The sequence below is a fragment of the Melozone crissalis genome, unplaced genomic scaffold, assembly GCF_028551555.1.
Source record: "Melozone crissalis strain CALT ecotype California unplaced genomic scaffold, PUWL_Pcris_2 ptg000032l_1, whole genome shotgun sequence".
Taxonomy (NCBI): Eukaryota; Metazoa; Chordata; class Aves; order Passeriformes; family Passerellidae; genus Melozone; species Melozone crissalis.
In genome coordinates, this window is record NW_026535810.1 from 4,614,073 (window position 1) to 4,685,643 (window position 71,571).

Genomic DNA, 71,571 nt, shown 5'->3' on the forward strand with positions numbered 1-71,571 from the left:
GGCATTGACCTCTGCAGCTCAGCTGGGCTCTGGGCAGGGCAGATTTAGGGACTGTGGGGAAAACCACAGCAGCATTTGCCTACACAGGAAGGGTGCCCATGGAAGTCTTGATCTGAAACCACCAGAGAGAAACTTGATCACTCACAGAGACTTCAGGAAAGGCAGTGGCTCAAATGCCCGTTCCTCAATGGACAGGATCTCATTGCAGGACAAATCCCTGTTCCAGGTAGAACAACAAATGTCACTTCCATTTGCCCTGTTGGTTTTACCTGCCTCTGCAGCCTGGATCCCAGGAGGGACAAAGGCCACGTGCCCGTGGCTGGGCTGAGCAGCAGGGCCCCAGGCAGGGACAGGCAGGAGCCCCCCGTGTGGGCAGGGCACGGTTCTTACAGGTGCTTCAGCAGGAACAGCCCCTCCAGGGAATGCCTCTTCACTGCCCGCAGCTCATTGTCCCTGAGCACTCTGCAAGGGGACACAGGGACATTGTGACAGCGCCCACAGTCCAGCAGCAATTGGGATTCTCCTGGGAAAATGTCCTACAGCAGCTTGACTGAAGCATCTCTTTGGGGCACCGCTGCAGGGATCGTCCCCACTCCTGGCCACAGCAGGCCCTTGCTCCTGGCCGGCTGACGCTGACCACAGCTTGATCCCTGGGCAGATAGACATGGGGATTGTACCCTGGCTGCGAGATACTCTTGGCAATTCTTGCCATGCTGGGAAGCTGTGGTGATTCACACCCCTCCTGGCAGAGCAGCCAAGCTTGGAATTCCAGTGAAAGCGGGTGGTGTGGGGGCTGCTGCTCCAACCCCACACCAAAGGATGCAAACTCCCAACACTCCTGACAGTCGAAATGCGGCAGGGCACTTACAAGGTCTCAGTCCATGGGTAGTGCTTCCAGGTTCGTTTTCCAACATCGGTAATGGAGTTGCCAGTGAAATCTCTGCAAAGAAACAAAAGCCCCGGTTTCCCCTCAGGAAAGCGCATTTCCCTGCCTTTCGGCTGCTGAGCTGGAATTGGGCTTTGTCTGGAGAAGGCGCAGTGTGCCCAGCCTGGCTTCACCTGGCTCATGCTGAGCTCAGGTCCCCAAACCCCCCCTGTCTCTGGCCAGGGAGTGCCCCGGGTGTCCCAGGTGGGGTTTGCAGAGCCAGGGAGCCGAGGAGGGGCAGCTGCAGGGCTCTGGGGGGCCGCGGCACTCACAGGAAGGTCAGGGCTCGGCGGCGGCTGCCCGGGGGCACGGTGGCCAGGCCGGCGTGGCCGCAGTTCAGCCGCCCACGGCCTGGGCAGTGGCAGGGCTCTGGGCAGAGCTCCTTGCCCACTGCTGGCGAGGGGGCCACTGCCAGCAGCAGGGCCAGCAGGAGCAGAGCGCGCACCAGACGCATCTCCAGGCCCATGGCGAGGCAGGACTGGCTGCAGTCACCTGGGACGCAGACCTGAGCTGCAGCTGTGGCAGCTCCTGTGTCACAGTGCTGCTGCCAATGTCACAATGGTCCTTCTGATGACACTCTAGCAATGCTCTTGTCGCCGTGATGGTGCTTGGCATCAGGGCTCGCAGCAAAGCGCAGTTCAGGCCATGCTGTCACCAAATGACTCTGTCTCAGAGCCATCAATCTGCAGAGTCATGGAATGGATAGGCTAGGAAGGGGCCTTAAAGCCCGTCCGGTTTCACCCCTGCCATGGCAGGGACACCTTCCACTATCCCAGGCTGCTCCAAGCACTGTCCAACGCGGCCTTGGACACTGCCAGGGATCCAGGGGCAGCCACAGCTGCTCTGGGCGCCCTGATCCAGAGCCTGTTCACCCTCCCAGGGAAGGATTTGTCCTGAACAGGGGATCTAAGCCTATACTGTGTCACATTGGAGCCATTCCTATCTGTATTGGGTTGGTGTGGACCCTTTTTGGCACGGCTTTGGGGTTACAGTTGCTGTTGAAATTTCTTTTGCTTCTCATTATCCTGCTCTGATTTTGTTGGTAATAAATGTAATGAATGTTATAAGTTAGTTGCGATGGGGAATTAATCACCGACTAAGAAGTCCAAATAAAATGAAATTTATTAATTGATACAGCAAGCGATAATAGCCAAAGTCAGCAGCCCGGGTGCGCTGGGCAACAGGAGAGTCCCCGCTCTACCACTGCCACACTCTTGTGATATTTTGTGGATTTCTTATACAGTCCTGCTTCCGCGTTGATGTGTAGTACTCTGCATATTCTTCTTTTGTGTCTAGGTGGTCATAGTCCACCTCCTGGAGGTCTGGAAATGAAGGCCGGTGTGCTCCTTATTTGCTAGGTCTATCTGATTCCTGGAATTTTAGGCTCAATCTGCTGAGTTCCTGGAATCTTAGGTTTACTGAGCGGATAAGCTGATACTGTGCTATCAATCAATCATAGCAAACCCCCCACCCATATTAACAGTTTACTAAACAGATAAACAAATGTTTGTGAAACCCATTGTCTTTGGTTTCACCATCCTTATCCTTTTAAGTCTGGAAATTTACTTAAGCAAACAAATAGAGGTGGTGCAACAGTCTTACTGGAATAACTTTGTCAGCTTTGATGAACAAACCTAAAGTTTTACTCCATTGCAATTCCCCCCTTTTTCTTTTTAACCATTTTGTTCACCAAATCATTTCAGTTCTTGTTTTGCTAGCTCCTTAAGAACATCAAATGTGCAGCTTCTAAGCGTCTTTTTACTATGGCAATTAATCTATAAAATTGTCCTGGTTTAGTGCAAATTTGTTAAAGAATCTGCAAAGGAGGGCCCCTCCAGAAAGCAATACCCACACAGCCCCTACCCCCCAACCGGTTCGGGAAAAAATTCCTTGGAGAGAGGTGGAAAGAACCTGTTTATTTCAGGCACAGCACCCCCCAGCACACAAAATGAACAATACCAGCTGACACCGCTCTGAGAAAGATGACAAAATCAGAAAGTCTCTTTCGGGGGTGGTTGCTCTGTTCTCAGTCCCTCCGGTGCTGGGGCAGCTGCTGCAGCCAAACCTTCGGTGTTCCCGGGTCCCAGTCTGGAGCAGGTTCGAGATGGTCACAGGAACAGGAGAGAAGAAACAATCCAGGAAGGGATGTGGACTGTTTAGTTAGAACTAGCTAGCTAATAAGCAGAGGCCAAAGCAGAGCAGAAGCGAGAGCAGAAAAGAGAGCAAGCAAAGCAGCAAGCTGAAAGCAAGAAGTGAAAAACAGCCCTATGTACTGCTCGTCTCTGTGTCCCTGATAAGAGAAACCCAAACAAAACTTCCGCTCTTCAGAGTCGGTCTTAAAGGCACAGAACAGATGAATGGGGATACAAGCATCATAACGTCACCCCAGGACAAAAATGCATGGCCCAAAAGTGAGCCCGAGTAGTGTATCTACTGCTCCCTCTTCCTCTGGGAGCCAAGGTTCTTCTGTCATTTGACTGTCCCTGTTCTAAATACAATTAAAACGCAAGGCAAAATAAACAAAAGCAGTAAAAATCACATCCACTATTCTGATAACATATGTTACAAAAGTACAGGCTAGCCCATCAAGCATGTCTAAAAAGGGCTAATAACTCTTCCGAAACTCAGGCAAAACGATGATTGTTTAGTTTGAGTAGCAAACATTACCCATATGTTTTCTTTTTGGCTGGTTAAAGCGTGTTATTTCTGTTATACCAGCTGTTACAATAAAAAAAAGTTTTATTTTTCTTTTCCCTTTTTCTTTTCCTCCCTTTTTTAAAAATCTAAAGCCGAAGCTGTATCCATCCCCGTCTGCCTCCTCACGTCCCTTTGCTAGCTATCAAATATGTGCCTGTGCTGGCATGTGTTGCATCCTAGGTGCCAGATCAAAGACTGCTCTACTTAAAAGGTTTTACTACAACTCTCACAATACAGTGCTACCCAAGCGGCATAATACGGGCTATAGCACTCAAGGCAGTTTTTCCCCACTGGTCCCCTTTTGTAAAAAGGCGATAATGATTCAACGGTGTCAATCAATTCCTTAGCAGTCTGGCGGCGTGTCACGGCCCTGTCGACCGCTTTCGAGTGTCCCTTCAGTTGTATCAGTAGTGGCCGCAGGATCAGGGGCAGCTTCTCCTCTAGTCGCTTTTTGTCTTCTTCTGTCAGATTGTCCACCAGCCGGTGCATTGGAAGCAGGCTTGGTCCACTTCGCAGGTAGTTATACAGCTCCTGTAGGGGTAGAGACACAGGGATATGCCCTTCCCCAGTATAAAACTCTGGGCAGAACCTATCCACTCAAGTTACAACATTTAGAAGAGAAAAACCAGAACCTGCCAGGTCAGACGGTAGATATTGCCTCTGAATTGAAATATTTGCCAATTCATTCCCCAATTTAGTGACTGTTCCTCTTTTCTTTTTGGGAGTTCATGCTCCTCCTTTTCCATAATATTTCTCTTTGTTAGGTTAGACTCTGTTCCTCCACGGGTACTTACCACTCTGCCTTTGCTTGTCAACTCGGTGGCCTCGAGCTACAAGGGAGGTATAGTCTTCTCGTCAGCAGAGGTATTTCTTCAGAAGGGTCTAACCTATCACTGTTATGCTGTTTCAGAGAGAAAGAGCTCATTACCAAAGAGTACGAGGGATCGGATTACAGGGGCACCGTCTATGATTTTGCCAAGAACTTGACTCCCCTCTTTTTCTCTTGTGGCTGATTCCACCATCTATCCTGACAAATTTTACATTTGCACCCTCTACTGTGGGGTTAATGAAGTCTTTTTCCATGATTTCATTAATATCCAATCACCTGGTTTAAATGTGATGGTTCATTTTTCAGGTTTCTTCACTAGTCTTTTGATTTTGCTGGCATGAGATTCACCTTCTTTCTGTGGTGGTCTTTGGGCTACCATGCTCTTTTCCACAGTTCTGCCCTATATCGCATTAGGGTGGTCAAGTATGTGTTAATCTGCTGGTCCCTGAGGCTGGGGTGGTCTTGGGGTGTATCCCGTACAGCATTTTGAAGGGGGAAACCCCCACATCAGCCCTAGGCTGGGTTCTAATATTTAATAGTACCAATGGTAAACACCTGATTCATAACGACTTTGTTTCTATTATCAATTTAGTGAGTTGTTTCTTTATTTCCCCATTCATCCTCTCAACTCTTCCTGAGCTTTGAGGGTGCCACGGAGTGTGATGGTCCCATTGTATCCCATTATTTTCATTACTTCCTGAATAACTTTAGACACAACTTCAAAGGCATACAAAAGGATTATTCACTCTTTGCATACCACTTAACAAAATAAGAATAAGGCACAAAAACATTTTGGCATGCTCAAAAATAATTATGAGCGATTTTTTACAATAAACTAAAAGAATAATATATGTACAAATTTCATCAGTATTAACTGCCTGCTAAGCCTGTTCTCCATTCTCAAACAATTGGTATATGTTTTGAACAGGGCTAGGCTCCAATGGAAATTTCTCTGATGTTCATGTTAACATTTTACACACCAATTATAAAATAAGCGTTTAGCATAAATTTATCTAACGTCACTTAAACCTAATAACACTTAAACTTAAAACACTTAAAACATTTGAGCTTAACAGAACTTAACATCACTAAAACTTATCTTTACTTAAACTTAACAGAAATTAAACTCAACAGAATTTTAACTTAGTAGAACTTAGTTTAGCAGACCTTAACTTAAACAAAACTTAAACTTAACAGAACTGAAAAGATTTTCAAATCAACAGAACTTACATGTAAAATCACTTAAATTTAACAGAACTTATATTTAACACAACTGAACTGACTTTAGATTCTGCATGACTTAAACTTAAGAACACTTTAACTTAACAGGAATGAAACTTTAAACACTTAACTTTAACAGTATTTAACCCTTAATGACACTCAATAGACAATTTAACTTTCCACCAACGGAGTTATCTGGGCTTCTGATGCACTTTGACAAACAAAACACACATATCAAACACTCACACGCTTAGTTTGGCCAAACTACATAAAACATACATTCCTTACTATAAAAACTTTTACCCCAAATTATTTGCTTTTATCACTTCAAATTGTAATCCTAAAAAGCAGATTTATGTACTATGGTAGACAAAATGCTAAAAATCTAAAAGCATATTTTTATCCTTAGTATGAGCCCTCTCTGAAAGGCTCTAACACATTTTGGTTGGCAGCATCGTAAGGAGCAATGAAATGTTTGAGTTCTTCAACGCATTGCTCACCTCTTTCATGCAAGTTCTGCCTCAGGGCGAACTGAATGGGCTTCTCTAATGATAGATCTTTTTCTACTAACATCTTAACTACCACGCTAAAGGTTTCACAGTCTTGCCTGTAGGCCTGTTCAATTTCCTTTGTTTTAGTTGTAAATGTTTTTAACCGGTCTAGAGGCTGCCTGTCTGTTAGATTTGCCTCTATCATTTTTGTTTCGCTGTGGAGGCCAAATTCATTGTCCGTACTCTGCAGTTGAGTCAATAATTTCTGATCAACTGGAGCATTTGTGACATCGACATTTCCCTGATTATTAGTTCTATTTACCAGAGGGAAAGCTTGTATCTCACTCATAGTTTTCAGGAAGTCATAATCCTGATGATCTATTGCCTCCCTTGCAATTGCTTGCCAATTTACTCATGAAACCCTATTTTCAGACCCTCCATCTTCATCCTGCATCCATTCCTTTTCCTCATCCTCCTTCCTCTTACGGCATTCTCTCCTAAAATGTCCTTTATTCCCACAATAAAAACAAACAATCTTCTCCCTTCTTTTAGTCCTCGGAACTCCAGCTCCTTCCCTTTTCCCTCCTTCCAACATTCGTCCCTTTTTATCATCCCTTCTTGCACACACCTTCTGAGCTTCCCTTCGGAGCTCATCCAAGTAAATATTTTTCTTCTGTTTCTTATTAATTACTTTGTCGATATTTTGTCCCTTAAGAGGAACTGAAATAAACCCAATCCCGGCTTGAGCACCCGCATCGGCACTTCCCTCAGGGGATAGAGGTGTAGCCTTTTCGGTTTTACTTTGAGTCAGTGGTCCCCAATCGTCTAGATAACCATCCGGGAAGGGGAGAGGATCCCCCTCCTGACTCCCAGTTTGAACAGGGGGTGCATTTGGTGGGGGAGGAGTATATGATGGTGATACTAAGGGAACCTCCTCCTTCTTCTTATTTTTATAATTTATGCGTGGAAGAGAAGGGAGACGACCCATCCTCTGATCAGCATTGAACTCCGATTTATTGATCCACCAGGCACATTTTATAACAGTGTTAATTAAGTTCATACATATTGCAAAACCTGAGCTCATCATTGGTTACAGATTAAACATAATCCCTCCTTTTGTTTTCAATACCTGTGGTTTGGTATTGAAACCAAGATTTGTTTTCTCACCCTGATATGAGTGGTTCTCAAGGCCTCCATGTTTGTCACTTTTGCTTTCCCATAACTTATCCAAGGACAAGATATTTACTTGTTATTAAAAACAACCTGAGAACTTCTGCTGTTTACATAAATGTGCCTGAGAACCTTGTTGTTTACAGAAACAGGCTTTGAGAATTTGCTCCTCACAGCTGCCTTTTACTCCTCCATCAGCTGTATATGATTATGGCATGTCTGAACAAAACTCTATAAGCCATTTCTGAGCAAAATTCTCCAACATTTATGCAGTCATCCCTCTCCCTTAGAGGGTATATTTGCTCATTGTTAATTCCTGAAGGACATAATTTTACGCTGAATTTGCCTTTAGATAACTTTATTCCTATTCCAAATTCAATCATAAGGTCCCGCCCAAAAAGATTACAATCGGCTTCTGGGACCAGCAATAGAGACCCTATTCCCATTTTGGAGGGTCCTTGAATTATTACATCTTTTATTATAGGTACCCCAAAGGGTTCCCCTGTAGCTCCCTTTAGCTGCACCATTTCTGTGGGCTGGGTGCATCCTTTGGGAAGGGTTTGGATTGTAGATAGTTCGGTCCCTGAGTCTGCAAGGAACTCGTATATCTGTTGCTGGGGACCTATCATAAGTTTTATCAGGGGCTTCTCTTTTTCTCCCAGCAAATAGAACTCCTGGTCTTGAAATCATTTCCCATCCTTTTCCCTCTTTTGACATGTTCGTTTCAGGTGTCCTCTCTCCCTGCAATAATAGCAAACAACCACTAGAGGTCGTTCCATGCTAAATGATTCCCTTAAATTCACGTAATATATCTCGTCTGGAGTGTCCTCTCTCGGCACTCCGGTACCGATGGAGTGTTCCCGGAGGGCTTGGCTTGCTCTTCCCCCTCCCGGAGTGTCTCCACACACACACACACACACACACACACACACACACACACACTCGCCCTCTCCGTTCGTGGCCCAGTCCCTCTCGGGTACGTGGGAACCGCACTATAGGAGGTCCGCAATTGCCTCATCCATGGGTCGTCTAATACGCCACACTCCGGGAGCACTCACTGCAACATCCCAACCGGAGCGCCCCTTGTTGCCCCTTGTTCATACTCACATATACGCTCGCCTGCGTCTTGGTCCGGACTTCGTTCACAAAGATTATGGGTGGTTTTGTTGCCAGCTTTCCTTTGCCTATTACCTGAATTTGGGTTCGTCGGGTCGGGGACCCGGGAGAATAGCAACCCTGGGGCCACTGGGAAGTGGGGCGCCTCCCCAACAAGTTCTCTTCTCCTGGAATTAGCCCGAATCCGAGTCACGGCACCAATTTGCTATAGGTTAGTTGCGGTGGGGAATTAATCACCGACTAAGAAGTCCAAATAAAATGAAATTTATTAATTGATAGAGCAAGCAATAATAGGCAAAGTCAGCACTCCGGGCACGCTGGGCGACAGGAGAGTCCCCGCTCTACCACTGCCACACTCTTCTGATATTTCGTGGAATTCTTATACAGTCCTGCTTCCGCGTTGATGTGTAGTACTCTGCGAATTCTTTTGTGTCTAGGTGGTCATAGTCCACCTCCCGGAGGTCTGAAAATGAAGGCCGGTGTGCTCCTTGTTTGCTAGGTCTATCTGATTCCTGGAATTTTAGGCTCAATCTGCTGAGTTCCTGGAATCTTAGGTTTACTGAGCGGAAATCTGATACTGTGCTATCAATCATAGCAAACCCCCCACCCATATTAACAGTTTACTAAACAGATAAACAAATGTTTGTGAAACCCATTGTCTTTGGTTTCACCATCCTTATCTTTTTAAGTTTGGAAATTTACTTAAGCAAACAAATGGAGGTGGTGCAACTTTGTCAGCTCTGATGAACAAACTTAAAGTTTTACCCCATTACACCATGAGCTCTGTTCCCTTGGTAACCACAGCTCCGGCTGCTCAGGGAAACTTTCTAAAAGAATCACTTTATCGAAACAGTAAAAGTTCAGTTAGAAGAAAGCCCTCTCCTGATTCTTCCTAAAAATACAGGACAAAGACTATAGAAGATAAAAATCCAAAAAGAATGGGATAAATGGATTGGTCTGTTTCCATTAAGAGAGGTCCCCATAGGAGGGGGCGGACCGGGGTTTGTAAATGCTCCTTTGACTTCATCTGAGGTCTGAAATTTTAAGAAATAAATCAAAGGGATATTTTGAGGATCCCATAGGCATAGCTGAACAATTAGACCAATTTTTAGGTCCAAACATTTATACTTGAGAAGAGATGTGGTCAATAATGAAAACAATATTTTTCTCAGGAAGAAAGGCAATTAATCAGAGCAGCTGAAATAAAAGCTTGGGAAAAAAAGATAATCCACGGGGATCCCCAGAGAAGATAAAATGCCAATTGTACCTCCTGAGTGGGGTAAAAATAATGAGGGGGAGAGTAAACACGTGAATAATTATCGTAATTACATAATCAAGGGAATAAAGGAGACAGCATATCAAAGGCAAAAAAAAAAAAAAAAGCGGTTTTTAAGGGACAGCTTTTAGAGGGGAAAGAAGAAACTCCAGCTAAATAGATAAACAAACTTAAGAGAAATAGGAAAATGGTCCTAAGCAAGTGGAAGATCTGAAAATCTTTAAAGAGATGGGGACAGAGGAGGAATAGGGAGGTCATAAGCTCTAATTTTTTGGGGGGGGACAAATACCATCTGGAGCCTTTGATAACTTTAAAAGTGGGTCCCCAAGAAGAAGAAGAAGAATTAGAATTTGAAATAGACACAGGGGCAGAGAGAACCTGCCTGTTAAATATTCCAAAAGGCTATAGTGTGAGCAAACATAAAGTGAAAGTAACAGGGGCAAAAGGAGAAAGTTTTACGTTTCTTGTCATTAAACATGTGGAAATTGAGGGAAGAAACTAAAATTTGGATGGGAGATGTCTTATTGGTCCCAGGGGCAGGTAGCAATTTATTGGGCAGAGTCTTACAAGTGCAATTAAGAATAGGAGTTATACCAGAAAATGGGAAAATGACAGCTAGAGTTTTAAAATTAGGCCAAGAAGATGAAGGAAAAAAAAATCAACAAAGAAGAACGGGTTTGATTAAATATCGACCCCACAAGGGTTACAACTGAGAGAGAAGATTGTCCCATACATGTACGTTAGTATCCTGTATCTTTAGAAGGACGGGAAGGTTTGAAGCCAGTAACAGAAGGACTAATAAAGGATGGGGCATTAGAACCTTGTATGTCTCCTCATAATACCCCTATTTCCCCAGTAAAGAAGTCCAATGAGAGTTATACACTAGTACAAGATTTAAGGGAGGTTAATAAAAGAACTCAGACTTACTACCCAGTGGTAAAATATCTTAGACACTTCTTAATAAAAGTAGCTAGAAGCCCAACCATTAGAAAATTGCAAGAATTTCATTCCTTCTCCCTCCCTCTTCAAAGAGGGAGATCAGAAAATTACCTAGATTTTTAAAATAATATTGATTATAGATTGAGGGTTACACACAAGCAGCAAAATTTGTGTATGAAAAATTGACAGAAGGAGATGATATAAAACAGACCAAGGAAGATATTGCGAAATTAAAAGAGTTAAGTTAAAACTAGCCTAAGTACCAGCTTTAAGCTTAGCCTTGTTTGAAAAATTCTTTATAATTTATAGATAAATACAGAAAATGGAGTAGCTCCTAAAATTTTAATTCAGGAGTGAGGAAGAGTAAAAAAATATCTAGAAGCTTATATATCAAAGATGTCAGACCCAGTAAGCCACAGCTAGCCAGTATGTATGTAAGTTACAACAACTACTGCAATCCTAGTAAAAGAAAGTTGTAAGCTTACTTTTGGAAGTAAATTTGTTAGGTTCACCTCGTACTGTCTGAGGTGTGTTGAATCAAAAAAACCCCAACAAGTAAGAAGAGAAGAAAGAGACATGTTGAAGTAGGGGGGTGGCTAGCAAACTCTGAGATGCTGGAATGTGGAGTGATGACATCTTGGTGCTAGAAGAGAGCAGAAGTGTGAATGCAGGTTTTTTGAATGAAAGGCAGGGAAGTGTCTTAACACATGGTTGTTGGGAGGTTATTCAATGCCGAACTGAGGTCCAGAGAGGGTTTAGCAGAACGGGCCCTCCTTGAAGGGAAAAGAGGATAAGTTGACTAGAGAAAGAAAAAGACTGTCAGGAGCACCTGGGGACGCCAAGTTTGGGGTTGTCAGGGCTGGGAAGTGTCTGACCGCTCCCTACGAGCGGCGGGGTCTCGGGGGCTGCGGCAGGAACCGATCCATGGAGGTGACCCGGGCGGTGCTGGCAGCAGAGGACACAGGTTTGCCGGCCAGGAGCGGGCTGGCTCCGTGGCGGAACTGCCGGGAGGGCTCCCAGACTGTCGGGGTCCCGAGTCCAGGATGGCAGCGTCGGCCCGGGAAGTGGGCCGAGAGAGAGGAGGAAAGAGAAAAGGAGAGAAGAGAGAGAGGGCAAAAGGAACCCAAGGCAGCCCCCAGGGTCCCCATGCCCGTGGCTGCTCTCCCCGCTCCGGCCCTGCAGCCAAGGGACAGCGCCGGGGAAAGGGCCAAGAACAGCATTGACAGCAGGGCTGTGAAAAGAGGGGCAGGGGGGACTAGCACTAAAAGATAGAATCAAAGTGGAGATTGCTGACTCTCCAAACCTCACAAAGTGGTTTGTTTTTCTAAAGTAAGAAGTTTTTTGTTTTTTTTTTTCTTTTGTGTGTTTTGTTTGCTGTTAAAAAGAAGTTGTTTGTTTGGGTTTTTTCCTGAAGAATGGGTTTGTAAGGCTAAAACAATAAAATGCTGCCAAAAAGGTAAAAAGCAATAGATGTGATACATCTCGTGTTAAAATTGGTCTAGCTTTTCTTATTTAATTAACTGTAACTCACAGAAAGAAGAATTTGCCTCTGCAGCTATTAGCACAGCTGGATAGAAGAAGAGGCTGCTGTGGAGAAAGCTTTTAGCTAAACCCAGAAAGTTTGGAAGAAAAACAAATGGTAGAAGTAAAAGCAGTATTATCTTTCTTTTAGTACTATGCTATTAAGAAGTCCTTTCCAGGTACTACTGAAGCAACGATCAGAATCGTGGAAAGAGGGTGAATTCATGCCAGCAGAATCAAAGGACTTGTCAAAGAACCTGAGGAATGGACTATCACATTTAAACCGGGTGATACCAAATTGACTTTCCAGTGGGGACTGAGTGGTAATAGTTTGGAAAAAAGACAAATGATCCAAGAAATGTACAAAGAATAACACTGAATTAAGAAGTAAGACAACGCTATATCACTGGTTTCGAGCACTGCTTGAATAAAATATCTCCTTGGGGGAGGAATACTTCAGATAGGAGGATCAAGACAGTTTTTGTATTCTGACCTTAGCCTGAGAGTTGTACAGGGGAGAAGGGGAATTACCATTTCCATCAGGAAACTTTATTTGATTCATTCCAATACTGGACATCCTAGCTGGGTTATAAGTAAATGCTTAAATTGTGAGAGTAATTAGTGTTGTGATTTTCAAAATTTATTTTCTTATTGCAAAAAATTGTTAAAGTAATAACTTGGTTGTGTGGATGGGAATTATTAGTGCCTGCTGAATGAGAGATACCTTAGGAACAGTAAGAGACCACAGTTAAAGAGTGTCAAAAAGAATTTGCCTAGAAACTAGTTAAGAGAAAGTGACAAGGAAATAGAGGGCAAGACCAGATTGGCCTCTGTATTTCACCACTGAGAAGATCAAATAAACCTGCTGTGGGTTGCAACCTCACAGGCATGGGAGGTGGGAGTATAAGCCATACTGGACCTCTATTATTCCTGTTTCTGGCACTCATTTGTTGTCCTTTCCCTTTCGGGATACCAGCAAGATTGTGTCACGAATGCTACAGAAAGCATCACATGGAAAGAAACCAAAGTTCCTCTTCTATTACACACACACCTATGTCAACAGCCACTGTTATAAGCCATCCAAATTAAGAACTTTTTGGCAAAAGAGAGTAAATTATTAGATTACAAGAAACTTAAGAAAAAATGGCAATAGATTTAGAACTGAATGTCCAAAAGGAGAGAGATGGATTTGTTTTAAATTTAACCTTGAAGATACAGTTCAAGATTTGGGGAAAAAAACCCCCCAAATAATAAACGAAAAGGTAAAACCAGCACAGCAATCTAACTCTGTATTGACTCCAAATTATCTGTTGAATTGTATTACAAGACTCCAAGCAGTTATAGAAATGATAGTAAATAAGGCTGCCCAGGCATTAGAGTTAATATTAAGCCAGTGTCATGGTTTAGGCCTGGCACAGAGCCAGTGCCCCCATGAGAATACCCTCTCCCTGGTGTCTGCTGTGAGATGTGACCAGGAATAAGCAAAGCTGGCTCCAGCTTAGAAATAAAGAAAACTTTATTACCTAAACTACAAGAAAAGAAGGAAAACAACTGTGAGGGAAAAATTGAAAACCTTACAAAAAGCACTTGCCTCCTCCCCACCACCAAAATTTCCTAATCCGATACATTCCCCCAAATAACCAACTGCCCAGTCTGGCACCATGTTGCGGTGTGTCTTAAGCTTCCGGGTCCCTTTCCCAGGTGTGCCTATATGCCTCTCCCTTCCCCCTCGCCCCCTTGCTTAGTGTGTTGTGTCAATCAGGCTTAACATTCCAGCAAGGCATCATGTGATTGGTCAAGTTCAAAAGATGCCCCTATGCCCAGGGGTCATTGGCCTATGTCTAGGTGTCCCTCGTCCCTTGAGACCGCGCCCGTTTCCCCTGGTTGGTGCTCAGCTGTCCCCCCCCCTCCCCCTGCCCCAGGAGCTTAAAAAGGTGATCAGGCCATGTGCTTATTATTCTGCTGGAGCAGCTGCTCCCGTCCAGACCTCTGTAACCATGGAATAAACTTCTGGACATTAAACCCTCCAGCGGAATCCTCTCCTTTTTCTCTTCACCATCGCCAGAAGCTCTCTCTCCTGAGGTGAACGGAGTTCCTGACAAGCCTGGACTTGCTCAGTGCCCAGCTGCAATCTCCAGCAGCCAAGGTATCTCTGGGGTGATTTACACCACAGTTGCTGCCTTTGGCCCAGCAGCGAGGGTCAGACTGGCCCAGGCACCATCTAACTGATAATATTGGGATTCATATTCCAATAACTGGCGTCCCTGGGTGGGCTAGCGACTCTGCAGCCCGAGAACGGACTCCCAACACCTCGGAGAAGCTTCTGGCAGCCGTGCATCCAGCTGGAAGGGCTTTGGTTGCATAGCGTTTAGCTAGAGACTTTGGGAATATTCCCAGAAGAAGTTTCGTGGACTGTTCGGTGCCTCTGGAAAGCCCAGCTCTTTTGTGGTGAGCAGATTTTCCAGAGGGAAGACAGGGGAGCCTCTCTCGTGCCCAGAGAGAAGTCCTGTCCGGTCAGGATACCTTCCTGTACCCAGCCAGCTTCAGCTTCCATTTCAAGTGAGTATTTCTGCTTTCAGTAGAGCAGAAGCTCAAAAACAGACTCTGCCGTGAGTTCTGTTCCTTTTTTTGCCTTTGCATTTTTGGCTGCGCAGCCCCACAGAGGAATTCGTTGCGTTCTAGCTTTTGCTTCCTGCCGTGTGTTTCACTGTCTTTTAGAATTCGCGCCGGAGCGGCGGGAGTGCTCTGCCCTTCCCCCCGGCTCGGCACTGCAGCGTGCTCGGCTCTCCACGTGGCCGGGTGACCGACCTCTCTTTCTCTCTCTTTCTCGGTGCGGGGGGGGCGTTCTCGGTACACGCGGCGCGGGGGGGGCCCAGGTTTCGGCTTGCCACGTGGCGTGGGGGAGGCTGCTCTCTCAGCTCCACGGGGGAGCTGCATTCCACGGCGGGGGAGGCTTTGTTTCTGCCTCGGCTCGGCAGGGCGTTCCCTGCTGTTGCTGCCCGGGAATTTTAAAAGCAGTGTACACAGCTGCATTGTGAAGCTTTGTCTGTTCGTTATCGCTTTCTATCTGTGGTTTCTTTTCGAAATCGGTAGCTGATTTTAGCTTTGTTTTTGGTCAGGCAGGATTAAGTACTTTGCTTTTTACATCTAACATGGATTCCAAACTCAGCATTGTACAAAAAGGAGTGTATTATAATATTGTTAGCATTTTAGACAGTGGTAATGTGAAGTTCTCTAAAGGAAAATTAAAACAGTTTATAAGATGGCTTTTCCTGCACTTCCCAAAAATTTCCCCTGAAGAAATCCACAATATTCAATTCTGGGATAAAGTTGGGAATGCATTGATAACCTTAGGACAATCTGGCAATGTACCCTCAGCTAAATTTGTGTTCTGGAGTTTACAAATTCGAACAGCATTGCTCAAACAAAGGGAAATGGAGATAAAGCCAAATGCCAAGCCATGTACCTCTGCTCTCCCTGTTTCTCCCTCTCCTAGCTCTAAAACCCCTAAACCTCTTACCCCAAAACTTGGTATTTTAAAGAGAGCAAACTCATTGGGAAGTCGTCTCCCAGAGTCTGCTGAATTGCCTGAGTTGCCCTGTCCACAAGGCCCTGGCCAGGCTGCGTGGAACCTTTCCCAATCCCCTGTGTCCCCTCCTCTGAAACCCAGAGTCAGCTTTCCGGAGAGCAGTGATGCCCAAAATGGCCCCCAGTCCCTAGGGGGTCTGCAAAATGGTGGATGCCACGTGGCATCTTCCCAAACCTGGTCTTCTTCTTCCCAAAATCCTCTTAAATATCCCAAAATTCCAGCCCCGTCCCCCTCTCCTCCTGTTCCTCATGACCCTTTCCCCCCTTCCCCCCCTTTCCTGCAGTACCCTCAGCTCCGCCTCTTTACTCCTCCCAAGGGGCGTCTGCTGACGTGATGTCACCAGGTGTCCCCGCCCCCTGCTTGCCCCCTGACCCCGCCCCCTGTTCCCACGGTTTCCCCACCCCCTGCCAACCCCCTGTCCCCGCCCCCTCCTCGGGTTCCCACGGTGGGGACACACCCACTGCCGGTCCCCAAACCTGTAGCTGTGATCCCAATGCTTCTGTTTCAAGGGATACAGAGCAGGGAACAGCAGATTCAATGCATAATCCCATGTTGTCACTGGCTCCTGTTACCTTTCAGCCTGCAGCACAAGGGGGGGCAGCCTCGACTGCTATTTGGAATTCTTTTGAACGACAATTGATTAAAGAGATCTGTAAATCTCATAAAGAATATGGTCCACACAGTCCATATTTCCGTGGCCTTTTAAATTCTGAATTGAGTAGGACTGTAGTGATTCCACATGATTTAAAACAGCTTTTTTCTTGTCTCATGACTTCCACGGAATTCAAATTATGGGAAACTGCATGGAAACAGCTGCTAAAAGATGCTCTCCCAGGCTTGCATGCTGATCCAAACACAGCCAAAGACAACAGTGGTAACCCTATTACCATTGAGCACCTCTGTGGTGAGGGCCAATGGTCTTCACCCTCAGTCCAAGCTACTGCAATTCCTGCAGAAACACTCGAGAAAGTAAAAGAAGCAGCTGAAAAAGCATTCTTTTCCCTCCAACTTGAGGGGCCTTTTGAGCCCTATAGTAAAATTAAACAGCTACCATCAGAGCCTTTTGTGAAATTTGTAGAAAGGTTAACTAGAGCTATTGAAATACAAGTTAAAAAAGAAAATGCTAGAGAAGCAATTTTAGAGGAAATGGCATTTACAAATGCAAATGCACAGTGTCAAGCGGCAATCCTGAGCCTTCCTACGGAACTTACTCCTACATTAAAAGACATGCTTCTAGTCTGTAACAGGAAAGTGCCTCTGATGAGTGTGGCTGAAGACTCCAGACCAAGGCTGCTGCCAAGACCACATCAGCGTGTCGCCGTTGCCGGCCCTGCGCCTTTCCCCTCAGCACAGCAGTACCCTGGGCAGCAGCGGAGACCAGCAATGGTTGAGCCCACAAAACCATGCCTGCTTTGTAATAACCTAGGGCACTGGAGTAACCAGTGCCCCCTGAAAAGGGAATTTGATGAATTTAGAAATGGCAGGGGAGGAGAACTACAAGCCCCCCCTGCGGGTCAACAACAAAAAAACTGAAAAGGAAGCGCCCGCCTGCCAGGCGTGCAGACATAAAAAGAGCAGGCCAAGGGAATATGGGTAGCAAATCAAATCAAGCGCGCGATAATATTAATGTTTGTGTAAGTGAAGCAGGTGCTTCAAAGACCAAGTCTGCTAGTACGCTGTTGAAAGTGAAACGAAATAACCTTTGTTATGATTTAGGTAATCCTGTGTTAACCACGTCTTCTGTCAATGAGCCTTACAGGTTGCAGCTGACAGAGTCACTTCTCCTGAAGGACAGCAACTGGCATTTTGTCTCTGTAAATCCTGAACAGAAGGGTACTTGGAACCGAATTCGTTGTAAGTACATCGTCATTGGGGACACCAAACACACACCACAAGAGATCAGAATTGCTCCAGGAATGACAACATCAGATCCTGAGCAATTTGTTCTCGGCCTGCACTGTTTCCACCCACCCCTGTTTCTTCCCAAGGGACAAATTGTTGCACAAGCTGTCCCTGTGCCATCTTTACCTGAAAATATCGAAAAACAAGGGCCCACAGTTGCCCGGGTCCAAGTTATTGGGAAAGATAAACCCAAATTATGGTGCAATGTCAGTGGGGGTGGGGAGTCTAAACGCATTGAGATGCTTGTAGACACAGGTGCAGACTGCACAGTGATTCCAGTACAAGACTGGCCAGCACATTGGCCTTTGCAAAATGTTGCCGGTCACCTTCAAGGTGTGGGAGGTCTGCAATTAGCAAGACAATCCAAAAGTATTATTCAATTTGAGGGACCAAACGGGCAATTGGCAAATATCCGTCCATTTGTGTTAGATTATTCGGAACCTTTGTTAGGGAGAGATTTAATGGCCCAGTGGGGTGTCACAATTGATATTCTAGACTCTCCACAGCATTTTTGTGCAGCAGTCATTGAACAACAGCGCCCCACCCAAAAACTGAAGTGGAAAACAGACGAACCGGTTCAGGTGAAACAGTGGCCACTCAGTAAACAAAAAATAAAGGCGCTTGAGGAACTAGTGCAAGAGCAACTAAAAAAGGGCCACATTGTGGAGACCATGTCCCCATGGAACTCTTCAGTGTTTGTCATCCAAAAAGTTGACAAAAAGAGATGGCGACTCCTCTGCGACCTCCGACAAATTAATAATGTAATTGAAGATATGGGTTCTCCCCAGCCTGGTATGCCATCCCCAACAATGCTTCCCCAAGATTGGAAATTAGCTGTTATTGATATTAAAGATTGTTTTTTCCAAATCCCCTTGCACCCTGACGATGCACCGCGTTTTGCATTCTCGGTCCCTTCCATCAACATGGAAGCCCCTATGAAAAGGTACCATTGGACCGTTCTTCCTCAGGGATTAAAGGTATCTCCAGCTATCTGCCAGTGGTATGTCTCTTCCCTGCTTTCCCCAGTACGTGCAGCCGCAGAGAAGGCCATTATTTATCATTACATGGATGATATCCTTGTGTGTGCCCCCAATGATGATTTACTCACACATGCGCTTGACCTAACGATCGATGCATTGATTGTTGCAGGGTTCGAGCTCCAGGAAAAGAAAATTCAAAAGATGCCACCTTGGAAGTATTTGGGCTTAGAAATTGGAAATAGGACCATTGTTCCTCAAAAACTAGAAATCAATCCAAGGATCAAGACCCTTGCGGATGTCCACAAGTTGTGTGGGTCTTTGAATTGGGTAAGACCATGGCTCAGTCTGACTAATGAAGACCTTGCCCCTCTTTTCAATTTACTGAAAGGGGGAGAGGACCCAGGTGCTCCTAGGTCTGTTACCCCAGAGGCACGGAAAGCTCTAGAAAAGGTGCAGATTGCAATGTCCACAAGACAGGCCAACCGATGCCGGCCTGACCTGCCATTCAAATTTATCATTCTAGGTAAGTTGCCACACCTCCATGGAATTATTTTCCAGTGGGAGGAAAAACAAACACCTAAGGCAAAGAACACACAAAAAAAGGACCGGGACCAGAGGGACCCTCTCTTGATCATAGAGTGGGTTTTCCTCAGTCACAAAAGGTCCAAGAGACTGACAAAGCCTCAGGAGCTGGTAGCAGAACTGATCCGGAAAGCAAGGACCCGGATCATGGAGTTAGCAGGATGTGATTTTAAGTGCATTCACATTCCAGTTGAGTTAAAATCAGGTCAAAATACTATGAAAATACTAGAACAATTGTTTCAAGAAAATGAAGTGTTTCAGTTTGCTCTGGATTCCTACTCAGGACAAATTTCGGTAGCGCGGCCCGCTCACAAATTGTTTGAACAAGACGTTCAATTTACTCTAAAATTGAGAAGTGCTCTAAGTAGGAGACCTTTAAAAAGGGCTCTGACTGTCTTTACAGATGCGTCTGGGAGGTCCCACAAGTCTGTTGTGACTTGGAAGGATCCTCAAACCCAGCAGTGGGACACAGACATTGCTGAGGTGGAAGGTTCACCTCAGGTTGCTGAATTGGCTGCGGTTGTTAGGGCTTTTGAAAGGTTCTCAGAACCATTTAATCTGATTACAGACTCTGCATATGTGGCAGGAGTAGTATCCAGAGCAGATCAAGCAATACTGCAAGATGTATCTAACATCGCACTTTTCGAATTGCTCTCAAAACTGGTAAAGTTAGTCACTCACCGAGAGCAACCATTTTATGTGATGCATGTCAGGTCACACACTGACTTGCCAGGGTTTATCGCTGAAGGCAACAGAAGGGCAGATGCTCTTGCTGCACCTGCAGTGATGGCCACTCTCCCAAATGTTTTTGAACAGGCAAAAATCAGCCACCAGCTTTTCCACCAAAATGCACCTGGCCTGGTTCGTCAGTTTAAAATCACTCGAGAACAGGCCAAAGCGATTGTGGCCACGTGCCCAAATTGCCAACAACATGCACTCCCTACAGTGAGTACGGGAGCAAACCCAAGGGGACTGAACAGTTGTGAACTGTGGCAAACAGATGTAACACACATACAGTCTTTTAGAGGGCAAAAATATGTTCATGTTAGTGTAGATACCTTTTCTGGAGCGGTCTATGCTTCTGCCCACACAGGAGAATCATCTATTGATGCTATTAAGCACCTCTTACAGGCTTTTTCTTTCATGGGCACCCCCAAGGAGCTGAAAACTGATAATGGGCCTGCTTATAAATCCAAGGAATTTGGGAGCTTCCTGCAGCAATGGGGAGTAGAGCACAAAACTGGCATCCCCTACTCCCCTACAGGTCAAGCCATTGTAGAAAGAACTCACTGTGATATTAAAAGGGTCCTGGACCAGCAGCAGCAGGTTCTGAAGGTGGAACCTCCCCATATCCGGTTATCCAGGGCGCTATTCACAATCAATTTTCTGAATTGTTCTTTTGACAGCCTGAACCCACCCATCCTACGCCACTTTGGGGGGAGCAGTCACAGGTTGATGAAAGAAAAGCCTCCGGTTTTAGTAAAAGACCCTGAGACTTGGAAAATGGTGGGACCTTACAAATTGGTTACTTGGGGACGTGGATACGCCTGTGTGTCCACCCCCTCTGGTTTAAGGTGGGTTCCTTCCAAATGGGTAAAGCCCTATGTTCCCAAGGTCTCAGAGAAATCTGCAGAAGCACCCCACGTTGCTCATGCTGCCTGGAGAAGAAAACGCCGCACGCGTTCTCTGGAGGAAATTCCATTTAAGCCTCCTATCTGGAATAGTTTGTAATATATGTTTGTTTCAAGTTTTTGTACCAGTTTAGATCCCACTGTTCGTGTGTAGCCTCGAGATGCCATGAGACCGAGCCTGCTTCTCGTTCTGCTCGTGATTATCCCACCTGCGATCTCCTGCATAGTGCCGCAGCCCAAACCACATATGGACTACCTTGACAAAGGCTCTCGGACATCAAGAGAGAAACTGACAACGGACTGAATGGACTGTTCAAAGGCTGGGGACTCTCGGGCTGGTTGGGATCTATTCTGAAAACTGTGTTTTTAGTGCTGTTTATTTTAGTTATAGTTATTGTAGTTTTTAGCATTGTTTTTAGACTAATCAAACGCATGGTCCTCAAGTTAATTTCAAGCTCATCTCCCCCTCCTGAGGTCTACCATTTGGAAGCCCTCAGTGCTCCCATGGATGACCTGGAGGCCTCAGTGGAAAACACTGACCCTCCTGTAGAGGAAGAACTGATTTACCAACCATAGTTTGGCAATCACTCTGCACCACAAACACAGCCCTCTTCTTTTTAAACAAAACTAGGGGGAGATGTTGCGGTGTGTCTTAAGCTTCTGGGTCCCTTTCCCAGGTGTGCCTATATGCCTCTCCCTTCCCCCTCGCCCCCTTGCTTAGTGTGTTGTGTCAATCAGGCTTAACATTCCAGCAAGGCATCGTGTGATTGGTCAAGTTCAAAAGATGCCCCTATGCCCAGGGGTCATTGGCCTATGTCTAGGTGTCCCTCGTCCCTTGAGACCGCGCCCCTTTCACCTGGTTGGTGCTCAGCTGTCCCCCCCCCTCCCCCTGCCCCGGGAGCTTAAAAGGTGATCAGACCATGTGCTCGTCATTCTGCTGGAGCAGCTGCTCCCGTCCAGACCTCTGTAACCATGGAATAAACTTCTGGACATTAAACCCTCCAGCGGAATCCTCTCCTTTTTCTCTTCACCATCGCCAGAAGCTCTCTCTCCTGAGGTGAACGGAGTTCCTGACAAGCCTGGACTTGCTCAGTGCCCAGCTGCAATCTCCAGCAGCCAAGGTATCTCTGGGGTGATTTACACCACAGTCGCTGCCTTTGGCCCAGCAGCGAGGGTCAGACTGGCCCAGGCACCATCTGACTGATAATATTGGGATTCATATTCCAATACTCCACCTTATCCCAAGAGCACTATGGAACATCAAGTTACCTGCGGAAAGGGTTGAGGACATTTTCACCAGCCAAGTTGACCACAGCTTCGCACAGGGGCAGCCCGGAGTGGGACAGCTCCTCCTGGGCAGGAGTGACAGACATGACAAATCAGGCCACCCCTCTGATCAAGCCTTCCCTGCAAATAAGCAGAGCAGGTTCCCAAGAACTTCACCCAGTTTCTTCCTGGCATTTGCAGAGACAGCACGAATGGAGAAGATTTTGTTTCTTGGAGCTACAGCAGTACCCATTCTAATGACTGTGACCCACGGAACACCAGCAAAAGGACATCCAGAGGAGCCAGACCTCCCCTCCATGCCATGGAAAGCCACGGCACGCAGCCTGGTTTCTCAGCCCTGTCACACTCGCCCTGCTGTGACAGCTCTCATTTCATACCCAGCTGATCCGATCCGTGCCCCCTCTTCGTGACACATGGGTCACTTGGTGCCCTGGGCTCCGCAGCAGCTGGGTCAGGGCTCTGCCCACGAAGCCCGTCCCACCACCTGGTTAGAGAGACAACATCAGGGCTGTGTTGCTGTGCCATCACCCCTCTGCAGCAGAGGCGGCCCATGCCTGGGGCTGCATCACCGCAGCACCGCCCGCGCTCATGGCCAGCTCCCATAGCCGGGGAGGAAGCGGCGGCTTGGCTCCAACCCAGTGGGCAGCACCCACAACCCAGGCCTGCCTGGCCCTTCTCCAAAACTCCGTTCCGCTCAACACTCCCGCTCCCTCACGGGACCTGCTCCCTTACGGACCTGCTCCCACAGGCACCCGCACCTACACGGGCCTCACTCTCTCTGTCTGCCGCTCCCTCACGGCTCCGCACCCTCAGGCCCCCGTTCCCTGAGGCCGCGGCTCCCTCACGGCCCCGCTTCCTCAGGGCCTCCGCTCCATCAGGGCCCCCGCTCCCTCACGGACTCGCTCCTTCACGGCCCCCGCTTCAGACCTTCAGACCGCCGCTCTCTCAGGCCACCCCTCCCTCACGGGCCCCGTTCCCTCAGACCTCCGCTCCCTCACGGACTCCGCACCCTCACGGTTCCCGCTCGCTCACGGCCCCGCTCTCTCTCTGTCAGCCGCTCTCTCTCGGGCTCCCGCTCTCTCTGTCCGCCGCTCCCACACGGGCCCCGTTCTCTCTGGGCCCTGCACCCTCACGCCCCATTCTCTCTGGCCCCTGCACCCTCACGCCCCGTTCTCTCTGGGCCCTGCACCCTCACGCCCCGCTCTCTCTGTCCGCCGCTCCCTCACAGCCCCGCTCCCCCAGCCCCGCACTCACCCACCACCACCCGCATTGCCGCGCCGCGCATGTGCCGAGCAGCGCCCACGGCGCGTGCGCCCCGCCCTCCACGCACGGCGCCCCCTAGCGGCGCGGAGGCCCTTAAAGGGCCAGCGCATCCCAGCGCCGGGGCCGTGCTCGGGAATGGGCGGCGAACCGGGCTGGAACCGGGCTGGAGCCGGGCTGGAACCGGACTGGAACCGGGCTGCAACCGGGCTGGGGACACGGGGAGCGGCCCGGGGCTGAGGGGACACTCGGGAACTGCCTGGGCCCAGGGGCTGAGGGGGCACTCAGGGAACAGAGCAGAGCGGGGCTGAGGGGACATCCATCATCCATCCATCCATCCATCCGTCATCCCTCCATCCATCCATCCATCCATCCATCCCTCATCCATCCATCCATCCATCCATCCATCCATCCATCATCCATCCATCCATCCATCCATCCATCCTCCATCCATCCATCCTCCATCCATCCATCCATCCATCCATCCCTCCATCATCCATCATCCATCCATCCATCCATCCATGATCCTTCCATCCATCCATCCATCCATCCATCCATCCATCCATCCATCCATCATCCATCATCCTTCCCCCAGCCCCAGTCTGTCACTCAGTCACAGAACCATTAAAGTTGGAAAATACCTCCAGGATTGTTGTGTTTGACTGAACACCACCATGAGCTAAATCATGGCACCAAGTGCTGTGTCCTGTCTCTTTTTGGGCACTTCCAGGAGTGGTGTCTCCCTTGCTTCACTGAGCAACCACAGCTCTCCTCATCCCTCTGGCCACCAGCTCTATGAAAGTGCCATATCCTGTGGTTAAGAAAAGAAGAAATGCGTTTTCTACGAGGAGCCAGCTTGGATATTTGAGTTTTAAGAGCTATTTGCAGAGACACATCTCTGTGCTTCACTCTTGTCTGACTTAATTTAGCTGTGGATGTGCAGAGTGAGAATGCCTCCACCTGAACTGGCTGTGTTCCAGAAATAAGTGCCAGAATCTGTTTGTGTCCTATTTTACATGTTCAGTACACTTAGGTGTGGCAGCAGATTCTGCTGCCAGAATCTGAATTTTCTGTCCTATTTTACATGTTCAGTACACTTAGGTACTCTTCAAATTGTCCAACCCATCGTGTTAATTATGGCTTTAAAATGCTGGTATCTTTTGAATGGCTGTAAGAGGCCTCTAAATTACAGGTCAGATGGATTGTAAATATCTAATTACGGTTAAATGAAACCTCACTTTCATCTGCTCTAGAAAAGGAATAAAGCTGGCCAGAGAAAAATCGGGAAAAAAGAGATACTTTTGTTCACAAGAATGTAAAAGAAAATGTCAAAATTGTGTGTCACTGTGATCAGCCATTTAACAGATGTGTGGTCTTGGCTTACTTAATTGACCTTACTTTTAAATTCTTATTTTTATTCTGGTTTTATGGGTAAGCATCAATGATTTAAGTGTAATTGATGTAAACTTATGAAATAATTTCATAGAAATCAAACATATTGCCCATTGAAGGATATCCTACATCCTATGAAAAATTGTTTAGTTGAAATAACAATTACTAGATTGTCATAGATTTGTTTATATATCCTGCTTTTACTGACCATCTAGGAACACAAAAGACTCTTGAAAGCAGGTCCTGATGTCCTTAATTTTACATCCTGTCCTTTATTTCACATTCAGGTCCTGATGTCCTTTATTTTACAAATTGGACCCTGTGCTCATTCTCAGCTTCAGGAATGGTGCTTAAAAAACCCTTTCCTCTTTAACTGTTTTTTCAGAGCCCCTTTTACCTCCCTGTTTCTGAGGGTGTAAATGAAAGTGTTCAGCATGGGAATAACAACAGTGTAGAGGATGGAGATGATGTTGCTCTTGCTGGGTGAGGATGCAGCTCCAGGCTGAGCATACATGAAGAACACTGTCCCAAAGAACTAGCAGATTGTCACCATGTGAGACGAGCAGGTGGAGAAGGCCTTGTGCCTGCTTTCTGCTGAAGGCATTTGGATGATTGTGACGATGATATAAGCATAGGAGACAAAAACCACCAGGGCAGTGCCCACAATTATTGGTCCACACACAGCCAGCATTACGAGCTGGTTGACAAGGGTGTTGGAGCAGGAGGTGTGGATCACTGCAGCAACTTCACAGAAGAAGTGCTTGATTTCTCTGTGCCCACAGAAGGACAGGCTGAAGGTGAAGCCTGTCTGGATGGTGCAGTTGATGCAGCGTGACAGATAGGAGCCCACCACCATGAGCACACAAAGCCTTCTGCTCATAACCACCTGGTAGAGCAGCGGGTTGCAGATGGCAGTGAAGCGATCATAAGCCATCACAGCCAGGAAAAAAGCTTCTGTTGTGCCAAAGAGAGAGAAGAAGAACATTTGGGAAGCACAGCCAGCATAGGAAATGCTCCTTCTGCCCAGCAAGAATGCCAGGGCTGCCCTGGGAGTGATGGCAGAGGAATAGCAGATGTCCAAGGTGGACAGGTTCCCCAGGAAGAAGTACATTGGGGTGTGCAGCTTGGGCTCCATCCTGATGATGAGGATCATGCAGATGTTTCCCACCACAGTGACAAAGTACATTGTGGAGAAGAGAACTGAGAGAAGGACTTGGGATCCTGGGTGGGATTTGAACCCCACCAAAATGAACTCACTTATCCTGGTGTGGTTTTCCATCTTGGCTTTCCAAAAGGAAATTAGGATGGAGTGGATTGAAGATACTTTGCCTGGAGAAGCAATTGTAGAAGAAGAAGACAAACAATGAAATACATGAAACATAAGAAATATAAATTAATAAAATTAATTGTAAATTATATACATTAATTATGTAAAATAATATAAACAATACAAAATATTTTAAAAAATTAATATAATGTAAATAATATATAACTAAGAATAAAATAAATTATAATATTATATATAATTAATTAAATATATAAATATATTAAAATAAGTATTAATATGACTAATAAATATCGATAATAAATCAATAAATATAAATATTATTATGACTATAATACTATATATATAGTATATATTATGTAATATATACTGTATATGACATATAATCAATAATATATTGATTGTATTTATATTATTATAAAATAATTATTAATTAATAAAATTAAATAGATATTTGGGAAAATTATAAAATTAATTATATATCATATCTGCCAGTTTTTGTCAACTACTACAGGGTAATTTGTAAGCTAATAATCCTGTAATATTATCTTCAGTATAAAGAAACATTCTGCATGCAGCTTATCCAACCTATTTTAATTTAATAAACTTTACGACCAACTAGAAACAGACATTCCATTCTACAGTTGAAGACCTATTTCAGATTTAACTGGCAGAAAATAATCTCACCCTAAGACTGCAACTAACGCACAAGATTGCTCTCCCCTAAACAAAAGAACAGGAAAAATGCTGCTTCAGGTGATGCAAAACAATTGTAAATATATGAGCCAAGAAATGTATTCATTTAGATAATAGTTTAAAAAAATTTCAAGTCTATTATTTTTAAAAAAGCTGAGTGACAGAAATGGTATTTTATTTGCTTTGCTGTCATTTCCATTAGATAATTTTTCTTAACCAGCATATACTTAATATTTTAAAAGCATTGAATTAATTTTTAACAATTTCTCCAGCTATCCCTCCGGGGTCCTTGAAATGTGGCCTCACCTCTAGGTACCCTCAGAAGGTATTAAATATATTTAATCCTTTGTTCTATTTAATCCTTTTTTCTTATTTACCCACGAGTCTTAGGAAAGGGAAATAAATTTGGAGAAAGAATTTCTCTTTGCATAACCTTGCTCATTAAATATTTAGTGAGTTTTCCTGGGGATTTTTGTGTGCAGAGAGCTCAGGTTTAGGCAGTCAGGTCAAGTATCACTCAAAGCCTTTCCAAGGTTGTTGTCTACAACTTTCACAATTCCTAAGCCTTCCCTTACTGTCAAAAGAGAGAAATAGACGCATCCACAGTGCGATCCTTCTAGTCTCACCATACCTGTTCAAAACAGGGGAAAAACTGTCCCTTAGAAGTAGCTGGTTTTGATAAAAAAATAATAAAGCAAGCCAGAAGAGAATAAGAAAAAAAGAGATACTTTTGTCCACAATAATGTAAAAGAAAACATCAAAATCTTGTGTCATTGTGGTCAGGCATTCAACAGCTGTGTGCTCCTGGCATATGTAATTGACCTTATTTTTAAATTCTTATTTTTGTTCTGGTTTTATGTGTAAGCATCAAAGATTTTAGTGTAATACATGTAAACTTATGAAATAATTTAATGATAATCAAACATATTGTCCATTGAAGGATATCCTACATCCTATCCGAAATTGTTTTGTTGAAATAACAATTACTACTGCTTAATTTAATGGCTTTTTAAAGAAGGTAAACACCTCAGCTAAGAATGAAGATGCTGCAGATACTTTTTTAGCCAGTGAGAAAGGAAGATTTTTGATTCACCTGAGAAGTCTCTGGATCTATCTGTCCCTTGATTGATCAAACAAAAAGTCTAAATGCAGACACATTAAAAACTGTCTTCCTGATAATGTATTTAATTTCCAGAAGAACTAACTGTATACATAATTACTACATTCTATATAATGAGAAAAAAGAGAAAACAGAAACTTTTAATCCAATTCTGTCATCCCATTTAACAAAGCAAAACTCAGATTTCACACACCACAATACACATACCTTGTGACACAGTTATTGAAGCCAGGTTTGGTTTTTTGGAATTCAGGTTTCTTGAACACATTGCCAAAAATACTGAACATTTTTTCTACTCAGCTGACTTTTCTCTTGTAATCAATACATCACTGGTTTTTCCTCTGACTGCTTCTAAGAGCATTCTCCTTAGCATGTTGCTTATGTATACTTTAATAAGTGTACATAAAAAAACCCAGGGATTCAGTTTCCACAGTCCTGGACCTTCACAGCAAACATCTGAAATCTCAAATGAGATATTTTTCCCTTGTGCCATTTTTATTTGCCTGCAAAAGTAGAAAACTATAAGGAATAGAAGAGATAAAATAACAAACACAAGCAATAAAGTGTAAAGCTGTTTCTGTGCATCTTCTACCCCTACTTTTTTCACTGCTTCTTATGCAGAACCCTTCCTGCCTCTTGTAGATTTTTTTTCTGCTCAGCAAAACACTGTGGACCTAATCAAGATTCTCATTAACCATTAGAATCTGCTTCCTTCTGTTGCAGTTGAGACAGAGACAACACAAAGCCACATTCCATTTTTAGAAGGCTTCAAACTGTTTTTATTATGGCATGCATGCTTTTTATGCATTCTCATAAAACTCATAAGTTTACACTTTACTCATTGGTCACAAAAGACAAATGAAGTGTTCATTGGAAGAGGCAGCTGCAGGTTTGTCTTATTTATCCTGCTTTCTTTCTTGATTTCTATGTCAAGGACTTTGGTAGGAAATTCTTTCAGGGGTAAACATGGATCCCCTTCTCAACCTTCTCTCTGGCTCACAGAAGTCACTGTAAAACCTCTTCCAGATTATCAAAATAGAACAGACACCCTTGCCTTCTCCCCAAGCAATAATGGTTCTCCTCTCTAAACAAAAGCAAGTTTTCACTAAATGTGTTTTCTTCTCTGACTCCAGGAGTGTGCTCACCTCTAAAACTGAGAAATCTGGTTCAGGTGAGGGCCCAGCCTCTAAGGGAACACTGCTGTGGGGTGCAGCAATCACCCCAGGAAGGGAAAAACATCTCACAACCCCTGTTTGGGTATCTCACACACCCTAGGACATGGCTGTCTTTCAAAAAGCAAATTTGCATTCTTCTCAGCACAGGAGTGTCCCATTTAGTTACAGCAAACTATATTAAATTTTCTTTGTTTTGGCACGTGGTTTTAAATAATCTGCATGAAATAGATGTTTCTGTTCTTGATATAATGGCTTCCCATATTTTGTGACTGACAATTGATCAGTGCCTTCTAAACCCAGACTATCTTACATTTGCATACGTTCCTATCAGTTTCTCTCATCTGCACGCAGAGAGTGAGATTAAGAGAAAGTTTCCCAAAAGCTGAGATTGGACTTTGTTTTTACCTTCTTAACTTGTGGGTAGTGACTTATTTACAGTACTTTAAAAGTACTTGAATTTGTGAAAGTGTTTATTAGGAAAATTTCCAGAAATAAGCTTAGATGCAAGAGGGAACTTGCATTCTCAAAAGGTTTGTGTTTGTGTAAGACTTTTCTGTGTTCTCTCCTTCCCTAAGGTACCTCCTCTGTTGAATAAATTATGAATTATTTTTTTCAGGTTATCTAACAATATTATTATTAGTGTACATAAACCCCATAATAATTGGATGATAATCCTCTTCCCAGTGTATTTGAAGGATTTTCCTAAAATTATTTCAAAACAATCACTTCAGATCAGGGCTTTAAAACCAGTCAATGTGTATAGCCAAATCACTGCATTAAAGGAACTTCAAACCTTGCAAAATTTAAATTAAAATCTCAGGAAGGAGTTGTGGAGCTGAGACAGAGGCCAAGTCACAATGCAGCTGTACCATGTGAATATTCACATTATACCTTCTCTGATGCCATATTAGAAACATTTTCTTCATCAGAGGATGGTTCTTTTTATCCTACACCAGGAATCTAAGAATGTTACAATTACCCATCCTTTGCTGCTGCCTATTTCTCTCAAGGGATAATCACAAAATCTTGAACTAAATAAATCACACATAACTGATTTTGACATGCATTTACAGTGTTTTCTGGACTCTGTTCCATTTAGAGCAAACAAATCTGGGCTTTATTTTCCAGCATTTCCAAACACCTTTAAAAACAGCAGTCATTCAGTTGGAGACTTTTAAGAAAAGGTGACAGCATTGATTCTTAGGAGGAAAACAAGCAAAAAAACCCCAAACCCACACATCTCGAGTCAAAACCATAGTATATACATAAATATATCAAGGTTTAGTTCAATAAATATGAGTGGTGGTTGCACGGATTAAGGTTTGGACCTCCTGACTTCATCTCCTCAGCGCTGCCGTTGATCTTCATGAGCAAAGCCCCTTCAGTTGATTTCTTTGGTGTCTCTTCTGCAAGTAAAAGTCCTCCTCATGGCAACCCTGACCTCTTTGTTTCTAAGGCAGTAGATGAGAGGATTCAGAAGTGGCACAACCGCCGTGTACAGGAGTGACACCAGCTTGTTGGCACGATAGGTGTACATGAGCTTGGGGTGGGCGCAGGTGAAAAGAGTGGTGGAGTAGAACAAAACCACCACGGTCAGGTGGGAGCTGCAGGTGGAAAAAGCCTTCTGCCTCCCCTGGGAAGAAGGAATCTTCAGCACAGTGAAGAGGATGCAGATGTAGGAGGCCACCACAGCGCACAGAGGCAGCAGGATGACCAGCAGGGCCAAGGTGAAGTACACGAGCTCGGCCAAAGAGGAATCGCTGCAGGAGATGTTCAGGAGGGGGGAAATGTCACAGAAATAATGATTGATTTTGTCCACGTCACAGAAGGAGAGGCTGGCTATGAAGCCCAGCTTGATGGAAGAGGTGGCCAAGCCACACATCCAGCAGGCAGCCACCAGCTGAGCACAGAGCTTGGGGCTCATGATCAGGGCGTGCCTGAGGGGTTTGCAGATGGCCACGAAGCGGTCGAAGGCTATCACGGCCAGCAGGACGTACTCAGTGCAAACAAAAGTCACAAAGAAATGCAGCTGTGCCATGCAGCCCTGGAATGAAATCCTTTTGTCATGGGACAGGACATCTCTGATCATCTTTGGCTCAATGGCAGAGACATACCAGATCTCTAAAAAAGACAGATTCCCTAGGAAAAAATACATGGGTTTTTGCAGGCTGTGGTTATTTTGGATGATGAGAATGATGAGGAAGTTTTCCAACAGAGTTAATAAATAAGCCAGAAGTAAAGCAGAGAAGAGAAGCAGCTGCTGTTCACCAGTGGTGGGAAAACCCAGGAGAAAGAAATACATGACTTTGGTTTCATTCCTCCCACCCATTCTGTAGAAGAAAGATGAACCTTATCCACCTGCAATAAATTAATGCAATCACATCTAACTACCAGGCTTAAATTCTTAGCCATAAGTTACACCACCACTTAAAGGCTCTGTAAAAGTTCAGACATTTTTTTCTGGGTTTTTAGAAATGAACTTTGTGAAATTTATCTGCTCATTTCAGAATTTTTTTCATTTTAGAAATTAAAACATGCTTTTAAATTTACATTTCATGGAGATAAACACACATTACAAATTGACATTTCATGGAGATAAATATACATTACAAAACTTTGTGGAGTTTATCTGCTCAATTCAGATTTTTTTCACTTTAAAAATTAATACATGCTTTTAAGTTTACATTTCATGGAGATAAATATACATTACAAATTGACATTTCATGGAGATAAATACACATTACAAATCTCACCTTAGACAAATGATGACTGATGCTAATATATTTTCCATCCAGTATAAAGAAGTGACAGGTTTTGAGCTTGTAGACAGACATTCACATTTCCAATGCTTTAGTTTCTACATCTAAACATTTCTAAAGTTCTATCATATATATCCCAGGAACTGTAAGAGAAATGTGAAGCAGCATAAGGGTATATTCATTTTTAAAATAAAAAACCTCTCCAAATACATCTGAAAGAGCCCACTAAAGGTTTCTGTATCTGGCTCTGAGCACACTTACATCTACACAAATCTATGGAGATGGTACACAGAGATCTCAGATACAGCATAAGTACAAGCAAATTCCAATTTTAGGTCTGGTTTGTTTGCAGCTACCTCAGATTAATCCTTCAAAAATAAGAGTGGCTCAGCCTGTGCTGTTAAAAACAAAACTGTTCTCAACCTCCTGTAGTGTGAATCCACTGGTGCTGCAGAATGTGATCAGTAGGGAACAGCTGAAATGTGGACTGATATGTCAGTGCTGTGATCTATACCAGCACAGAGAAATCAACACTTTATTTACCTGTGGTGTCTCATGAGGTCTGATTCAGCAATTGTGGTAACCTCCCAATGGAAGCAATCACAGAAAGAGGAGGGATGTTATTGTTTCCTCTGTGATTCCATGCAGAGCAGAAGAAACTCTGAAGATTTTTTTTTTCTGAGACACTGAACAATGAAAGAATACCTGCTAGTGTCTGCTGATTTTTATAGGGCAGATGAAAGTAAAAACATACCCTGAGGCAGGGAATATGGCAGTCTTTTACCAAAAGGTAATCTAGAAAAATATTTTAATGTACTAATCTAAATAAGTGGCCTTAATTGGTAATGGCTTTTGGAGTGAGTGATTTTGGATAAATGTAGTTTCACCCACACTGGAGTTGTGTTCAGACCCACAAATAGCCAAGTTATGCATTTTCTTAATTTTTTAAAACACTACAAATGTGTTCAGAGCAAAAGGAGGATCAGAGATAACATTTATCTGTCCCCTGGTGAGGTCAGCTGCCTCCCAAACAGAGCTGAGGAGCTGCTGCAGGATTCTATAGCATGAAAAGTACAAAACCTGATGCGGTTCCCCCTCCATGCTGCAGCTGTTTGTAAAATCTCCCTCCACTTGGTCTCATATTAATTAGATATCTTCCTTAAGCCAGAACCATGACTAAAATGACATTTATTACATTTAAATTACGTCTATTACATGAAATTACATTAATTACATTTAAAATTACAATTATTTTCATACAGTGAAAATAATGGGACTTTAGCATCTAGGAGAGCTGGAATCACAGAAATTATTTGGCTGTTAGGGCATAGTTTGATTTATTTTGCAAATATGTAAGAATCTAGTGACATTTGACATACCTTATGGTGTGCTGCTGAATTCTAACTTCTGGCCAAAGCCACATGTGCATGCTCAGGAATGTAAGGGAACCTCATAAAAAAGACAACTTTAAAATAATGTCAGTGCATGGAGAAGGGAGTAGTGTTAGTTCTTACCTCATTTCTGTTAAGCTTATGAGGGTCCAACTACCATGGACCAGTTTTGGGTTCCCCGGTATTTACATAATTTTAATTTATATAATTTTATTTATATAATTTTAATTTATATCATTTTATAATTTATGTAATTATAATTTATATTATATATGTGTATATATATTTATAATTCAAGGAAAATGTGGATTAACTAGAGAGGTGCTTACCAAGGCCTGCTAGGATGTGAAGATATGACTCAGGGTACATGAACCATGAAAAGAAGTTATTGGGTTTGTTAAATATGGGGTATTGGAGGCTGTGACAAGCTATAAAAAGGGATAAAAACAATGCTTTGCAACTCAGTAACTGCTATTTAGGCCATTGGATGTGAGGTCAGAGTGCTTAAACAGCTTCCCTGAGAGATTTTAGTACCTCTGACATTTTCAGCTCTCAGCTAGACCAAGGCACTTCTGATGTAACAGAGACGTGGGCAGAGTTATGCTATAAAATTATAAATTATAAATATATATTAACATCTGGAGTACTGCATCCAGGAGTGACATGGATCATCTGCAGAGCATCCATTCCCTGGATAGGATTGAACATATTGCTCAATCTGTGGGTACCAGATTCACTTCCCTAAACATCAATTTCTGTTGCAGTTTGTCATGCCACAGAGTTTTCCATTTGACATCCAGATCAAAGAATGATACAAAAACTCGGGTTGGAAAGGCAGAACTTTAATTACAGAATATTTTAACTCGCTCTGCTGTCACAAACATATTTCAGAGTTTCAGGGACTTGTCAGGTCGAGCTTTGCAAAGCTCAAAGGACAGAGATTTCTTGACCTATTTGGGACTGTGTTGTGGTGCTTCACCACTCTATCTTATCTGAATTTAATTTTGTTGGAACAAGTTCCTGTTGCTTTTGTCTTTTCAGGCATGCCCACTTAAGAATTGCCTCTATCTCCTCTGTAATCCTCTTCAGGTGGTGGCAGACTGCAGCTAAACACCTCCTCAACATTCTCTTTTCTTAAAAAACTGCTCCCATCTGTCTCTCTCTGTGTGCTCCCACCCTTCTGTCATTTGGTAACTCTCTGCTGGTACTTCCATTTTTGTCTTTCTTCTAGTGGGAAGTTTCAGACTGGACACAGTACTGTTGATTTAGTCCTGGGTAACAAACAGAGCCCAGGATCATTTACCATCAGGCTGATGATGCAAGATTTTGTGTCTGTGTGTTAAATTACCCTCAAATTCTTCCTGACCCTCTCCTTTGAATGTTCCTTGGGGAAAGATCTGTGCTTAGACAACTGATTCTTCTCTTAGTGCTTATATCTCCTTATGTGATGTTGAAGGACCACAGGAAAAAAATTTAAGAATCAGGAGGTTGATTTAGCATTTAAAATGGAAATGAAACTGTGCAAATTAACCCTCTTCCCCAAAAGTAAAGGTTTGTTTTCTGAATCTGAGCTACTTCCCAAAGTTATATTTGAAGTTAATGAAGAAGAAACTTCTCAGTGGAGTTTCATGGTCTCCTATCACAGCTATCTAAAATGACTGAAGTTCCCATCCTCATTCCTGTGAAGAAAGCTGACATAACTATTTCTTTGGTGCCTCAAGTTCTTGAATCCTAGTTTCATGTTAAGTTGAATCAAGGTCAGAATGCAATTTTGTTCTTTGATGCATACCAACAAAATACATTCAGAGAGGACAATTATGGTTATTGCCTTTTCCACTCCTCGGAAATGATGTGTGATGTGTTCAGTTAGAAAAACCTTTTACATTCACATAGATTCAGAGATTTTAGCTGAACATGCAGATTGACTCCAATAACCAATAACTGGAGAACCCCAATAACCCTTTCTGTCAAAGTAAAAATCTTATTAGGTTTTCATAGAATTCAGACACATTCAGTTGGAAGATCATCTCCCAAGAATTCATTAGTGATCAGAGGCAGAAACTCTGGAGAGAGCAGTCCTGCTAGACAAGACCTTCAGCAAAGTGTCCTTCACCTCCTGGTTCCTCAGGCAGTAAATGCATGGGTTTAGCATCGGGGTGACAATGGTATAAATGATGGAAACCAGCTTGTTGAGATCCCTGGAGTCTGCACACCTGGGCCGAGCATATATGAAGAGATTTGCTGAGAAGAAAATGATGACCACAGCCAGGTGAGAAGCACATGTGGAGAAGGCTTTCTTCCTGTTCTGAGCCTTGGGGATGAGCAAAACAGTCCTGATTATGCAGTTGTAAGAAACAATGATGACAGAGAGGGGGATCAACAAAGTGAACAAGGCCGAGATGAAATCCACCATCTCAGCAAGGCGCCGCTGGGCGCACGAGAGGTTGAGCAGCGGGCTGATGTCACAGAAGAAGTGGTTGATGACCCCGGGCCCACAGAAGGAGAGCTGGGAGATGAAGGAGACCTTGAGCACAGCTATGAGGAAGCCAAGCGGCCAGGAGGCCGTGGCCAGCTGCAGGCAGGCCCTGTGGCCCATGGCCAGGGCGTAGTGCAGCGGGGCGCAGATGGCCACGTAGTGGTCGTAGGCCATGGCCGCCAGCAGGACACACTCAGTGCACACCAGGGCAATGAAAAAGTACAGCTGGGCCATGCAGCTTGTGAGGGAGATGCTCTTGTTCCTCACCACCAAGGTGAGCAGCAGCTTGGGAACGGTGACTGAGATGTAGCAGGCCTCAAGGAAAGCGAGGTGGCCCAGGAAGAAGTACATGGGCTTGTGGAGCTGGGGGTGGGTGATGATCAAGGTGATGATGACCATGTTCTCGGTGACAGTCAGCAAATACACAGCCAGGAAAATGACAAACAGCACAGCCTGCAGCTCTCTGCTGGTGGGGAATGCCAGGAGGATGAACTCATGGATGTGGGTGTCATTTTCTTGTGCCATGATGACCTTGAAGGCCTGGAATGTTGTGGTATTCACATTTTCTAAGACATCCCTTTGATCAGCATTTTTCTCCTGAGAAGCTGCAGAGAAAAAGGAGAACAATTATTATTTCATTTGCTTCTCCTGTGTTTCTCTCATCTGGAATGTGTTTGGAAATTGTTTACCCACAGGTGATTGTTTCATTGGATTCTGGTGTGAGTTGTTTTCACTCATTGGCCAATCAGTGCCAAACTGTGCCGAGACTCTAAAAAGAATGATGAGTTTTCATTATTATCTTTTTAGCATTTGGTAATATAGTATAATATAATGTAATGTAATGTAATGTAATGTAATGTAATATAATATCCTTTTAAAAACATGGAGTCAGATTCATCATTCCTCCCTGCCATGAAAATCCCTGCAAATACAATAGAATGTATGAGGAGCAAAAAGGAAAGAAATAAGGGAACATTTTGTATTATCTCCCCCAAGCATCCTCTTCATGCCTGACTTTCAAATATACAGTTTAACTAGAGATTCCACACCAGTTATTTAATTGACATTCCTTATTATTTAACCATTCCTTATTATTTAACTTCTGAATTATTTTTGTGGCCTACAGCAGGATTGGTGATTGGAATCTTGGCTCCAAGAAAATAGTTAGGCTTCACTGATTTCTTCACAGACCTTATCTTAACTTAAAACACAGTCAGAGGGGAAGAGACAACATTATTAAATGCGTGTTTGATCTTTTGCATTAATTGATAGAATTAATCTTAATTTTTCACAAAATACCTGAAGTATGATGTTTATGCCTCTTATTTTCACTTCTTAGGGAAGATTTCAAACAACATTTTTTTTACATATTCCTGCACATTCCTATCCAATACTCAACTGACTTTCTAGAATGATGTTCAGTATTTGTTATTCACAAAATATTTTCTATAGAAGACATTAAGAGAAAAAAAATCCATTAATGTTCTGAAGAAAAAGAAATATGTATTTTTGTGATATCATTATTTGAGTTTCAAAATATTTATTTCAAATTAAATTTTTCTCTTGCATATAGATAGTCTCTGTAGAATCAATCTGATTACATAACTTACATATTTCATAATAAATACATCACTGCTTCCAGATAATAAAGTGACAAAATACTAAATACAAATTCATTTGTAAGGATGGCTTTCACATCTCCCAGCGTTCCATGAGATTTAAGCTGTGGTAAATACGGACAGGAAAGGCAGGTAACTCATTTTTCAATGTAGCCAGTAGAAATTCAAGCAGAACAAGGAAAAAACCTCGTTTAAGTGTTTTAGCAGGCTATAGAATACAAACCATAATTGAGAAGTGCCTGAACCAAAAGGATATTAAAAAAAGAAAAATTATAGTTCCCCATTCTATTATTGACTTTAAAAATTCCAGATCTACTTTGAAAGTACCTTAGAATATTGACTGGCACTACTTTAATTTTAAATTAAAAGAATTGAAAGTGTCAGAATTGACTGACTCTACTTTTAATTTTAAAAGGGTGATTAACGGGAGCATTTCAGATACCTTCCTCAACTAACAGATCACTCTCAGGTGGCACAGAAAGCCAACTTCCATGTTTCAAGAATGAAGCTTTTCAATGTAAAAATAATGGTGAATGTTTTTTACATTCTAGTCCACTGAAAGTAGAATAAAAATGCCTTTTGACCACATAAACATGCCCAGAAGCACTGCTATTGCATAGAAAACACAGAGAGAGAGTGAGGGAAAGGTTATATTTGACTTATACTCTCAACAGAGGTCGTAAGACTTTTAAAAGCACATCAAGTACAATTAGAAATTTCCATATTTCTAGTCTTTTAATCTGTCAAATCCAAATCTGCTTTCCTTTCCAAGCAATCCCTTTCTCTTCTTTCTCACACTTTGAGAAAAATGTCCATGTTTCTCTTGAAAAGTGCTCACAGCATCACAGAATCAAAAAACCATAGAATCACAAAATCACAGTATCCCAGAATCACAAAATCACAGAATCCCAGACTGGTTTGTGTTGGGAGAATTTTAAAGCCCATCCCAACCCACCCCTGCCATGGCAGGGACACCTTCCACTGTCCCAGGCTGCTCCCAGCCCTGTCCAACCTGGATTCGGGCACTTCCAGGGATGCAGGGGCACCCTCCCCACCATCCCAGAGAAGAATTTCTTTCCAATATCTAATCTAAACTTATTCCTTTTCAGTTCGAAGCCATTCTCCCTTGTCCTGCTCCAATTCTCGATAAAAACTGGGAATGCCATTTCCAGGACACTCACAACTTATGTTGGAATTTTCAGAGCTCAGGTGAGATCAGATGAGAAGAAACAGCTCTAACAAACCTACAGAAAAATAAATTAAAAGCTTTTTGTCTAACGAGAGATCATATCTATGCTTGTCTCTCTTCTACTAAGCTAAACCTTACCCCTGTGCTGTTCTGTCTCTCTCCAGTGGCTGGAAGCTGCTTTGTTGGTGGCTGCTTTGTTAAAAGCTGTGAGCACAAACAGTTCCTGCAGGCTTTTGTCACTTCAGCTGAGCAGGAGATTTCCCAGGATGCTAAAATATCTCCCAGTACATTATCCTTCAAAGCCCAAGAGAGCTGGGAACAGAATTAGAGGGAATAATTTCCCCTCTTTTTTCTAAACCTCATGGAAAGCGTTGCTCTGCTGCTGTTGGTTGTTTGCTTGTTAATTTTTTTATGTGCTAACTATTGTAGCACCTTCATACTTTTTTTCTTCCTTCTCCCAAGTCACTGTGTCTGTGTGACAAAGCATCAGAGCAGAACTCAGGATATTTGTACTTTGCTGGTGGCTCATGATGGGTAAAACTCTTCACTTATCAATGCTTTAGTTTCTCTGTCCATTAAATTGTGGAAGAGGTTTTACAGTGACTTCTGTGAGCCAGAGAGGAGTTTGAGAAGAGGATCCATGTTTACCCCTAAAAGAATTTTCTACCAAGGTTGCTGGCACAGAAACCAAGAAAGAAAGAAGGAGAATAAGAGAAACTTCAACTACATATTCCAATGAGCACTTTGTCTCTGGTGACCAATGAGTAAAGTGTGAACTTATGAGCTTTGTAAGAATGTATAAAAAGCATGCAGGCCATAATAAGAACAGTTTGAAGCCTTCTGAAAATGGAGTGTGTTGCTTTTTGTTGTCTCCATCTCAACCAGGACATTAAATAATTATTGCACTGGTCTTTAATATTACTTGAGGTTCCACAGAGACAGCAGTACCCAAGGATTAAGTATCAATAATATTTTTAGGTGTGAAAGACACCATTAAGAGGGGAAATCCAACTCACTGCATATGACTCCAACTTAGAGTGAGATACAGCCCAGAGAGAAGACACCCAAACATTCAATACACACCCATATTCAATCAATAAAACCACTTTTCATCCCCTTAATTTGGTCTGGCTCTGTGTTTAGGTAACCCACACAGGTTGCAGTGCCAGGGAATAACTGGCTGCTGCAGGTTTCTTGTTGTTTCCCCATTGCTCAGGTGTCAGCACTCCCACAAAAGGTGAGGATTGGGGTGGAGGCTCCTGCTGGCCCCGAGCCCAGGGCTGACACACACACAGGAGGATCTGGGAGCTGGTACTGGTTCAGCATGGCTGGGAGCAGCAGAGAGCTGCAGCTGCTGGGGTGTGAGCGTTGGGAGAACCACAGGTGAGTGCTGGAACCCTGGAAAATGAGAATTTTGGATTTTCTGTGCTGCCAGGCACTGACCTCCAAGAGAACACTGCATTTGACCTGAGGCCATGGAGAAGCTTCCAAAATGGAATGATAGAACTGGGATTGTGGGTGTAGAGTTTGAATAGAAGTGTGTAATATCACAGGGTGATATCACCTTAAACTTAGAGTTTAAGGGTTTAGAATATAGTAATATATATAGAGCAAGATGGAGGTTTTAGGGTGGTGGCTGATCTTTCTTCTCCTCCTTCTTTCTTCTCCTTTCTTTTCTTTTTTCTTCTCCCCCTTCTCCTCCTTCTCTTTCACCTTCTCCTCCTTCTTCTTCTTCTTTCTTTTTCTCTTCCTTCTTTTTCCCCTTCTTCTCCTTCTTTCTCCTTCTTTCTCCTTCTCTCTTCTTCTCTTTCTTCTTCTTCCCCTTCTCCTCCTTCACCTTCTCCCCCTTCTCCTCCTTCTGCTTCTTCTTCTGTTTTTTCTCCTCCTTCCCTTTTCCTCCTTCTCCTTCTTTCTTCTTCTTTTCTTCTCTTTCTTCTTCTCCCCCTTCTCCTCCTTCACCTTCTCCTCCTTCATCTTCTCCTCCTTCACCTTCTCCCCCTTCTCCTTTTCCTCCTTCACCTTCTTCTCCTTCTTCTTCTCCTCCTCCTTTTTCTCTTCCTTCCCTTTTTGTCCTCCTCCTTCTCCTTCTCCTCCTTCTCCTTCACCTTCTTCTCCATGGGTTTGGGTGGTTTTGTGTATTTGGATAAAAAAAATCCACATTGTGGGCCACGGGTGATTGGTTTTTGGGTTAAAAGCAGAAATAGTTGAGGCGTCATTTCTTAATTGGATAAGTTTTTTTCCCCTAAAAAGACCTTGTAGAGAGAGAGACGGGGCTATTTTGTAGCTTGCTAGTGAAATGCTGTAGAACTCATGGCTTGTAAAATTGTGATATAGATAAGAAATTAGGCTGAGAAACGGGTGACAGCAGGAGGAGATGCTGAAATCAGAGGATGGTCAATATTGACAAACAGAATGCCCCAGAGACTTTTCAGAAGGCTGGGACAAAGGAAGATGTGGCTGAACCCCAGTTGTGAACAGCCCCAGAATGGATGGAGAAGCTGAGCCAGAGAAAAGGACTGTGACTTTCAAATTAGAAAAAAAGAGAACTGAGCAGTGAGGGGCAGAGCAGGAAAATCAAGGCGGCAAGGTCAAAATGGAGAGCTAGACAAAAATAAATAAAATAAAATTAAAAAATAAAATAACAAAATATAATAGAAAAACAACAGAAAAAGGCAGGGACAGAGGGAAAGGAAGAAAGAAAGACCAAGATCAGAGAGGGCACTGGCTGGGGAAAAAAATAAAACCTGATTCAGAGAAAATCTGGTATGAGAATTATTGCTTTGAACAATTAAAAATGGTTTACTATACTATTGTAAAATGAGAGCTCACTGTGTAAATATGTAGTATGTATTATAAATACCTAGATGTCAATCTTTCTATCTAGAAAAACGAATTTTTCTCTGTATTATGTCCAGACTTGCAGTGCAAAACAAAATACTTATTCAGTATTTCATAACCAGTACTTGCTGCCTTTTTGTTTTTGTGTTTGTTTTGGGTTTTTTCCCCACTTTGCTGTCAATCCAGAGTTCACAATCTTGCTTTGCAGCACTAAGGAGATGGGAATGACAAAATTACATGGCCTGGCTATTCTAGTGACAGCAGGGATCACTGGTGCAATCTGGTGGGTGTTTAACCTTTGACAATTACTCTCAACAAGAATTTCTTTCTACTGCCCAGACTCAGACAGGTTTCTTCTAACTAATGCAGGTACAATGTAAGCTTTGAATTTACACAAATTCAAAATCTCCTTTTACATTCAAAATATGAAAATAAGCAAGGTGTGAACACTTTTAACCTTTTCTGTGAAATTCTAAAAGTCTGAATAATTATATATAATACATTATATATAAAAATATACATTTTATATATAATATTATATATCTATAAAAGATATGTTATATATTTTATATATATTTATTTTTATATATATATATATGTATAATATCGAGAATATTTCAAGTATTCTTCAATCTAAAAATGTTGTTTCGTGGTGGTTGGTTTCATGCCAACATTGAAATCTGAGCACTGATTGGTTTGACTTCAAACTCCCAAAATCTCACTTCCTTTCAAACCAGGACAGGTGTGTATTCAGTGTTCTGGAGCCTGAAATCAGAGCAGGTGGGGTTAATTCAGAGTTGGCTGGAACAATATTGAAGATCTGTTCCAGTTGTAGGAATCAGGACAAATTTTCAGCCATTCTTTCTCTGCAGCAGAGCATCAAATGCTCAAATGTGAGCACAAATGCTCACATTTTTGTTTAAATTTACACTCAGATCCCACAGAATGGCCAGAGCCAAGGGGTGCTGTGAACATCTGGATTCAAGAGGCAGCTGCAGAGTTCTGGCATCAGCTGAGACCAAGTTCTGCTCAAAGCACACACATTTCCTTTGGTGCAAACAGTCTGGGGCAAATTAAATGACTCGCAGATCCTCAGAGCTGATTGATCTTCAGATAACTTTAGGCTAAACTCCTGTGTGAAAAACACCAATCACTTTTTAATAAAATTTTAAAAATTTAATAGTAATAAAATGGTTATAAAAATAGTAATATAACTGGAGTAATGAAAATTTTGACAATTTGGATTAGGACAATACGAGACAAAAAAACCCCAAAGAGTTACAGACATCTGGGTGCCTCTTTCTGGGCAAAATAAGCCCAAAAAAGGACCCATATGAACAGAGGATTACCCCTTAAAAGCAACAGCCTGTTGCATATTCATACACCTCATACATGATGCGTAAATTCCATTCAAACACAGGATTCTGTCTGGTCAGTGTCAGCTTCTTCCTCTGAATCCTAACAGCGTCTTCAGGGCGGAGCGAGGTGGGAAGAAGTTCATTTCCTCTGATAAGGGAGCAATAAATTCTCTTTCTCTGAAAGATTCAGGTGTCCTGTGGCTGCTGAGTCCTCTCTTTAAAAAGTCTCTTACATGGCACAGTTTCTATTTTAACATTATGTTATAACCTAAAACTCTATTTAACACACTACTTAAGAAAATTAATACAGCATCACTTTCTGACATAACACATATAATATTCATTTTAATATTTTCCAAAAGCCAATCATAAAATACACATTTTTTGCATCCTGTCTTGAAACAGCTGGGATTTGCAAATCCTCATCACCATACTGACCCCACAAATGTTCTGTTAGATTTGTTTTATAGTTTCAGTCACAATGGAAGTGGGTGAGAGGTTGATTTTGGTTTTATCATTGACTCATTGCCTTCTTATCCTGTCCAAGGTACCACTACCCTTTCTCCCCAGCCAGAGCTCAGGAACACAAAGCCTCCCCTGGAGATGATTCAGTCCTGTAAGTTCATTCTGCAAAATGAAAAAGTAATAAAAGAGGTATGGACATACAGGAGAGCGTCACGGACATATTTTATGAAAAATCCTTCTGTTAGGATGTTTTCTCCTGACAAGCTGAGAGGCCTCAGAAGTGAAATGTGAACAATGGTTATCTGCTGCTGTGGAATGCAACAGGTGCATCTGTGATTGGTCTCATGTGGTTGTTTTTAATTAATGGCCAATCACAGTCAGCTGGCTCAGACTCTCTGGTCAGTCACAAGACTTTATTATGATTCCATTTCTTTCCTTTCAAGCCTTCTGATTAAATTCTTTCTTCTATTCATTAAGTATCGTTCTAATATATAATTTTCTTTTAATATAATATATATAATAAAATAATAAATCAAGCCTTCTGAAACATGGAGTCAAGATTCTCATCTCTTCCCTCATCCTGGTACCCCTGCAAACACCACCACAGGAATAAGTTTACCAAAGGATCAGTCCAGGCCGTGAGGACAACACTCACCTAAAAGACTCCTTTTTAGGCACCAGATCCATGCCCTGGAAGTGCAAATTTCCATTTTGATATGAGCCACCCTGCAGGGTCACATTGTATATGAACTCATGTAAATAAAAAAATAGTGTTTGTGGTGGAGTCTGGATGCTCACTGACATTGAACCACACAAAGATCTCTTGCGGTGCTCATCTCTCATAAAAAAAAAAAAATCTGGAACTTCTGTGCCACAATTCATTTATGTACCCTTTATTTCTCCCTGTATAATATTTCCAATATTTTTTTTTTATTTTCATTTGCAGAAAAATAGATGAAACATCTCTGATGCTTCCATGGTAAGTGCACCTGCTCTGGCACAATGGAATATCATGACCATGAAATCCCATTGATGTCAGAAACACAGAGTGGCACTGACAGGATAGCCGAGAGCCAGACCGAATGAAATAGAAGCCTGACTAGAAAATCAACTCTTCCATAAACCATCAAAAATGCATAGATGAAGAATCTGTAATTTGTTACTTTCAGAAAGGAAACCAGGTAATGATGATGAAAGTTGAAAATATTTTGGTTTAATTTTATCTTAATTCAGTTTTTTGCATCCTCTGTCACAACTCAGAAGCCAAAAAATCAAAATACTATTTTTTGTGATGGCAGTCACCATCATACCTGATGTGTAAACACCTATGGAATTAACATTTTTGGTCACTGGGATAAATTATTTTCTGGAATTGCCTATTCAGAAATCTGTGCTGCAATCAGAAACCTGTGCTGTGATTTCAAAGTGAGACTGGAATGATTAATTCAGTGTTACATCTGTGTTTGTTTTGATGAATTTCCTGGGCCATCTCAAGCCTGCCTTCATTGCCAAGCCCTTGCAGGAGGAGGGATGTGCTGGTGCTGACACCATGGCTGGCTCCAGTTGTCTGGGAAGGCACGTTCAGCAGAGACATCCTGGATGCTCAATATCTGCAGAAGAACCTGGTCACTGGAGTGGTCACTTTTGCTGTTGAAAAGTACTGGTTTGTCCTTTATTTCTTGTCAAATAGTTAAACCTCTCTGCAGTACTGCTGGTGGAGCATGATTGTATCTGCAAGGGGTGAAGGAAGGAATGATGAATCTGACTACAGGTTCTCAGAAGGCTAATTTATTATTATTTTTATTTTATTTTATTTTATTTTATTTTATATACTTTGACTATCATATATAATTATTAATTTTATATATAATTAATTATTATATATTATCTTAAAAATATTATACTATACCAAAGGATACAGAAAGGATACTTACTGAATGCTAAAAAGATAGTAATGAAAATTATATATATTCTATATATAAATTATACATATATGATTACATATATTATTATATATATAATTACATATACTATGTATATTTTATATAAAAATAACAATATATAATTTATATAAAAATAATAATATATAATGTTATATAAAAATTACATATAATAATTAATTATATGTATAATTAATTTTTATATATTATATTATAAATACTATACTATACTAAAGGATACAGAAAGGATTCTTACTGAATGCTAAAAAAAAAATAATAATGAAAACTCCTGACTCTTTCCAGAGTCTCCACAGAGCTTGGCCCCAACTGGCCAAAGAGTGAAAACAGCTCACAGCAGAGTAATATTTTCCTCTTTGAGCCAGGTCTCATAAGCTCTTGGAGATTTATATCACACCCAAGATAGCTCAGCTAGCTTAGAAGGCATAAAATCAGCAGGATGGCTTCTGTGGTAGTGTTGGAAACAAAAAGGTATAATAAAAGGCAAAATAACAAAACTCTTTGCAGAGAAAAACCCAGCAGCTGTGTTAAATAAAGGACACTAACATCATAAAAAGGAGCAATAGATAGAAAAAGAGAAAGAAAATGAATTTGAAAAGCTGTCACTCCTCAGCAGAAGGAGCCTCTCCCTTCTCTTCCTTTCCATGTCTCTTAGCTATGTCCAGTTCATCGAAGGGTTCATGAGCTCTGCCAACAAATACTTCCTTGCTGGGCACCCCGTGAACTTCTACCTGTTCACAGACTGTCCCGAGAAGGTCTCCCACCTTCAGATGGCCCCTGAGAACCACCTGTTTGTCATCCCTGTCCAGCATGACCCCAGGTGGCAGGACATCTCCAGGAGCCGCATGGACATCCTCAGCTCCTACACCAGAGCCAGTTCCAGCACGAGGTGGATTATCTGTACTCCGTGGATATCAATGTCCAGCTCCTGGCACACATTGGCGTGGAGATCATCGATGCCTTGGTGGCCACCATCAGCTCCTGGCAGGTCACCCCACAGCAGGAGGACAAAGCCTCTGAGAAACACTCTGAGTCACAACCTGCCGTCCCTGAGGGACAAGGGGACTTCCACTACACTGCCAGCTTCTATGGGGGCAGCGTGGCTGAGGTGTACAAGTTGAGCAGAGCCTGCTCTGCAGGGCTGCTGCAGGACAGAGAAAATGGCATTGAGGGTCCCTGGCACCACGAGAGCCACCTCAACAGGTACCTCCTGCAGCACAAACCCACCCGGCTGCTGTCCCCAGAGTACTACTGGGACACAGAGCTGAGCTCCAGCAGCGTCCTGGTGAAGAGGACGTGCCCTGTGCACCAGCACAGCCAGAGGAAAGCTCCTCAAACAAAGAGTGTGAGGCCTTTCTTCTTCTCTGTCTGAAGCTTCCCTCATCTGCTCTTGGGAAGGATGAAAGTTTGACAAGAAAGTCTCACAGATATGTGTGCTTAGCAGAAAGATTTTTAAATGTAGAGTCTGATGAAGGAATAGAGATGGAAGCAAGTTTTGGTATAGAAGTGTCGGAGGAAGGAGACCCAGACACCAATTGGTTCATCCAAGTCCGATTTATTGATCGAATACGGCGGGTTAAATATAGTTCTTAATAAGCTTCATACATATTGCAAAAGTTGAGCTCAGGATTGGTTAGTTACATATCAACAACTACACCTCCTTCTACATTCTTGTGCTTATTCTTCTGTTACATTCTGCAGATATTCAGGACTAATCTCACCTCCCTTTCCTCATGTTGCAGCAAGGCCATCCGGCATTCTTGCCTGTCAGCAGTCACTGAATCAGAGACTGCTGATCTCCCTCTTTCAGCTTAACCAGTGGCATTATGTCAGTATGGCCTTTCTCAGCTAACCAACTCTTAATAAAATCCTCCACATTTCCCCCGTTTTCTTCTTGAGCAAGAAGACTAGTCTGCATTTTTGCTATCATACGACTGACCATGTTTTGAATACAATTAAAGACACAAGGCAAAATAAGCAAAAACAGTAAAACTACACCCAGTAGTCCTATAGCATAGATCACAATGTTCCTTAGCCATGGTCCAAGCCCTAAGCCTTTAAGCCATTCGTCAATTCCTAAACCTTCTTCTTCTTTGAGATTGTGAAGTCCCTGTTGTAGTTCTTTTATCTTAGTATGAATGGACACCGAATGATCAGACAAATTCATACAACACATTCCCTCAAATTCTTCACATCCATGCCCTTGTGCTAAGAGCAAAAAGTCTACAGCAGCTCTATTTTGTAAAACAGTATGGTTAACACTTTGCACATCTGCAGTCATCATATCCAGAATTTGGGATGTCTTGTTCAGCTCATTTCTTGTCCAGCACCCTAATTGTTTTGCTAAATTCATAGCTTTATTGGCAGATCTTCCTGGTAAGATAGTTGAAACTACTACTTGTCTGAATGTACCCCAAAACTTTGGATCTCCTATCTGGCTGCAGTCCAAGTCATGTATACTACGCCTTTTCCTGTTTGATGCTTGACTGAGCTGCATTAACAAGGATACATTAGGGTGAAACAAGGACAATTTTCCCAAATAACAGGGTCCACCCTGTGGCTTAGCTGGTACACCATTCCACGCCCTGTCTCCACAAATTAGAAATATTCCTGTAGGTAATTTCATTGGTGCCGTGATGTTTGTGCCGTTACATTGACTGTAATGCTGTGGAGAGAATTCACTCAAATTCAGGGATGAATCCAAGGTGGCCCATGTGTCTTTAGGTTGATTTAAATTTTGAACATCCAAGGGTTTGAAACTAAACTATCCTCCAGCTGTAATGTTAGGCATACTGGCATTTGCACTTCCAAAAAGATCTAATTCTTCAGGAGGAGAATGCAAGGAGGTGTTAAGTGATTGGATTAGTAAGCATTGGCGATAGCCATCACTCTGACCCGCAGTATATCCTTGCTGTGCTGGCAATGTGATGTTTGACATGTTCCCACCAGGCATGTTAGAAATGGGTTAGTGACTCCTCCAAGACTAAGACAAAGCGATGATTGATTAATTTGATTAGCAAGTGTTACCCATAGATTTTCTCTTGGCTGACTAAAATGCGTTATTCCTACTGCTTCACTTGCTACAGCATTGAGCAATATAATAAAAACAAACCTCATTTTTCTTTCTGCTTTCTCTGTTTTTCCTTTCTTCGTTGTCTTTTCCCTGGTTTGTTAGAATGTCTATTGTAAGGCTGAGTCAATTTCTGAATACACTGGTCTAATTCCAAATCAGCATCCTTGCTTACGGGTATAGCGTGAGGTAAGTTTAAAGGCAAATCAGCTTTATAGCGAGCTGCTATGATGCGTGAGGATGTAGTAATTTCAAGCTCTCTAAGTACTTGCTGTAATTTCCACCTTATATGTGCTATAGCCACTTGTTCTGCACTCTCAAAAAGCTTTAATCCTGCCCTTCCTGGCAGGCCAGTACTTTGCTCAAGAGCTCTAACCCAGACAAAATCTTGAATCCACTTCCCAAAACAAGGTCTACACCATAAATTTCCTATTGATCTTTGTGAGTACCAATAAACCTTATTACAATCAGCACAATGCACAGCTACCCAAGCATAGCACTTATCATTATCCTTTTTGCAAACATAACAAGGAAGTGTATATAGGAAAGGATCAGTATTAAAATTTGTCTGTGTGATCCAATCCAACCAGTTCAATGGTGGTGATTGCAAAGCCTCTTCAGCTTTCTTACTATATACAGCTACCAATTCAAGCTCCTTCTTTAATGCAACATGTATCTTATCTCATAATCGCTGTTCTTGTTCTTCAACACCTATAGCATGCCACGAAGCAGGGTCCCGTGGAGCTACAGCATCCCACAAGGCAGGGTCCCATAGATGTGAAATTGCCCTAATCATAGAAAGCTAATTAGCAATCACTAATAGCCTTATTTAGATGAGGTCGTTCCCTATCTTACCTTCTTTTTCTTATCTGTTTTCAGTTTTGCTGCTCCTAATTTCACTGGTGCTGTTACTTGCAAACTTAATTTTTGCAACTTTTCAATGCAGCAGTCTAGTGCTCTTTCAGAATTCCCTCTGAAGGACCCTACAATCGAACGTTGCGTTAAAGGTACTAATTTTCTACACCTTACAGAGACTATACGTGATTTACCTTGAACCTTAATTCTATTCACAACACATTGTACTTCCCATCGATAATAAGCAAGAATTTTTTTGTTCAGGAGACTCATAAAGATTTAAAGCTACATATGCATTTAGCCCTGTTTGTCTCCTTAATTCATCTTGCCAGCTTTTACCCCACGTGTGCTCGTGCTTACAAATGTGACACCACAAATCCCATAATAATGATTGTTCTATCCAAAAAGTTCTATCACAACCCCTACAATATAGGGCTATCCAGGCAGCACAGTGTGGATCGTGACAGTCAAGGCAATGTTCCTTTGCTGGATTTGTTAAACGAAAAGTTGATAATGAGTCAATAAAACCAATCGGCTCCTGGGCCGTCCGATAGTGACGTGTCAGTGCTCTGTCCAACACTTTCAAGTGTCCCTTCAACTATAACAGTAGTGATCGTAGGATTAGAAACAGTTTCTTCCCCAGTAGCTCCTTGTCCTCCTCCGTGAGACAGTCCACCAGAGGCTGTATCAAAAACAGGTTTAGTCCACTTAGCAGGCACCCACAAAGGCCCTGTAGGTGAGGAAACACAAAGATATCCCCGACCCCAGTATAATACTTTTGCAGGTTTTTCCCATAATCCTGTAGTCGGGTTTTAATTTCCTGACCTGACCTCGGATGATGTTTAATTGCAGGAGGGGATATCGTCTTCCCCAAAAATACATAAATGATTGATCACATACAGAACCTTAGCCAAACATGATTGTGGGTCCTTTATATCTTGATGCTTTTCAATATACTACTTAAGGGTACCATTTGCTCTTTCCACTATTGCCTATCCAGTAGGAGAGTGTGGAATACCTGTCACATGCCTAACAGACCACTGATTCAAGAATTTCTGGACCCTAGCACTCACATAAGCTCAACCATTATCCGTTTTGATACTCTTTGGGACTCCCATGACAGCAAAGCAACTTAACAGGTGCCTGATAACATGTGTAGCTTTTTCTCCTGCCTGAGCCGTAGCCCATATGTAATGATTATATGTATCTATAGTGACATGCACACACTTAACTTTACCAAATCTAGCTATATGTGTAACATCCATTTGCCATTTCTCATTTATTTCTAAACCTCGAGGATTAACTCCAATGCCTAAACTTATTCTACCATTATGATAACTACATGTTGGACATGCTCTAACAATGGCTTTAGCTTCTGACAAACAGCTCAAAGTGCTTTGCTAATCCCTTTGCATTTTGATGATATTTACTATGTGCTTCTCTGGCCAATGTATGCTTATCAATAGGACAAGAGTTATCAATGGGTAAAGTAACCAATTTGTCTGCACGTTCATTCCCTTCTCCTAAACCTTCAGACCATTTATGGCTCCTAATATGAATCACAGAATACACTGCATTTCTCTCTCGTAAAGCTTTCCTTAATTGTATCAATAACTCATACAATCGTTTATTATTCACTCCCTTAATTGCTGCTTCCTCTATTCGTCTGGCTACTCCGGCAACATACATAGAGTCTGTGACCACATTTAAAGGCTCCTGTAAGTTGGACACTGCCCATACTACTGCCAACAATTCCAAAGTTTGTAAACTATCTGCAGGATCTGCTGTAAGAAGTTGATGCTTCCATAGTCCTTTTTCTTGCCAGGTGACAGCAGCACGCCTTGATTTCTTTCCTGCATCTGTAAAAGCTGTAATAGCTCCTGTATCCAATAATCCATAAAGGGTTATGCTTTGATGCCCATGGGTAATTTCCACTTTTTGTTTTGGTCTATTTTGTAAATCCACAGTTAAAAGTGTAACACCAGTAGAGCCAAAATCCTTTTCATCCCGTGTTTGTCCAGTAAATGATGGTATACCAGATGTCATTTGTGATAGTGGTATTAATTGTGCAATGCGTTGTCCTTTTGTTATTTTAATAGGAGGATAAAGGGTGTAAACCATGATTTGTATTTCCCCTGTATAATCCACATCGATAACACCAGGCAATACAAATAATCCCAGCATAGTTATTGAAGAACGTCCTAATAACAATGCTCCGCATCTTTATCCATTTAATATAAGAGGACCCTTTACTCCAGTTTGTATCCTCTCAGGCCGGTTCGTCATTAGTGTGACGTCTACTGCTGCTGATAAAACCAAACCGAGGCTCTCTGCTGTTGCTGTTGCAGACAGGAGGTGACAGTGATGTTACGGCAGCAGCTGATGTCTCTGATGTCACGGCGGTTCTTGTGTCTGGGCGCGTATGTCCCTCATTGCCGCATCAGTAACACTTGATGAATGGTCTCGAGCTCTGCGTGTCCACCAGTGAGCCGCTTCGGAGAGGAGCAAGAGCAGCTAACACCTGATTCTGAGCAGCTAACACCTGATTTTGAGTAGACTCTGCTTGCCTTTGTAACCCTAATCCTAATTCCTTTAAAGTTTCTACTATAAATGCCTGTGAAGCTGTTGGCATTAATGCCATTCGCTCTAAAGCTTCCTCAGTAGTCCAATTTGCCCCTAAAGTAGCTAACACTCTTGCATTTGCTTAACAGGTTCACTTTTTACTCCAAACTAACCATAGAACGTAATTGAGCTAACATCTTCCAATCTAAGGGAGTATATTCCGCTATATTATGTGTAAGGTTCCCCTGTGCATCATACTGTGGTGTGTATGTGACCGGACATGCAAGATTAGAAGCTACTTCCACCGCCTCGCCATCCCCCATCTGCATTACTTCTTTTGCCACAGCAGCCCAAGCTTCCCTCCTCTGTTTAGGTATCTCCCCCCATAGGTCACTGTGTGCCCCCGGGATGGGATCTGACTCTTTAAGGGTGCTATGCTGCTGGCACTTCGGTACCGAGACCGAGTTCTCGCACGGGGAAGGCGGTGGAGCAGGAGCTGACTCGCACGGGGGAAGCGGCCCCCCCCGCTGCTGGAGCTGACAGTGAAACCGGAGACGACTCGCGCGGGGGAAGTGGCCCCCCCGCGGAGGCGGCCCGCTCGGGGGAAGCGGCGGAGGCAAAGGTGGCGGCGGAGGCGAAGCTGGCCTGCTCCCACCCCCACCATCCGACCCGCCTGAAGCTGGCGGCGGAGGCAAAGCTGGCTTGCTCCCACCCCCACCATCCAACTCGCCCTCCTCCCCCTCTGACAGGAAGGGTGCAGATGGTTCCACTGTATCTAAGGGAAAATTTTCCACACCATTTTGCTGGGGACCCTTAGGCATAAGTATCTGAGTTACAGAAGGTGCTAAGGGATCATCCTCACGACCATACCCTATATTCCTCTTATGAGCTTCTGTCGCCCTTTCTGCTGCCTTTCTCTCAGAGACCTGCTGAAGTAACGTATTATACACAACCCGCCATAACTTGCCAAATATCTTTGCTGACTTATCATCATCTAACACTGTATCCCACAGGATATCCCCAAACCTTTTCCACTCTACTATCTCATGAACTGTATATGAATTAGCAAAAATTGCTTTAGAATAACCATAAGCTAATAACCCTGGTAATTCCTTTTTAAAATCTATCCCTTTTACTCCTCGCCTTTCTAAATATGAGGAGAAGGAATCGTATGTCGCTTGCCTATCCATACCTATATATCAGCGCGTGCTGTTGCAGCCTTCCAGGCTCTCGGCGACACGTAGAGACTTGAGATACCTTTTGTAATCCTCAAGGGTGCTTTTAAAATCCGGCACCGTCCCGGCTGCAAGGACTCTCACCCAACTTCCCCGACCGTGGCGAATTTATAATCCAAGAGAGCGAACGTTCAGAATGCTGCCTTTGCCCGCATTCTCCACCATTTGTCGGAGGAAGGAGACCCAGACACCAATTGGTTCATCCAAGTCCGATTTATTGATCGAATACGGCGGGTTAAATATAGTTCTTAATAAGCTTCATACATATTGCAAAAGTTGAGCTCAGGATTGGTTAGTTACATATCAACAACTACACCTACTTCTACATTCTTGTGCTTATTCTTCTGTTACATTCTGCAGATATTCAGGACTAATCTCACCTCCCTTTCCTCATGTTGCAGCAAGGCCATCCGGCATTCTTGCCTGTCAGCAGTCACTGAATCAGAGACTGCTGATCTCCCTCTTTCAGCTTAACCAGTGGCATTATGTCAGTATGGCCTTTCTCAGCTAACCAACTCTTAATAAAATCCTCCACATAGAAGAAAAGAATTGCTGAGCCAGTCTTACTGGATAACCAAGGAGGCAAAGGGTGTGTTAGTTAGAAGGGGTTTTTATGGCTTAGAGCAAAGGATAAACCCATCTCAAACAAGAAAATGTTTTTACCAAGCACAAAGATAGACAGGCAAACAAGTCAGCGAAGTTGCAAGTAGAAAAAAGGTCTCAGAATTTTCCACTGCAGGAAAACTGAAAAACAACTTCCAGCTTAAATTGTAATGTATTAACGTTGAGTGATTGGAGAACAGTAACATGAATATGGTAATTACAGTAGTTATGATAGGCTAGAGATAAAAGTTAAGGTATAGATTGGTTCTACTGTATGAAGATGCTCAGCAAAGAGAAGTATAGAATGCAATGTAACTAAAAGAAAAATATATAATGCATTGGAACCAAAAGTATAGAATGCATTGGAACCTAAACTAAGGGTCTCTGGAGCTGACAGCTGTAGGCACAGCTCTGTTGCCCATGACCCTGGACTGCTGTAACCTCTTGGATGGAATAAACTGCATTTTGTATACAATAAACTGTATTTTGAAGAGCCACCTGGAGTCCCACATCCCTCATTTCAGCTCTTAAAATCTGCCTCATGATCATCATGAAAGGGACACAGATTGGGGACCACCAAAGAAAAAGGATCCTTGTGTGAAATTCTGGCCCTGCTGGAGAAAGTTGCTTGCCAAGGACCCCAAGGCCTGAGCACATTGCTGAGCTGTTGTTCACAGGTGTGTTTGCTGCATGCTACACTGAACCTGGTGAAAAGATTTATGGGGGAGGCATTTTAATGGTGGTATGTGCCTTATTGCAATTTCATTCCTTAAGAATACAGATTTGAAAACAGAACAAGGAGACAACATCGTGCTCAAACCTGGTTTGTCCAAAACTGGGCAGTAAAATGTTACTGAAAGAGGGCCAGACAAGAGGAATCTGTGTGATTTGATGAGTTTTCAGATAAAGATTGGTGTGAACATTCAGCTGAAGCATTCTGGGGAATTGAGTTAGTTGGTCACTAATTTACTTAACTAGCTACTTAGGCAAAAGTAATCAAATAATTTTAGATCAATGGAAAAGGACACAGATTTAGATGTAAGACTCAGAAAAAGTCAATTCTGGTATGAACCAGCCCTTTTGAATCACTTCAGAGAGCACAGATGATGTTGGTCCCATGAAATCAGAGTGCTGAATTAGGTGAGATGGCCTTTGAGCCAGGACTGTGGGAAAGACAGCCAAGAGCCGTGGAAGAACATAGCCTTTGAGTCGAGGAGCTGTGACAGCCAAGAGCTGTGAAGAATACGGCCTTTGAGCAAAGAGCTGTGTGTGTGTTGTACGAGGCCTTTGAGTCTCGGGGTAAAATATGGATTGTGGGAAATGTATGTCTTGTACTTAAATATCTGTATCATATTTGAACATCTGTCAGCAAAAGAAAAAAGGGGAAATGTAGGAGGAGTCCTTGTAAAGCATATGTATTGTATAAGTGGCTGTTCCCCAGTCCTAGTTATTCTAAATGAGCTACAGCTGTGGAGTCCTTAGTTGGGCAGCAGCTGTGACTCATTTAGAATAACTAGGACTGGGGCACAGCCACTTATACAATACATATGCTTTACAAGGACTCCTGATACACAAAACCCCACCTGAAACCCCATTTAAGAGCGGGGGGCAATGCCCCTGACCTGTCCCAGGGCTCGGCAGGAGGTTTGTCCCTGGGAGACGCCCCTGTCCGGCCCTGCCTCTCCCGGAGTGTCCCCGTTGTCCCGCAGGAGCTGGAGGAGCGCAGCCCACGGGGTCCGCAGGTGCTCAAAGCCACCTACGAGAAATTCGAGCTCCACCTGCGCGGGGGGGACGCGCTGGTCAAGAACTACGGGCTGCTCTCGTGCTTCAAAAAGGACCTGCACAAGGTGGAGACCTACCTGAAGGTGATGAGGTGCCGGCGCTACGGAGAGGGGAACTGCGCCCTCTGAGCCCGCCCCGCTCCAGGGAGAAGAAACTGGAGAATAAAACCCGCTACTGCCGACACGAGTCTGGCTTTGGGGGGCACGCGTCTGGATTTTTGGGGGCACGAGGCTGGCTCTTGTGGGGGAAAAAGTATGAGTTTTGGGGGACATGAGTCATGCTTTTGGGGAGCACAAATCTGGATTTTGTGGGGGTCGTGAGTCTGGCTTTTGGGGGGATCATGAGTCTGGCTTTTGGGGGACAGGAATCTGGGTTTTGGGGGGCACGGAATGTTCGGGGCATGGGAGGGGTGAGATGCTGCAGGGGGAGGTGTGATTTGGGGCTGGGAGGTGTATTTTGGGTTGGAGGATGAGGATTTGGAGCTAAGGAAGGGGGATTTAGGTCTGAGAATTTGCTTGAATTCGGAGCTGGGGGAATTTGGGGTGGAGTTGGGAGAGGGGGATGAGGATTTGGGGCTGGGAGGTCAGATTTGGGGATAAACTTGGGACTACGGGGTGGATATGGGGTGGGGCACAATTGGGGCTGAGATGGGTGGATTTGTGGCTTTGGGGGAGATTTAGGGGTAGATTTGGGATTGGGTGGTGGATTTTGGGCTGTGAGGGGGGATTGGGGAGAGGATTTGGGGCTGAACAGCAGTTTGGGGCTGGGGGTGGATTTGGGGCTGCAAGGATGAATTAGGGCTTGGATTTAGGGTTGGGGCGGAGTTGGGACTGAGGGGAGTGAATTTGTGGCTTGGGAGGGATTTGGGGGTAGATTTGGGGCTGAGAGGCAGATTTGGGGCTGGGAAGGTGGATTTGGGGTCTGAGGAGGGTGGGGGCAGGGGTGAATTTGGAAAGTGCTGAGTCCAAGGTGGTTGGTTGGTGGTACTCATGAGGTGGGTGCTGGCACCAGCCTTGGCACAAGCCCTGAGCAGAGGATTTTCCTGTCACTGCATTTGGGACCACCACAGCTTCCCTGGGGAGGCTCAGTTTTGTGCCACAGCCCACTCACCTCCGCAGGTGCAGGCACTTATCACCACAAACCTCATGGCAAATGGGGAAAAGCTGACAGCAAGGGAAGCCCTGGCCCTGCAGGGTCATGCTTGTTATCGAAGCAGCTGAAATGAGGGCACACAGAGGTGTCCCCAAATCCCCTCAGTTGTTTTAACTTATTCCCAGTGCTCAGCTCCATCAGTGCTTGTCCTTGTGGTGCCATTTCCTGGGACCCTGATGTGCTTCCGCTTGTGCCACTAAAAGAAGGGTTTGCATTTCCTTGTCTGCTTGGAAGGAGCCAACTCCATGGTGGCTTTGGCTTCTCTGGAGCTGCTCCTGCCATGAGCCAGCCCTGGGCACTGCCAGGGAATGGTCCCAGTCCCCAGGCAGCCAGAGCTCCCAGGGATGCCCAGGGTGGGATTGTTGGGGTGTCTGTGCAGGGCCAGGGGAGGGACTGGATGATCCTTGGGGGTCCCTCCCACTCAGGATATTCTGACTCTTCCTGCAGTTTGCCTGGAGCAGTGTCTGCCCACCCTTGTGACACCTGGTTCCCTGTGGTGACATTGAGTCACCTGCTGTCCCTGGGCATGGATCCTTACTGAAGAGCAGCAGCAAAACTGGAGCTTTTTGGGGTTTGACACAACCAATACCCATCAGATTTTTTGTTGAGAAGATGGAATTTCTGCTGGCTTGCTGTCTCTCCACACTCCCCCTTGCAGGCCCTGCTCTCCAGCCCCTTCCAAAGGCACAGCAAGCTGTGGCCAGTACTGCCCCCAAGGGAAGGGAGCAGCAGAGTCAAACAGAAAGCTCTGTTCCTGCAGAACCATCCCTCAGCTCCCTGCCTGCTCCCTTCCCTTGGGACAGGGTGGGAGGCAATTAAGAACCCACCCTCCACAAAGCACTGTCCAGCCCGATGGAAAGGGGAACAGACAGGGATTTGGAAGGACTTGCTCAGGATGAGAGTGGCCGTGTGTCCTCCTGGCTCATTGCCTCGTGATGTCAGTCAGCCCTTCCGAAGCAGAAACATTCCCAAGTGGTAAATTCTAGGGAAGCTGCCCCTCATATATGGCAAAAATATGTGCACAGGGAGGAAACTAGAACACGTTGTAGAGAGGAATTTACACTTGATTTCTCTCCCAGGCCAATGAATTGTCTTTGGAACAGTTTGACCTCAAAGAAGAAGTTTTATTTGATCTCAGTTTTAATGATGCCACAGAATTAAAGCAGCTCTGTTTTCATCGTTTCCAAGAGTTTTGCAGTGTTTTATTAGGGATGAAAGTTTAATGTTCTGAGACACCATGTGCGTCGCATCCAATGTCTGCTTCTCCTCCAAATATGTAACAGCAACAGAAATGGGCAATAAACCTAAATGCTACTAAAATTAAGCCCCCAGATAAATGCTGGTTTTAGAAAGGAGGTGTTTTCCTGTCAACTTATTGAGGTCAGCTATATCTGGAACCAGCAGAGCTGCAGGATTATTTAGACAGAGTATCAGACGTGTGCAGCACTTCCAGAACAACAAAAGGAACAAACCCTCCCTGCAGGAGCCCACGTAAAGCCCAGAGCTGCTCTGAGAAAACTGGAGGGGGAAGGTGTCTTACCAGCAGGAGTAGCTGTGGGACTTATTTGCACAGGCACAGGAAAAGTATTTCTCTAAGAAGAGAAAAAAAAAAAAAGCCTTGTAATAAATGTGTTGAGCCACAAGAGTCTTGTCAACCACAGGTGTTGAACCCCAAGTAGTTGGGGCATTAACATTACGTAAAACAAAGGTTCCTTCTACTTTCAAACATGTTTTCCATTAAATGAAATGAGATTGTGTAACCATCTGAGGCAGCTCAAGCAATGGGAAGGGACACCAAGCTCACCAAATCATGAAGGGAGGGGGGTGTCTTAATTCATAACAAACTCCTGCCCAGGTATTTTGACCTCGCTTTGCAAAAAGAAAAGCTCGGGGATGAGCCACAGGAATGATGTGAAATCCCTCTTGAAATTAGAGAAATGTAACCTGTTTAACAACTACAGAGAGCAAAGGGGTGATTTGCTACAGGAGAGATCACCTGGCCCTGGCTGAGCTTGAACCGCAAAGGCAAAGGTAAAGCAAAATCCAGTGTGAGGACACAGAACTTGGGGAACTCCAAGTGGGAAGATGTGGTGATTCATAAGGCAGTGACCAGGGAGCCTGGTATCTGTGAAGGTATATCCCTGCTGGGGCAATTTCTATATTCTATTGGCTTATAAATGCATCAAAATATGAAATTATCACCATCCCCAGCAGTGTCACCAGAGGGTGAGGGGGGAATTCTGCCCTGCTCAGGTGAGACCCCACCTGCAGAGCTGCCTCCAGCCCTGGGGTCCCCAACACAGGAAGGACGTGGAGCTGCTGGAGTGAGTCCAGAGGAGGCCACGGAGCTGCTCTGAGGGCTGGAGCCCCTCTGGAGCCAGGCTGGGACAGCTGGGGGTGCTCACCTGGAGAAGAGAAGGATCCAGGGAGAGCTCAGAGCCCCTTCAGGGCCTAAAGGGGCTCCAGGAGAGGAGAGGGATTTGGGACAAGGGGTGGAGGGACAGGACAAGGGGGAGTAGCTTCCCCAGGGTTAGATGGGATATTGGGAAGGAATATTCCCAAAATTCCGTGTGAGGGTGGGGAGGCCCTGGCAGAGGACTGAGCAGTAGGGGCAGGGCTAGCTTCTGTCATGGTAACAGAATCACAGAGTCAGTGAGGTCAGAAAAGCCCTCCCAGATCATCGAGTCCAACCTGTGCCCATCCCTGTGGAAACCCAGGGCACCACAGGGAATATTTCTCTCTCTGCTCTGGGGTGCCCTGACTCCCAGGGCAGCACTGACTTTGACCCTCATTCAAGGAGAAAGTTTCCCAGACTTCAAGCTAGACTGGAATCCACAAAAGTGTGAAATGGATTATAGAGAATAGTGTAGGTGGATCACTGGGTGAGAAATTGAGGTTTTGGGATGTTTAGTATGTTGTGGATGGAAGCAAGATGGAGGGCACAGGGTGTCATCCTGGGTTTCTTCTTCTTCCTTCTTCTTCGTGGGTTTGGGTGGCATTTTGCAATTGGACAGAAAAGTCTGCATTGTCGGCTCTGTGGGATCAGTTCTTGGGTTAAAATAGAAAATAATCTAGGTGTCAGTTCTTAATTGGATAGTTCAGTCTTAAAAAACTTTGTACCAAGAGATTGTTGGCCATTTTGTGCCTTCTAAAGAAAAGCTGTAGAACTCATAATAACGAGATGTTTTACTGAGAAGAAATAATAAAGACCTGAGTCCAAACATTAATTACTGCCTCAAGTGCCATCCATCCAGACCCACAGAAACCAACAAGTGGTACCCCCACGATCCCCACCTTGTCCCCCAGTCCAGAGCACTGAGTGCCACAGGCAGCCGGGTCTCAAGCACCTCCTCAGACAGTGATTCCACTGCTTGAGCAGTCTATTCCAATGTTTAATCCTCCTCCCTGTGAAGAAATTCTTCCTAAAGCCCAACCTAAACCTCTCTGGCACAACTCAAGCCATTTCCTCTCCTCTTGTCCCTCCAGGCAGCCCCTCATGTCAGGGAGAGCCAGAAGGTGCCCCCTGAGCCTCCTTTTGTTCAGGCTAAACAGCTCAGCAAGAGAGAAGAGAAGAGAAGAGAAGAGAAGAGAAGAGAAGAGAAGAGAAGAGAAGAGAAGAGAAGAGAAGAGAAGAGAGAAGAGAAACTGCTTTTACAAACATACCAGCAAAATGGGGACTAACAAGGAAAATTTTAGTTCAATGGGGTTTTCATAATCAGTGGAGTTTGATCCACCAACTCCATCCCAGGGGTTTAATCCCTGCCAGGTCAAATGTGAGTCCTGCTTCTGGCACCAGACAAACGAGCATGCAGACATTCACAAAAAAACACGTGCACAGCCCTGAACATACACAGATATTTCTCCCAGCTCACAGCTCACTCTGGCTGCACAAAACCAACATTAACTAGGAAATAACCTCCAAGGAAAGAACTGTGAAAGAAGTAATACTGAACAGGGAAGTGGAAAGATAAGGAGTGTCAGGGTTTAGGAGAGGAAGAGGGACTGCTGGAGCCACTCTGAAGCAGCCATTGGACAAATGTCCCAGACAGACACCTGCCAAGAAGCCGAGGATCACCAAGGGTGTGACCAGCAGGCAGAAGGAGGGGACCCAAAAAGCAGGGGGAATGGAAACAGGTCCCTGCTGTGGGCAGCAGGGGAATCCCCTCCTGGCCCATCTCACCTTCCCAGCTCCCTCTACACAACAGGTGGAGGCTCTGGGCCTCTGGGGCCGGGACAATCACGGTGTGGCCAAGCTCCATCCAAGCTGGAGGGGCAGCCCAGGGGAGTCAGTCCAGCCACGCTGTTTGAGAGGCTCCCTGGGGACGCTGTGCTGAGGGGCAGAGGAGTCCAGGGAGGCTGCACATTGTGCAGGGAGAAATCCTTGAAGGCAAAGGCAGGAACAGCCTGTGCCCGTGTGCCCAAAGACGAGCTGGTGGGGAAGCAGAGCGGCTGAGCAGGGAGCTCTGCCTGGGACTCAGAGAAAACACAGAATTGACAGCTGTGGAAGAAGGGCAGCACCACAGGAAGATGGCGAGAATATTGTTGGCGCATGCAGGGAGAAAGGTAGAAAAGCAAAGGCTAAGCTGGAACTGAATTAGGCGAATTCCATGTGGGAGAACAGAAACTGATTTTACAAAGACATCAGCAACACCAGGAGGAACAAGAACAAACTTTATTTATACTGAATGCAAGAGGAAAAATTACCACAAGGGATGAGGAAAACCCTGAGATGCCTCCTCAGGGTGTCCAGAGCTTGTGCTTGTCTGCAGCACCCTCCGGCCTTCCCTCAGCAGGGGCAGCAAGAAAATAACAGTCAAAGAAAAAGCATCCAAGGAAACAACCTCAACCAAAGAAACAGCATTCATGGAAATAACAACAACCAAGGAAACAGCATCCATGGAAATAACAGGAACTAATGAAACGGCATCCAAGGAGAGCCTCAACTAAAATGTGAAGTGAAGAATCGCGGGCATCCCATTAACTTCTTGAAACTCTTCCAACATACTTCTTCAAAATATATCTCTTGCTGGGATGCCTGTCTCTCGGATTCATAGACAACCCTAATGCGTCGAATCCATGGCAATTCAGACTTCTTGAATAGGGAAAAGCACGGGAAAGCACCATGAATGGGTGGGAAACAGGGAAAACAATCAAAGGAGCTGTCTGCACTTTTCTGTTCTACATGCTGTGCCTCCTTGTAATACTTCCTCCCACTCTGTGGCAGTTTTACACAGAACCTGAAAAAATCAGAAAGGGAAAATAGGGTTAAAGAGAGAAGGCAGCTGGTGATGGAGGCTGTGGGCAACAGGGCTGCCTGTGCTCTGCCCTGTGTTGGCAGCAGCCGCTGGAGGAGTTGGGAAGGGGCGTTTCCAACACTGCAAAGCAATGGAGTGAGCGAGGTGAATGGGGACAAAAAGGCTTCTGGCCATCCCATGCCCAGAGCTCCCGGCTCCCGCTCCGTGAGCAGGGAGGTCTGGCCAGGGAGGGCTGCAGCAGGTGCCAGCACCTCTCCCTGCTCGGGGTTGTGCCAGCAGAGCCCAAGGAAGATGGGGAACCCCAGCAGGGATGGCAATGGCTGGCAATGCAGAGAATGAGCCCTGCATACAAAAGGCAAGTGGAGAGGATGGGAGTGAGTTCTTCAGCAGCCACTGCGGGGAGGGAGTGGGGAGAAATAGGGCAGAGCCATCAGCAGAGGAGACTGTTCTGGGAACACAGAGGTATTGCTGGTGCTCATAGAAACTCGGGAGCACACCGGTGCCCAGGACATCCATCCCAGCGCTGGCGTGGCAAGGGCTGGTTGGGCTGGGAGCCCCCGGCCGTGCCCAGCGCTGCCGCTCAGGAGCCGCTCGCCCGGGGCTGCCCCAAACGCGACGTGTTGGAAACACATCTGGGAGAGTCCTGGGCAGCGGCTCCTGCGCGGCTGCGGGGCCCCAGGAGGAGCTGCTCTGCACGGGAAAGACTCTTGGTGGCACAGCAGTGGCAGGGACAGGGAGCAGTTACCTTCTCAGACACAAATTCACAGTGTCGCAGGGCTGGGAGTCAAGTTCACAACGTTGAGAGCGCTTTTGGGGAAGGAAAATGGGAGATTTGCAACATCAGTTTTCCTGTAATATTCGGCCAAACAGGAGAGGGCAAAAGCTCTCATTGCTGTGTGGCTGAAGGCAGGAGAGCAAAGCAAAGCTGGGGAGAGCTGTGAAACAAGGCAGGACAAGCTTCCCTGAGGCAGGCTGGACCCTGCTGAGCTGGCTGCTGTGGATGCTGCCACAAGCTCCAGGCTTGGAACAACATCTCCTGTGGTAGCCAGCACATGCAGGGCCATCTGCAGTGGCACATGGGGCTTGTCACATGGGCACTCCAGCTGCAAGGCAGAAAGCTCTGTGTCAAACAAGGAATTGGCTTACATGGAAGATTCACATCAGGGTCAGGAAGACGAAGATGAAGAAAATCAGCAAAACCACACACGTGACCACGTACACCACAACTTCTAGTTTGCGCTGTGAGGAAAGAAAGATCACAGGGGTATGAGGATTGATCCTTCCATTCTCCTTTGCCCAGAAGGACACCTGCAGCAGTGCCCAGCAACTCTCCTACCTTCCGTGTGTGTCCCTTGCCATTGTCCACGGCCATGTGAATGATCATCCTCTCTTGCAGACGACACTGGCCCATGGGATCATAGGCTCCCTGGTTCTCTTGCCTCTCAGTGAGCAGCTTTAGAAGCAGCCTGGTCTTCATGACCATCCTGGCACAGGCGTGCTTGAGCTGGGGCAGGCTGCACTCCCTGTTCAGGGCTCGCTCCACGTGGGCCGTGAATGCTCGCAGGCCTTTGTGTGCCTCCTGCAGTGGCCGGTGATGATCAGCGTTGGTTTCCCGTCCTTTTGGAACTGGCGCAAGGTCTGGACTTTGGGGCCTCACAGGTTTGTTGAGGAACATGGAGTCTTCCTCCTGTGTGGTGTCAGGCATCATCAGGAGGTGCCTGCCTATAGAGGAATGCTTCTCTTCAGCTGTGGCTCTTCCTCTCCTGCTCGCAGCGGGGCGGCTCCCAATCAACAGGTCAGAGAGAAAATCCAGATTCTTGTTTAGACGCTGGTCAGATCTGGACCTTCGCTCCACTTTCACAGGCTCTGAAACCTGGTAGAAAAGATGATTATATCCAACCCCATACTGCCTATCCTGCTTCTTGTGCCATTTGTGTCTCTTGATGAGGTGCTTGCTGGCAGCTGGATCTTCCTCCTCATCTCTGTGTGGGGCAGACATGAAAGTATCATCACCACGTTTTAAACCACCAGCTACCGCTGAAGCCTTTGATCCTTGCCAGTATAAACGTGACTCCATTTTCTCCTGCTGCCAGCTTGAGGGTGTCTTTTTCACCACATTGCTTTTGGCAGTCTTGATGCTTTCAGCCTTGTGCAGCTTCTTCTTGACCTTGGCCCTCAGGTCATGAGCGCTTCTTTTGCCTTCATGCCCCAAGAGATTCTGAGGGGGATGTGAATTTGTTCTGGAACTGTCCAGGCTGCTGACATCACCCTCAGATCTCAGGGTCAGGGCAACCACAAGCGTTACACTTTCACCATCTCCCACTGAAGGCTCCTTGGGCTCGACGCTCAGCACTGGCATGCTGTTCAGCTCTCTGCCTTGTTCCATGTCCATTATTTCTCCCTGACTCTGTAGAAGAGTTGTGTGATCTGGAGAACAGCAAGAGAGCATATCAGCAGCTGGGCACAAACACAGGCTCAGAGGTTACCCCAAGCAGCAGGAGCTCATCTCAAGGCCAGGGAGCACAAGAACAGAGAGGAGGATGTGTTGTGGTGAGGAGAAGAGCCCTTCAATCCATGCCATTATCCCCTTGGGGCAGAGCAGAGAGCTGGTTCTTTACTGGTGTCTCCTGGGGCTCTCTTTGGATGGAACGGAAACATCCCAGGGGAATGGGATTGCTGTCAGAGAGGTTCCCACAGCTCCAGATGAGCAGGCTTGGCTTGCTCTGCAGGAGCCGGTGAAGAGGCAGAGACTCCAGAGGAAAGATCAGCACTGCAAGGGGGGCACACACTGGCAGGGGAGGAATAATGCCCAGGGACTCCTTCGCTCTGGGGCCATTGCAAGGAGCAGCAGCTGAAGCTGTTAGAGCATGAAAAACTTCCTCAAGGGCACCAGAGCTGTGGCACTGTGCTGTGGGAAACCTGGGGCTGAGGCAGTGAGAGAAGCGAGCTCCCTGGGGCCCTTGCAAACCTGGCTGTCTCTGTTTGCAGAAGGGCAGCCTGGCCCTGCTGTGCACAGCATGTGCTGTGCCCTGTGCCCAGCTAGAGCAGGACGGGGCTTTGCTGCCCCTGCACAGGCCAGCCGGGGCATGACGGTGCTTGGTGTTCACCCTGCAGAGCACATCAGGGGCCCTGCCCTTTGCCCTGCAGTGGGCACTGGGGTGGCACAGAAACCAGGCTGTTAGGGCAATTTGGGGCCTTTATGGGCAGACCTCGCCTTCCAGCACCAGGGAAGGGCATGGGGCATTCCTGCTCTCCTTGCCTGGGGCCATGGTGTGGGCAGGAAATGGGTAGGTTTGGTGGGCCCAGTGAGCTGTTCCTTCTCCAGACAGTATGTGACACACAAGATAAGTACAATCACCAGGAACTTTCCATCCCAAGGTGTTGTTTCCAAGGCCTGTACTGCAAGGGCCGGTCAGCACGCCCCAGCACGGGGCAATGCTGCAGCATCTGCCCAGGCTCAGGAGAAGGGGCAGATTGGAGCTCCCCCAGCCCCTCCGCACACTCACCGCACTGCGGGGCGCTGGTGCTGCACAGCTTCTTGCACAGGAACTGGATGGTCCTGCAGGGGCTCTCGGGCAGGGGACGCTCCTGGCACAGGCAGCAGGCCGCCTCCTTGGGCACTTGGCTGCAGACAAGAGGGGATTCTTGGAGGAACGCCCGGCCACCCAGTGCATGGCTCAGAGCCCAACTCAGGGAACACACCCATTCCACACATGGGGCTTGTGCCTCACTGTGTGCCACAGCTCTGGGAAAGGGCCCTGACTCCCAAGGCAAAACATTAAAAAGGGGATTTTATCCTGGAAAGTAGAACTGCTCCTAAAACACCACGTGACACAGAAATGCACCCGCCTGGAGTTCAAACTCCCCTTTGAGCAGCCTGCAGCAAGTCACCCCCAAGGTGAGATTCTGCCTCTGAGCTGGTGAGCTTTGGCACTTTGCCCAGGAGGAAACAGCAGCTCTTGAGCTTACTGGGCTTGTTCTGGTTTTGTGGCACACGGATTTGTTTCCCAAGCAGAGCCCCTGTCCCACCACTCTGGGCCTGCTGGCGGCTGGGGCTCAGTCCCACACACTCACAGGGTTTCCAAGCTCACTGTGGTCTGCAGCAGCTGCAGCAGCGTCTGCGAGTTCACTTGGGTGGCACTCAGGTCTCTGCAAACATTAGAAAGAGCTGATGAAACTCTCTGGTGACATTGCCACAACTCTGCTCTCAGAGCAGCCCCTGGGCCCTGATGATGGTGGTGCTGTTGGCAGAGGCGTCCACTTCTGCCTGCTCCAAGAGAAGCCAGGCAAGTTGTGTCTCCAGCAGACCCAGGCTGGCCGAGAGGAGGATGTGCTCCTGCACCACTTGTGCTGCTTTCCTGAGAACAGGGCACTGCAGAGAGACACAGCTCTCTGTGCATCTGCTCCAAATGAGCCAATACTTACAGAGAGCTCACTGAGGGCAGCTTGAAGAAGGCAGCATCATCAATGACGGCCAGCGGGTTGTGGCTGAGGATCCTGAGAAACAACAGAGCTCTGTCAGGGCTGATGGCAAGGATGTGAGCTGGCTGTGCGGGTACGTGGGCAAGGCCTTGCCGCACTCAAGGAAGCCTTCCAGGAGAGGAGCAGGGCAGGGGAAAGGGCCTTGGCAGCTGCACACTCCTGGTGCTCCCTGGCTGACATCCACAGTTGGTATCAGGACTTTGCCAAGGGCAAATCTGCTCTTGCCCACTGACCCTGCAGAGACCCTGCAGAGACTCGCCCTGCCGTGCCTTTAGCCCCGGTGCCACTTACAGCTCCTGGAGGAACTGCATCCCATGCCAGGCCTGGAAAGTGTCGCTGCCGATCTTTGTGAGGCCATTCCAGGAGAGATTTCTGGGGAAAGAGGAGGTCACACAAAGCAATCAGGCCTGCCCTACAGAGAGAGGGGGCAAAGAAGGAGCCCTTTGCAGGAAAGGTGCCAATCCAAGGTGGAAGAGGGAGGAAACTGCTGCTTTCTCAGCGTTTGTAGCCTGCCCAGGGGAGCAAGAGAAGGGCACACATGCTGACTCTATTTCTGTTCCAGGATGCAGCCAAGGCTGCAAGAAGTGGCTGCTCTGATGGCTGTGTGTGGACAACCCCGCTGGGCTCTGTCCCCTGGCGTGGCCGCCCAGCCATGGGCATTGACCTCTGCAGCTCAGCTGGGCTCTGGGCAGGGCAGATTTAGGGACTGTGGGGAAAACAACAGAAGCCTTTGCCTACACAGGAAGGCTGCCCAGGCAAAGACTAAGCTAAAACCACCAGAAAGAAACTTGATCACTCACAGAAACTTCAGGAAAGGCAGTGGCTCAAATGCCCGTTCCTCAATGGACATGATCTCATTGCAGGACAAGTCCCTGTTCCAGGCAGAACATCATATGTCACTTCCATTTGCCCTGTTGCTTTTACCTGCCTCTGCAGTCTGGATCCCAGGAGGGACAAAGGCCACGTGCCCGTGGCTGGGCTGAGCAGCAGGGCCCCAGGCAGGGGCAGGCAGGAGCCCCCCGCCGTGGGCAGGGCACGGTGCTTACAGGTGCTTCAGCAGGAACAGCCCCTCCAGGGAATGCCTCTTCACTGCCCGCAGCTCATTGTCCCTGAGCACTCTGCAAAAGGACACAGGGACATTGTGACAGCGCCCACAGCCCAGCAGCAATTGGGATTCTCATGGGAAAATCTCCTGCAGCAGCTTGACTGAAGCATCTCTTTGGGGCACCGCTGCAGGGATCGTCCCCGCTCCTGGCCACAGCAGGCCCTTGCTCCTGGCCGGCTGACGCTGACCACAGCTTGATCCCTGGGCAGACAGACATGGGGATGGTGTCCTGACTGCAAGAGGCTCAAGGCAATTCTTGCCATGCTGGGAAGCTGTGGTGATTCACACCCCTCCTGGCAGAGCAGCCAAGCTTGGAATTCCAGTGGAAGCGGGTGGTGTGGGGGCTGCTGCTCACACCAGAGACCAAAGGATGGAAACTCCCCACACTCCCGACAGTTGAAATGCTGCAGGGCACTTACAAGGTCTCAGTCCATGGGTAGTCCTTCCAGTTTCGTTTTCGAATATCCGCAATGGAGTTGCCAGTGAAATCTCTGCAAAGAAACAAAAACCCCGGTCCCCTCTCAGGGAAGCCCATTTCCCTGCCTTTCGGCTGCTGAGCTGGAATTGGGCTTTGCCTGGAGAAGGCGCAGCGTGCCCAGCCTGGCTTCACCTGGCTCATGCTGAGCTCAGGTCCCCAAACCCCCCCTGTCTCTGGCCAGGGAGTGCCCCGGGTGTCCCAGGTGGGGTTTGCAGAGCCAGGGAGCCGAGGAGGGGCAGCTGCAGGGCTCTGAGGGGCCGCGGCACTCACAGGAAGGTCAGGGCTCGGCGGCGGCTGCCCGGGGGCACGGTGGCCAGGCTGGCGTGGCCGCAGTTCAGCCGCCCACGGCCTGGGCAGTGGCAGGGCTCTGGGCAGAGCTCCTTGCCCACTGCTGGCGAGGGGGCCACTGCCAGCAGCAAGGCTAGCAGGAGCAGAGCGCGCACCAGACGCATCTCCAGGCCCATGGGGAGGCAGGGCTGGCTGAGTCGCGTGGGACACTGATCTGAGCTGCAGCTGTGGCAGCTCCTGTGTCCCAGTGCTGCTGCCAATGTCACAGTGGTCCTTCTGATGACACTGTAGCAATGCTCTTGTCACCGTGATGGTGTTTGGCATCAGAGCTTGCAACAAAGCGCAGTTCAGGCCATGCTGTCACCAAATGATGCTGTCTCAGAGCCATCAATCTGCAGAGTCTTGGAATGGATGGGCTTGGAAGGGGCCTTGAAGCCTGTCCAGTTTCACCCCTGCCATGGCAGCAGGGACACCTTCCACTATCCCAGGCTGCTCCAAGCCCCGTCCAACCTGGCTTTGGACACTGCCAGGGATCCAGGGGCAGCCACAGCTGCTCTGGGCACCCTGTGCCAGGGCCTGCCCACCCTCCCAGGGAAGGATTTCTCCTGAACACGAGATCTAAGCCTGCCCTGTGTCACTGTTAAGGCATTCCCATCTGTATTGGGTTGGTGTGGCCTGGCTTTGCATGGTTTTGGGGCCACAGGTGCTGTTGAAATTTCCTTTCCCTATCATTATCCTGCTCTGATTTTATGGGTAATAAAAGTAATGAATATCTCCAAGTTCCCTCTGTTGTGTCCGTGACCGTGACCGTGGAGGGATCTCTCCCTCCCTTTCTGTAAACTCATGAGCCTTTCGGTGTCCTTTTTCTCCTCTCCACTTGTGCGGAGCGCTGAGAGCGCCTTTGGTGGGCAGGCGGCAGGCAGGCAGGGCCAAAGGCCGCCTGGCGCTGGGAGGGCGCGGGGAGCTTGCCGAAAGGCGGGCAGTGTGGGCATGGCCGCCGGCAGAGGCTGAGGGAGCCGCAGCGGCAATGGCGGGAAGCGGCGGGAGCCTGAGGGGCGGCAGCCCCGCCTGAGCGCGCCGGCCCCGGCAGCGAGCGCCGTGCAAAGGGAGCCGCGGGCAGCTCGGGCAAGGCCGGTGCGGCCCCGCAAGCAGCGGCCAGAGAGGCGGCCCGGCCCGGGCGGGAAGCGCGGCCGCTCCGCCGCACGGGCAGCTCGGGCTCCGGGCAGCGGCACCGGCAGGGGCCGCCCTGGCCCGAGGGGAAACGCGCGGGGCAACAGCTCGGGCCGGGGCGGCTGCAGCAGCGCTTGGGCCAGGGCGGCCTCCAGTCCTGGGCATGGAGTCAAGAAAATTCCTTCTGTTAGAAGCTGCTGGAAGCTTCCAGCTTCCACAAAATGTCCACAAGAACCAATCCCTGGTGGCTCCTAAATGTGGATGTCCACCCTGGAGCCCACTGGCACTGCCTCTGCCGGACATGACGGAAGGTTCTGGCACCTTCTCAAGGCTGGCCCAAGTAGAAATGGCCATTACACCTCTGTGGTAACAGATTTCAGAAGAAAGCAAAATCAAGTTGTGACACAATTTTAATTTGGACTAGAGAAAAGCAGGAGTGAGCACATGTGAAGAGAACCACCTGCAGGCTCCACGGGCAGTGCAGACCGAGGCTGAGGAGATGCTCCAGGCTCCAGAGCCGAGATTCCTCTGCAGGCATTGGGGAGACCATGGTGGGGCAGCAGTGCTGCTGCAGCCTGCAGGGATGCACGGGGCAGCAGAGATTCACCTGCATGCTGTGGAGGGGCCCTGCAGCAGAGCAGCTGGATGCCTGCAGGAGGCTGTGATCCTGTGGGAGAGCTGGGGAGAGAGGGGCCCTGCTCCCAGGCTGGAGCAGCCTGTCCTTGCAGGACTGCACCTGTGGGAGAGTGACCCATGCCGCAGCAGCTCTGGGAGGAACGTTGCCTGTGGGACGGACTGATGCTGCAGAAGTTTGCAGTGAGCTGCTGTTGGTGGGATGGAGCCACATTGGAGAAGTTCCTGGAGAACTGTCTCCCATGGGAGGAGCCCCGTGGTGCAGCAGAGTGATAGATCTGCTCTCTGAGAGCCGGGGAATAACCCCCATTCCCTGTCTCCTTGTGCTGCTGGTGTAGGCAATAGTGCTGGGAAGGAGGGAGGGGTGAGGGAAAGGTGTTTTTAAGGGCTTCTTTTATTTCCTATTATCCTGCTCTGATTGTGTTAGTAATAAATTCATTTAATATCATTAAGTCAAGCCTGTTTTGTACTTGATGGTATTTGATGAGTGTTTTCTCCTGGTCCCTAACTCATGAACCTTTGTTAATATTTCTCCCATCTGTGCAGCTGCAGAGAGGAGTGAATGAGCAGCTTTGGGAGTGACCGACATCTGGCTGGGGTGAACCCACATCAATCTCAAACTGAATTTGGCCAAATCCATAGGGGGAACAGAAACTGCTTTTACAAATACAACAGCAACACCAGGAGGAACAAGAAGAAACTTTATTTCTAGTGAATGCAGGGGGAAACATTGCCACAAGGGAAGAGGAAAACCCTGAGATGCCTCCTCTGGGTGTCCAGAGCTTGTGCTTGCCTGCAGCACCCTCCGGCCTTCCCTCAGCAGGGGCAGCAAGAAAATATCAGCCAAGGAAAAAGCATCCAAGGAAACAACCACAACCAATGAAACAGCATCCATGGAAATAACAGCAACCAATGAAACGGCATCCAAGGAGAGCCTCAGCTAAAATGGGTAGTGAAGAATTGCTGGCATCCCATTAACTTCTTGGGAGTCTTCCACTCCTTAGTTCTTCACACTATGTCTCTTGCTGGGATGCTTCTCTATGGGGATTGATAGGCATCCCTGAGGCTCTGAAGCCATGGCAATTACGACTTTCTGAACAGAGAATAGCACGGGGAACAGGTTGGGGAAGCATCTTGACCGGACTGGGAACAGGAGCAAGTCACAAGGGAGCTGTCTGCCCTTTTCTCTTCTACACTCAGTATCTCGCTATCCTTCCTCCATCTCTCTCGCAGTATTACAGAGAGCCTGAAAAAATCAGAAAGGGAAAATAGGGTTAAAGAGAGAAGGCAGCTGGTGATGGAGGCTGTGGGCAACAGGGCTGCCTGTGCTCTGGCCTGTGTGGGCAGCAGCCGCTGGAGGAGTTGGGAAGGGGCGTTTCCAACACTGCAAAGCAATGGAGTGAGTGAGGTGAATGGGGACAAAAAGGCTTCTGGCCACCCCATGCCCAGAGCTCCCGGCTCCCGCTCCGTGAGCAGGGAGGTCTGGCCAGGGAGGGCTGCAGCAGGTGCCAGCACCTCTCCCTGCTCGGGGCTGTGCCAGCAGAGCCCAAGGAAGATGGGGAGCCCCAGCAGGGATGGCAATGGCTGGCAATGCAGAGAATGAGCCCTGCATGCAAAAGGCAAGTGGAGAGGATGGGAGTGAGTTCTTCAGCAGCCACTGTGGGGAGGGAGCGGGGAGAAATAGGGCAGAGCCATCAGCAGAGGAGACTGTTCTGGGAACACAGAGGCATTGCAGGTGCTCATAGAAACTCAGGAGCACACCGG

The 71,571-nt window shown here is 45.8% G+C and overlaps 2 protein-coding genes and 2 pseudogenes across 2 annotated transcripts; 1 reads left to right on the plus strand and 3 right to left on the minus strand.

The window, feature by feature from the left end:
• Nucleotides 1-25,145: 25,145 nt before the first annotated feature.
• On the minus strand, nucleotides 25,146-26,090 carry LOC128940085 (olfactory receptor 12-like; annotated as a pseudogene).
• A 3,491-nt stretch (nucleotides 26,091-29,581) lies between these two features.
• LOC128940086 (olfactory receptor 6Y1-like) lies at nucleotides 29,582-31,413 on the minus strand. The gene is made up of 2 exons (XM_054281389.1): nucleotides 30,500-31,413; nucleotides 29,582-29,663 (listed from the first exon to the last, which is right to left on the minus strand). The coding sequence occupies exons 1-2, from the start codon at nucleotides 31,411-31,413 to the stop codon at nucleotides 29,582-29,584; spliced, it is 996 nt and encodes a 331-aa protein (XP_054137364.1).
• A 3,862-nt stretch (nucleotides 31,414-35,275) lies between these two features.
• LOC128940087 (olfactory receptor 6B1-like) lies at nucleotides 35,276-36,235 on the minus strand. The gene has a single exon (XM_054281390.1). It carries the CDS (start codon nucleotides 36,233-36,235, stop codon nucleotides 35,276-35,278), a length of 960 nt encoding a protein of 319 aa, XP_054137365.1.
• A 5,339-nt stretch (nucleotides 36,236-41,574) lies between these two features.
• LOC128940088 (histo-blood group ABO system transferase 2-like) lies at nucleotides 41,575-55,372 on the plus strand (annotated as a pseudogene).
• The last annotated feature ends 16,199 nt before the right edge of the window (nucleotides 55,373-71,571 follow it).

What these genes read in the sequence shown, in the direction of transcription:
- LOC128940086 (XM_054281389.1), bottom strand. Translation starts at nt 31,413, where the DNA reads ATGGGTGGGAGGAATGAAACCAAAGTCATGTATTTCTTTCTCCTGGGT. An exon ending in GTTGCCATGAGGAGGACTTT is followed by an intron (nt 29,664 to 30,499) that starts TACTTGCAGAAG and finishes TCAACAGAGGAG; the next exon opens with GTACCTTAGGGAAGGAGAGA.
- LOC128940087 (XM_054281390.1), bottom strand. Translation starts at nt 36,235, where the DNA reads ATGGCACAAGAAAATGACACCCACATCCATGAGTTCATCCTCCTGGCA.